Source organism: Canis lupus, chromosome 24 (genome assembly GCF_011100685.1).
Source record: "Canis lupus familiaris isolate Mischka breed German Shepherd chromosome 24, alternate assembly UU_Cfam_GSD_1.0, whole genome shotgun sequence".
NCBI lineage: Eukaryota > Metazoa > Chordata > Mammalia > Carnivora > Canidae > Canis > Canis lupus.
The window spans coordinates 6,471,021-6,543,109 of NC_049245.1; the positions used below are offsets into that span (position 1 = coordinate 6,471,021).

Sequence of the window (72,089 nt, forward strand, 5' to 3'; positions counted from 1 at the left end):
TACTTTGTCAAAGATTCTCCTCTTTATGATTCTCTCCTCTAATCAAGAGGAGATTCTTAGTCTCCTTCCTTTAGACCACATGCCCAAGTTGTTACTCGGATAACTGAGTGTAGGCCACACACATGGCATGGTCCTGGAAATAGCGCACTTATCAGTGGGGAATTCACTGAGCTGCAAGTAAGCAAATTCTCAGCAGCTTAAAGGGTGATTTATCTGTCTCACATGAAAAGTGCAATAGTAGTGTCCAGGAGCTAGCTAGACTAGCTTGTCAAACAGTATTACTCTCACTGTCAGGATGGAGCAGAATCCTGAGGGCAAATGCAGTTTTAGGCATTAATGAACCTTCTAACTGTTGGAGATCCTGGTGATCCCAGAGGAAGAGCTTGAGAGATAGGATGTCAGGAAAAGGACACTTGAGGGGTTACAGGAAGTATTTACCAATCAATAAAGCAGTATTTCCAAAAACATAACTAGTACCAATGAATCTTGAAGAAGTTAACTAACTACCTGCCATAAATCTCAGACAGGCAAAACCACCTGTCAAATCTTGGTACATCAGAGTGCCATTTTTATACCACCTGGTGAGTCCAACAGGTTTCAGAGAGGGTTTGATTAGATCCAATGATGAGCAAAGCTACTGGGGCTGCTATGGGAGGGCATGGCCAAGGCTTGGGAAAGCACCACACAGCAACCGCACCTCATCATTCACTTGATTATGAAATAAGGATGCATGGTCTGGAGCCTGATCCAAGTATGGGCAATCTCCTACATGTGGGGCTATAGGAAAATTGGGGAGTTTCTCAACCCTGCGTATTCTCCCCAGAGACCTGCTGGTCTCTGTAATCCCTTCCTCTAGCCAAAGGGCCCTGCACTGCTGGCACCTGTGCGATGTCAAGTATCTGGCCCATAACAGATTCAAGAATAGCTACCTTGGGGCACCTGGGTGGCTTGGTCAGGTGAGCATCTGACTCTAGATGTCGGCTCAGGTCATGATCTCAGGGTCATGGGATCAAGCCCCGTGTCAGCATGGCGCTTGCTTAACATTCTCTCTCCCCCTTTCCTGCTGTCCCTTTCCCCACCATTCGTACTCTCTCGCTGTCTTTAAAAAAAAAAAAAAGTAGCTACTCTAGTCCCCAGTCCACCTGTCCCTTTGGGAAATGGGACCCTGGGCCTAACCATCCAGAACATTAGAGCACCTGGAAAGCAGGTGTCATGAAGAAGCAAAGCACTTGGTTGGGTGGTGTTGGGAAAGGGGGTGTTGGCACCCCCAATACTTGGTCACTTCCTCCTGTTTAAATTTGTGCCTGCACTTCCTCAATTACCCATTTGTTTCAGAGAACAACTGTGTTTCTAAAACTGACTGTGAATCATTGAAACTTTGAAAGCAAAAGCAAGTCTCTACTTAGAACCAGTCTCCCTTTAAAAAAAAAAGGGTGGGGGGGATCCCGGGATGGCTCAGCAGTTTGGTGCCTGCCTTCAGCCCAGGGATCGAGTCCCACATCGGGCTCCCTGCATGGAGTCTGCTTCTCCCTCTGCCTGTGTCTGTGCCTCTCTCCCTCTTTGTGTCTCTCATGAATAAATAAATAAAATCCTTTTTTTTAAAGATTTATGTATTTAGTTAGTTAGTTAGTTAGTTAGTTAGTTAGTTATGATAGACAGAGAGAGAGAGAGAGGCAGAGACACAGGAGGAGGGAGAAGCAGGCTCTATGCTGGGAGCCCGATGTGGGACTTGATCCCGGGACTCCAGGATCACGCCCTGGGCCAAAGGCAGACCCTCAACCACTGAGCACCCAGGGATCCCCAATAAATAAAATCTTTAAAAAAAGAAAAAGAAAGAAGAAGAAGAAGAAGAAGAAGAAGAAGAAGCCTATTTCCAGCTGTTTTCATCTTTCCCATTATATTTTGGTTTGACCTTTAAGTAAAGACCTGTCTTAACCTGGGGCCGTCTTCCTCAGCTTCCAACTTGAGGAAATACTCCCCAGCCGGTTGAGGACTGAAGCGTTAAGCAAATGTTTGCCTGACCTTTGCTTCGAGCATGATCTTACCTTTTAATAAAATACACCCGGAAGGCGGCACTACAAGATTTTCGCAGCCCTGAGTGTGTTCACACCGGGAGGCGGACGAAAGGCAGAACTGCTTTGTTTGGCCAGTTAAGTCCTGGCGTGATGGATCTGAGAGCGAGGGGTGGCCGGGAAGGGCACACGAAGCTTTGAATATAAAATAGAGTCAAATCGGATTCTGTCCCCCTGCCCGGATGGGAGCTTGCGGGGAGTGCCCAGCCCAGGCAGCTTAAGGCTTGCCACACTGATGTGGGCACAGCCAGGGACGAACCCGAGCGGGTTCGAAGTGAATCTTTCGCTTCTGGCTTCTGGCTTTTGTCTCAGGGCTGGGCTGGCTGGACACTGAGGGAAATCCCAAATTTGCACCACTCTGCCTCCCACCATCTCTTCCCCAACGAGGAAGGAATTGTAAATCTTCTGGGTCAGACTCCCAGACACTCAGTGTGCCCGGCTCTGCTAGTGGTTGGGGACCCCTGGGCTTAGACCTATGGCCCTGCCTCGTCACTTCCTGCCCCTCTGCGTGCCAGGCCTTCTGCCCACGTCCTGTTCTGCTTCCAGCTCCCCTGTAGGAGGCCTGCCCGCTAAGGACAGAACTGGACATGTTTTTTGTTATTTGTTTTTGTTTTTTATTGGAGTTCAGTTTGCCAACATATAGCATAGCACCCAGTGCTCATCCCATCACGTGCCCCCCTCAGTGCCCGTCACCCAGTCACCCCCACCCCCTGTCCACCTCCCTTTCCACCACCCCTAGTTCGTTTCCCAGACTTAGGAGTCTCTCATGTTCTGGACACATGTTTTGTCTTGATTCAGAAACAGGCCCTGAAAGAGGGATACGAGCAGAAGTAATTCCTTGGAGAGATGATTCCAGAGATCAGAGTCAGGGTGTGGGAAAGTGAGGTGAGTGACAAGACAGGCACTGAGGGTGCTGGATCAAGAAAGTTATCACTGGGGGCACCTGGAACTCAGTTTCATTGGGCTAGTCTGGGAGACGAGCTCTTCTTCCTCTCCATCGTTGTAGCTTCTCCATCTATACCGGAGTGGCATAAGCTATTTGTCCCATGGCTAGTTGCATCCCCTGCTACAGACTGGGTGACAGACTCGGAGTGGCAGGAACCAAGAAACTTTATGCAGGCCTGCCAGTCTGAGCCACACTCTCAACGCAGCCTGTGCCCCAGAAGCCCCAAGTCAGGAGTTGGGGGCATCTTCTGATGCTTGCCCAACGTTAATGAAGCTCATACCTCACAACTCACTCAGTTCTTTCACCTTCCTTCTCAGGAGCCTCGGGGATGTGGGATCCGGAGCACCCAAATCCAAATTCCAACCCCTAGTGTGTATTCTAGCCATCGTATACCTTCCCATTGCTCAGAGTGTCCATTTTGAAAAATAATCATAAAAAAGAAAAAAGAAAAAAAAAGCAATACTATGTCACATGAGGGCAGGAGGTTTTGAAGAGAAGGACAGGAATGTTTCCTTTCTTTTAAACTTAAATTCATCAGCAACTTCAAAAAATAGTTATCACAGAAGCCCCATTCAAGCTTTGAGCCATAACAAACAGGAGTTAAATTCCATCTTCTTTCCAAAGTCTACATTCTCTTACGTTTCTGGAATAAGATAAAGTAATACATTTCCAACTAGGCTTTAGGTCTCCAATTACATGTCTCTTTTCAACAAACCCACAGTTCTAATAGATGAGAGAGCTGCACGGTATCTTTCTCCTCTTCTCAGGACTGAAGTATGCACTGAAAAGTACATCACACATATAGTTATTAACGTTTAAGTAAATTCTTGCTTCCAGAAATGAGAAATGTCAACATTAGACAAAATGGAGAGTGTTTAAATTTTAATTGTGTGGGGGAGGGAAACATTTCCCTTCTTACCTCCTAGGTTCTTTGGCTGGCCTAATAATTGAATTGACATAAATCAGATTAACAGGAGAAAAACAGATTTAATCTCATATACACAGGAACTCATAGAGGCATGAGACTCAGAGAAGTGACCAAAGCTGGCAGCTTTTTGCCTTTTAGACAAAGAAGCAATAATTTGTGAAAATTTGACAAAACAAAGGGGCTTGGGGTTGGGGTTGCTATTAGGGAAGTGGCAGCCAGGTTCGTTTATGCAGACTTCTCCATCCTGAATTCTCTATCTCTGGTGATCAGGATGCCCCCTCCCTGCCAGGTGCTGGGAGAGTATCCTTCACACAGGGGATTTATTTCCTGCTTTCAGGGGGACAGAAGAGGGTCAGAGTGTCCTTCTTACAATGGCTTTTTCTTAAGTAACTTTAATTCAAAATAATCGATATTCCAGGTGGCATATTTTGGGGTGATATATTCTGCTCCCCATCAATTGCATCCACAAATGTACAGATACTCCATAAATATATCTGTGTGCTTCAGAAGCTCTTCCGAGAAAGGTCAAAGAGGATGACAATAGCAAAGGAGGGGAATAAAGGGGAAAAAGAGATTCATGTTGGGGAAAGACAGCCGATGCTATTGAAATTGACAGTGCATACATTACTGAGGGGTAAGGAAGCACTATTTTGGCTTGAAAAATAATAGGACATTGTAATCATCTTCTGGAAGAAGCTGTAAAGCTAGGAGGACATGATAGCTGTTTGAAAAGCAATTAAGCAATCTCCTAGAGGAGACTTAAAGGAATGTAGGAAGAAATGCAAAATAGCCTTCAGTCCCCATCACATCACCTGTCAGCCCTTCACTCGCCCTGAGCCTTTCTGGAGCTGATAAAGGGCGTTTTGTGAAATGTGACATCAGGAGCGAGGATGTGCACAGTCAGAGCATGAAGCAAAAAGACGGTGTTTCAGATTATGAAGAAAGGGAATTGCTGATGCTCATTTGTAACAAGCTGATTGCAGAATGGAGGTTCTCTCTGTACAAGCACAGCTCCAGAAGGTGTGGTGCATGTGTGTCAGGATGAGCCAGCTCTGTCTAATGGTTCATTACAATTCAGAAAATAGGGTGTCTGGCTGGATCAGTCCATAGAGCATGTGACTCTTGATCTCGGGGTCGTGAGTTTAAGCTCTATGTTGAGAGTAGAGATTGCATAAGAAAAAAAAAAGATTAATAAGAAAAACAGAGAGAGAGAGAGCAAGATAATTGCTCAGGCCTTCTTAGCATTTGTCACTCATTCAAAATTCACCTACTGATTAATATCCGGGGCTGCGGACTCAAGTTTGGAAACGTCTCTCCGTGTGCCAGATCCCAAGCTCTCCACTGGGTGTCACCCTGATCCCACCAAAGTTCTCCACGACCGCTGACGTGCACATCAAGTTTCAGGACCCGTGGAAGCTGATCAAGGAGGAAAGCCAAGATGAGATGAACCCACAGACCTTAATCAACAGTGAACCATGGGACGCCTGGGTGCCTCAGTAGTTGAGTATCTGCCTTTGGCTCAGGGCGTGACCCTGGGGTCCTGGGATCAAGTTCCGCATCAGGCTCCTGCAGGGAGCCTGCTTCTCCCTCTGCCTATGTCTCTGCCTCTCTCTGTGTCTCCATGAATAAATAAATAAAATCTTTAAAAACAAAAACAGTGAGCCAAAAGAGAGCTCAGCTTTCTGGATGGGTCCAGACCACCTCTGAGGTGTACCCTGCCGCCCACTGAGGCCCTAGTAGGATTAGGCAGGAGCTGGACACCACAGGACCCTGCTGGAGGTTATTACACCCTTGTTGAACTCGTTCCCTATCCTGCTACCTTCTCCCTTTTCCCCTGAATAGTCACTCCCCCGTAGATCACTGTAAACCAGTCCTCAGGTCAGGGTCTGCTTCTAAAGAGCCTCATAGGAGACACTGGTATATAGGTGGTGCTCAAGAAATAGTGATTCTCTTCTCCTGTGATCATCTATCTGCCTGCCTCAGATAACAGCGGGCTTGGGGGACACATCTCACCTAGAGTGGCCTTCTCCTGCAGGACAGACCAGCATTGCCAACCCACTGTTCCTTCTCCTGCCTGCTGCCCCCCATGGGCCCAGCTGAGGCTGGTGGCGGAACCAGCATGCCTGCATGCACCCCTGGGAGTCAAGGCTCAAGTTTTCTCTGCAAATCCGTGTGGCAGTATTAATCATTACTAGGATCCTAGGCTCAGGGAAAGATCTAGGGGCAGACAAAAAGAGCCTTAAATCATTTTGTCACCAGAGGGGCTGGCGAGAGAGGAGGGAACTGTGAACCCTAGTGACTGGGGTCCAGTCAGGTGGGTGGATGGCCAGCTAGGGACTACACATCAGGGGTTCTGCTTCTGGTTTGTAGAAATCTCAAAGCTGACCTGGGTTCCCCCTACCTCTCCCACACCCTTGCCACTCAGCCCCCAACACCTCCCTACCCCAGTCCCCTAGCTTGACATAGAATTGCTCAAAGGGGTTAACATTCCCAACCCAACTGAAGCATTCAGCCAGGATAAATTCACCTGCTGAAGCAAAGAGGAAAAGGGGGAACAGAGGATAAGAAGAGATGAGAGGCAGGGAACGTGGGTATTACCAGCACCATCTCATCTTTACCTCCCAAACACACTCACTTGAGCACAGCTTGCAAAGAAATGATTAAAACAATTGCTCACGGGTGACAGAAAAGTCATTTCCATTTAGAAAAATATTTAAATCACAGCTTGGGGAGCATTCTCTGTCTTTGTTAATGATGGGTTAGAAGGTGGATTCTCTGAAGCGTGTGGATCAATATACTCTTTTCCCGATTAAATTACTGATAGACGGTGGTATTTGCAGGCGATGCAGTCAGACATTGTAACATGAGAAGGCCTTTAAAGTCTCCAAAATTGTATTTCAAGGATAGAACATGGAATAGTATTAGCTTGTGTAATTTCTTTCTTACTTTTTCCCCCCTCATCATTTCAGATAGATGAGGCTGATTGTTGAAGAAATGAGATTTTCTTCCTGGTGCTCACTCCTATTTCTTCTCTCCACTCAGATCTGAAATACTCGCTGCCTCCAGAGATTTTTTTAAATACTACATGAAAGTGCTTAATATCTCCCTGTATTAAATCGGATCCATGGGGGCACAAGCGTCTCCTCAGCCAATAAACACAAGAAGCAATAAATGCCCCCATTTATCTAGGGTCAGGAGTGGGTGATGCTAAAGGCACTGCCACCTTGACTTATCTTTCTCCTAAGCTTATGAAATCCACTAGAGTGTTCTAAAACTTCACTGCACAAAAACTGCTGCTGAATTTAGTCATGCTGCGGACAATGAGCTAAGTCAGCTGTGACTCCAATATTTTTCACACAAACTGTCTTCACAAAAGCATCTGGGGCAAGGGGCAAGGGCCCCAATAACTTAGTTGTTTCTGGCAAAGTTAACTTGAGGCCTGACATTCCAACAATCACCCCAGTTACTCCATTTCCCATGGCAAGTCTGAAAAATCTTGCCAGGCCTGGTTAGGAAAGAGTTTTATAAACTCATGGTCAAGGGGACACCTGGGTGGCTCAGTGGTTGAGCGTCTGCCTTTGGCTCAGGGTGTGATCCCGGGGTCGTGGGATCGAGTCCCACATCGGGCTCCCAGCATGGAGCCTGCTTCTCCCTCTGCCTATGTGTCTGCCTCTCTCTCTATGTCTCTGGTGAATAAATAAATAAAATCCTAAAAAAAAACCACACACAACTCAAGGTCAGGAATGGAAAGGATAGGTCTCTGATTTTAATACCTGCTGTGGATTCTGATTAATCTCTTACAGGTTTGCAGAAAGGAAAAGTAGCATTCCCAACCACTTTCCTCCTTGAACAAAAGGTATGACTTTTAACAAAAAGACTTGCTGTTAGCAGGGATATGCTGCCTGACTTGCAGGGAGGAGTTCCTAGTGCTTTCCTGGGATGATCAAAACCCTGCCTTAAATTGTCCTTTCTTGCCATTTGCTGATATTTGTTCTGGGGAAGTGGCCAAGAAAGGGAATTCAAAAGCTTGTACTCTGAAAATGAGGTGTCCTCCAAATCTATAGACTGGATAATTAGGTCAATGTTCATAGTTTCTGCAGTACTGCAAGGGTTTTACTCAAAAGGGCTCCTGGCCACTTATTTATTAGTCATCTCCAGCATATATCACAATCACAAACACTCAGGAGTATGTGAAGTCAAGTCAAGTCACTGTTGGCTGGGCACCAGATAGGGCAGAGAATCCCATGGCCAGCTGCCATTTGCAACATTCTCCAAGGATAAAAGAGGGTGTGGGAGGGAACAGCTGGAAATTGGAGAGCACTAGGGCTCTGTTTTGCCAGGTGTTTTTTAAATGTCTCTTTGACAGAGCACCAGAGACACTCCGCTGATAACGAAGGCAGGGGAGATGTGCCATCGCACACATTAGATAGAGCATCTGCCAAGTTTTGCATCCGTGTATGTGTGCATGTGTGTTCGTATCTTCATGCTCAGTATTTGCAGGATGCCTTGTATACAACTTCCAAAAAGCCAAGGAAAATTAAGAAAGTATTCTAGAAAGAAAAGATGCTAAAGACATACTTTTGATTCACTAAACAAATAAACAAAAGAAGTGCAGTTCTTCAAATTTTCAAAAACGCTTTAAAATCCTCTCATTTTGAAGTGAGTTTTACTACCATTGACTACACACCCACTGTGTACGGGCTGGGTGGTTTTGCATACTGTATCTCATTTAATTTAATCCTCATAGTTACCCCCCAAAGTTAGTTATTATTATCTTCAAAGGCATTATTATTCCTATGTGTAGATGACTTAAATGGGAGGCAAGAGGTTCAGTGACATGAACATGGCCACACAAATGACAGAAGCCTGAGCCATCATGCCACATGGCGCGCAAGAGCCCCAAGGGGTCTCAAGTCTACAACAATTCACATTACAGTCAGTCCTTTGGCTTCAACATAATATAGGGAAACCACCACATATAGCCAAAACGACTTGTATTTATAAAAATCACTTGTATTTATTGTAGGATCGTTTAACATAACAAAGATGTAGCCAATAAGAAATCTGATACTCTGTGGCACCTGAGTGGCTCAGTTGGTTGGGTGACTGACTCTTGATTTTGGCTTAGGTTGTAATTTTGGGGTTGTGAGATGGAGCCCTGCCCGGGGCTGTGCCCTCAGCACACGGAGCCTGCTCAGGATTCTCTCTCTCCCTCTCCCTCCGCCCCTCCTCCCCTCCAAAATAATAATAGGTTTCCCAAGAGATGTTGCTATTGACATCCTTGCTAGGATGGCTTTATGCAAATGAGACAATGCAACCTTGTTGAGCCTAAATATGATTAATCTACATACTGATACCCATCTGGCTGTAGGTCTCAAAGGTAAAAAATATAGAGAGAACCTAATATATTGATTCTTATAAGGTGTGGTGGTCCCTAGTGGGATGCGAGTGACCCTCACACATCGGGGTGAATGAGGGCCTGTGGACCACTCATCAAAATTACACTCATATACTCTGTGCCATGTCACCAAATTGCTAATGGATTATTTCAGGTAATTTCAGGTCTATTTTTTTAAATAAATTAAACAACAAAAAAAGTATGCAATCTGGAAATATCTTTGATTTAGAAATTCCAGATGGCCTGAACGGGAAATTATAATTTTTTACCAGTGAAGCATCTGGCAGATTACAGCACAACTCCTTGAGGGAAGTCCATTCTCCCTCCAACCCCCCGGGTCAGATATTACTGGCTGCCATTTAGGGGTCCCACTCCCAGAGCCCCCTGTGTTCTATTTTACACCCCACATTATATATATATATATATATACATATATATATATAAATTTTATTTATTTATTCATGAGAGACACAGAGAGAGAGAGAGAGAGAGAGAGGCAGAGACACAGGCAGAGGGAGAAGCAGGCTCCATGCAGGGAGCCCGATGTGGGACTCGATCCCGGGTCTCCAGAATCATGCCCTGGGGTGAAGGCTGTGCTAAACTGCTGAGCCACCCAGGCTGCCCCCCCTTTTTTTTCACCCCACATTATATTTATGCCTCGCAACAACCCAGCAAGAAAGACGCTGTTTACCTCATTGATAGACAAGAAAACCGAGCTCCAGCAAGGTCAGAACCTTACTCAAGCATGCACGGCCTACCTAGGAGCAACAGCCCACCTTGCTCCGCGGTGCCCCGGGCTCTGTCCCCTGGACCCCTCTGAGCCACCAATTACTCAGTTCCCTTAAACAAGATTACATTTCTTTTTACTGCCTGCTGGTGTCTACCATGCCCCGACTCTTCTCACCTCTGATGGGCCTCACCGCTTCTCTCATCTTGCTCTGTTAACCCCATCGAGTAGATCTGCTTGAGGCCAACTCTCACTATTCGCACTAAATTGGCTCCTGAAATCTACCTGCCTCGACTACCTGTGGCCACTGTGCATATTGTCTCCCATGTTCTGTGAGGTCAGGGATGAGGAAATTCTATTTTTTTTTAAATTAGTTTCAGGTGTACAGCATAGTGATTCAACAGCTGTGTACGTGGCTCAGGGTGCATCCCGGTAAGCGTCCTCTCAATCCCCAGCACCTACTTCCCCCAACTCCCACCACCTCCCCTCTGGCAACCTCCAGTTTGATTCTCTATAGTTAAGAGTCTTTTGAAAAAAGATGTTTTTAAAAAAGGAGCCTGTGTTTTGGGTTGTCTCCTTCTTCTTTGTTTCTTTGTTTCGTAAATTCCACATAAGTGAAATCAGATTGGTGTTTGCCTTCCCCTGACTTATCTTACTCAGCATAATGCTCCATGCGTGTGGTTGCAAATGTCAAGATTGCATTCTTTTACGTAGCTGAGGAATGTTCCATTGTATATACATAAAGGACAGTGAAATCCTTATTTCTCTCCCAAGAGGAAACAGGACAACTATATAGAAAAATTTAAACACCACACTCCACACACACACACACACACACACACACACACACCTTCAGCTTGGGGAGTACAGAGGAAACCTACAAGTTGGAATTCCCTCAGGAATCCCTAGGCCCAGTTGTTTGGGGTTTTTTGTTTTCTTTAATGTCTGTTGGGGGAGGTCTTAGAGAGGACGTGACCAACAGTTGACCCTCGAAGTGGACCCGAACAGCCTTGCAGCTGCCACAACAAACCTCGTGTTATGTCCCTTGCTTCAGGAAACTGCCAGCTACCCATCTGGAGTGCTCTACCTCTTTCCCTGTCTCCTCATGCCCTCCCAGGGCCTAGTCTCCGATTTCTTGAGCTCCTGAGGTTGCCAAGCAGCAATGTCAGTGATTGAGAACCTCTTCGAGGTACAAGATATCCTTGCTCCTTGAGGGAGGGAAGGAAGATTCTCCAAGTGGGAATGGGTCCTAGAAGGCCTCATTGCCCTCCAGATTCTCACTTCTCCACCCCAGGGTTGCCTTTCCTCTAACATAGAGACGAGCAGACTACTGAGCCAGTGTCTGCAACATGGGGTAGGGATACCGGGTTAGGAATGTTGAAATCCTGGGACACCTGAGTGGCTCAGTGGTTGAGCATCTGCCTTTGGCTCAGGTCATCATCCTGGGGTTCCGCATCGGGCTCTTCACAGGGAGCCTGATTCTCCCTAAGCATGTGTCTCTGCCTCTCTGTGTGTCTCTCATGAATAAATAAATAAAATCCTTTAAAAAAAAAAAAGGAATGTTGAAACCCTGCTTGTTTAACCTTGGGAGAGCTGCATCAACTCTCCGGTACTCAAGCTTTTTTCATTTATTTATGTGTCAGATGAGAGGAGAAAACTAAAATCAGTGGTTCTCAAAACCTCTCATGTCCAAGGGATTCAGAGCACGCTACCCCAAAAGATGTCACTGTGGCATATTGATCATTTTGAGCTGAATGCGGTTGAGAAAGCACAGATGCCAGAAGGGCTCTCCGACCTCCCCCTTTCTGCCCTAAAACAGGCCATAAAATTTCCCACGAGGAAGGTGCCCTTCGTGTGCTGGGAAGAGAATGCTCTTATCACTGGGCACTGGGAGCTGGCCCTGGGATGGGCCTGTACAAACAAACCTGCTGAAATCACCTTTATCTTCCACAGGTCTCCTTATACATTCCTAGTCACTGGGCCACAATTTACTGTCCTGAGTCCGAGCCACTTTGTCTTGTCATGTACACAATTTATTATTCATTGTCTGAAAAGGTATATAGCCATGTGGCTCTAATGGCTTCTTTGTGTCTTCATTTTCTCTTTGAAGATTCCCATCTCCATGTAAAAATATTACATTCAACACACATGCTTTTCTCCTGATAATCTGTCTATGTCAGTTTAATTCTGAGGCCCTGCCAGAGATCCAAGGAGGGTAGAAGGAGGTTTTTCTCTTGCCCTACAATGCATACATGGATCTCGAGTCTGGGGTCTTGTTAAAATGCAGATTGTAATTCAGAGAGTCTGCAGCGTGTCCCTTACATTCTAACCAGCTCCCAGGAGAGGCCCAAGCTGCCGCTGGGTCAGGGGTGGCACTTTATCTTCCAATGGCTAGACGGTGTTTAAAAGTCCCTGCAGGTGCTTTCATTCTGTGGATGCAGCTAGGCCCCCAGGAGATGGAAACCAATCAGTGACCTCAAAAGTCCTGGATGAGACTGGTTCTGGTGAGTGGGAGCCAGGTGCTGCCAGGAGGGACTGTGGCCCAGAGCCCTGTGCCTGGGGAGGAAGGCTGGAAGCACGAGGCCAGATGCATGGGGGCTTTGGCCATGGGAGTGCCATGGGGGTGCTGGGTGTCTCGAGGGATAATGGGGTACCTGGACTAGAGAAGCCAGCAAGTGAGAGGCAGATAGAAACAGAGGTAGACCAAATGCCTCTTACTTAAAATTGTGCTGACCACCCTAGATGCTTCCTGAAACATTGTATGGAGTACAGTAAGACAGAGATCGTGGACAGGTAGGTTTGGGTTTGAGGGGGCTTCTTTTGGAGTACCATTTCACATGGTGGAATCCCATAGGAATTTGGCAAAAACATATTCACCCCAAACCACAGTGGACAGCGCTGGGAAAATGACCCCGGGTGGTCCCAGTCTCCAACTTGTCCTAAATGCCCGCCTCCTCATGCTGGTGGGATGAACAGACCACAGAAAACTGAAGACTAACCCCACTTCCAAGCTTCTCCATGACTTTTGACACCCCAGGGTGAAAAATTTCTTAAAACAATTTTTTTTTAAGTCAGAAATTGGGAATTGTTTTGAGCATAGGCATTTTAATTACATGTAAACAAAGACTCATGACTACATAAAAAGAATTATACGAGGAATACACAGTCAAAGCAAATATCCAATTAAATGTAGAAAAATTTATACATCCATTGGGACCACCAATCCCCTTACCAGATTGCTTCACACATTATCCTTGACTGGGGGAATTTGCACAGGAAGAGGATATTCAAAGTTGAAAGAGAAGTAGAGAAACAACCCATAGACTTTCTGTGCTACCCCCCACACCTAGTCTTTGAACTTGAAGCTCGAATGTTTGCAGTAACAGCACATATGAAGGGGGAACTATTCCATTACAAATATTTCATAAGCTGCTCCATCCTTATTACATACACACATATTTAAAATTTGGGGAGAGGTAAATTGGTCATTAGAAGATAAATTTCAATTGAAATAATTTGTGATTTATTTTTAAAAACAAAAGGCATAGTCTAAATATCTATGAGTCCAAAGAGCTCCTCTACTCCCACTAGTTTCACAACCCAAAGGCATCAAATATTAAAAGTAACAACAATCCTAGAGTACTCCTTGAGGATTTAGCCCCTTTGGGTACATTATAACACTCCAAATGGCCAGTGAGACAAATAATTACAAAACAGCATGTCCAAAGGGAAGACCTGTGACCTACCAAGTTTGTATAAAGAGCCAAAGAGCTGGCAAGAACGATTTAGAAGTCACACAACTGTACTATCATCTGTATGCAGCCCTGTGGAAGAGAAGATTCTCTAGGCTGAAACATAATTTCTGCTTTCAGTTCTCCCACTTGAGTTGAACGTCACCCTGCCCAGGTGGTGGGAAGACCAGGCCAGCAGAAAACTGAGTGGAACCCCCTCTGTCATCTGCCACCTCTGGCGCTGAAGGCCCAGCCGGCCTGTAAGGTAACACAGCCTTGAAACAAAAGTCAGGAATTAGGGACTTTTTTTTTTCTTTTTAGTTTTTCCTTTCTATTTGCAGGTTTGTCTAATTTCTTACTCACAGAAGAAGTCAATGTCCTGGAAAACAAACAAACAAGATTGAACTGAGCAACAGGGCCTGAAAACAAAGGCAGTTTCTTTATTTAAAAATCATAGGTAATCAAAGGGAAATTTGGAATTTAAATAAGGTTGAACCCCAAAGAATATGATCTAATTATCGCTTTAAGTCAAAAACTACTTAAAAATGAAGGTTCTCAAATACACTTTTAATTTGTGGTTATTGGACACCTTCAAGCTCAATGCTCAGAAGTGATGACAGGCGAGTCCCGTTTGTGTGGGCTGGGCAATGTTTTGCATTATGTCACGCAGCAGTTAGTTCTTAGGAGAAGCTCTTCAAAACAACCACCCTGCAAAGTAGCTCAAAGGGGATCTTTTATTTCTCTTCTGGGGTTCACAAGACCCCAGGGCATTGGAAAGAGCGTAATTTCTTTTTCAAACGTAAGTAGAATCTACCACAGAAATAAAGTATCTAAAGATTTTTTTTTCTAGGATGTTTTGAGTCAATTAAACACAGGTACCATTTTTTTCCCCAGCCCAAGTGTTTTAGTAAATAAATGCAACATCAGTTAAGAGTCCATTAATACTTTTTAGTTTTTTTCTTTGTGATGTGGACTCTTTAACAGGATAATTTGGATCTAAAAACAAAAGGGGGCCAGTGGAGAAAGTTCAGTAACCTTTCAACCCTAGAGTAGGGGTAAATGCTCTCCCAAAGCTCCCAGTCTCAGGGAAGCACCCACTGCAAGGCAAGGGGTTTGCTCCATACATCTTGTAAGTGACATGATGCACTGTTGACACCTGCATGACCCCAGAGTCTGAGGCCTCCTCTGGCCTGCTCTGAGACACTTACCGTAGTGGGGACTTCCTTGGTGGCTTCTTGGTACACGTGTTGCTCCTCCACCAAGCTGCTGGGGAAATAGCCCACGGTTCCCATCTCATCCTCGTGGTCATCTCCATAAACCTGAGCACCCAGAAGAGTAACAGTCAGGGGATTGCTGATGTGAGTCCACTTCTAGAAACCCTCTGGCATCACATGTGCTGTTAATGAGAATTACATAATGGCAATGCCTCAATTTTCTACTCTGGGCTCCAGGGGCCTCAGACCCGAATTTGAAGTTCACTCACAGCAATTAAGTCAACCCACAGAAAGTGTGTATCTGCTCTTCTGCGGCCTGTTCTTCCCAGTCTCATTGAGCATTTATTTTATGCAATCTTGTGAGCCACCCAAAATCTTTTTGGAACCCATAGACAAAGTCGGTAGATTAAAAAAAAAAAAAAAGAAGAAGAAGAAGAAACTAAATAGATACTTGTATTTTAAAGAACTGGCATTTCTCAGTCGTTAAAAATTCAAGGGCACAGATACTGGAGTGAATTTAAGATTTGATTCTTCATTACTTGAGAATCTATCTGTGGATCTGCAAATGCAGACAGGAAACCAGCCCTGCCTCGTCCCTCCGGAGGGTCTACCCCAGCAGGTTCTCACTGAAGAAAGCAGATTCTCTGGAACTGAAGAGGGTGTTAGTTTCCTTTAAAATATTGAAGTGGAGACTGGCAGCCAACACGCATGCCTTTTACTTGGCAAACCTGTTCAAACATTTGAGTAAATTTCAAACTCTTTGGGATGTTCGAGTCCCCATGTGATTGCCTAGTTCTTGCCAACACATCACATAAACCTGTGTTTGGTCTTGTTAGGAAATTTTGTTTTTTCAACGTGCAAGAAAAGCAAATACATGTGAATTTGTGCAACTTGCATTTACAACCTCTACATTGTTCTTAAGAGCTAGTTTTAAAGACTAAAATGTATTGAAGGTAGGTCATAGAGAAAAAATTAAGAGCAACATATGTCAAGATGTGTGTATATTTGTAAGGATCTCATCTTACACTGCCAGCCCAAAATTCTCCAGCTCCATTTTCTTTTACCAGCTTCGAGTAAACGTAAATCTGCTGTCCTTTTTTCACATTAATGAACCTACAGTCTGGGGCATTGTAATCTTCTTGAGCTCTGGCCAGAGAAATAGTATCTGGAAGAAAAAAAAACACACACACACATTGAAATGACTACATTTTAGTCTCCTAGCTTTTCTAACAGTAAAAAGGCCAAGCATATCAGAAAACTAGGAAATCAGAGTGAGTAATAACTCTCAGTTTACAGCTCTTGTTCAGTTGAAGAAGAGTGCCATAGCCATGGTATGAGAGCTGCACCCAACAGGATCTTAACCAAGAGAATTCTCTGTAGTAAGATAGAGGTACAGACCAGGAGAAGCAATGCTAACGACATAGACATTAGAGAAGATTCACTTAAAGCCCAATCAGATTTTTGACTATTAGCAGATTTTTTTTCAATTATATAAATAGAAAAATAACAAAAGGCATAAAAATGTCCTTACACACGCACTCATCATCTGCACAGAGCTTCTTGGAAGCAAGTTTGTCCATAAATATTCCACACACGGCACATATGGCCACAAGACCTGGGAGGAAAAGTAATAATAGTCTGGCCATCTTCCTTTTTTTGCTGTTTTTGCTGTCGTCCTTTAACTGGAAGTGGAAACTGACTGCAGTGGTTCCTATCTTTTATGTGGAAGCCAGACATCTGGGTAAATCCCCCCAGCCAATGGGAAGGAGCCCACCAGTCCTCTGCTTTCATAACAGCTGCTGGGCTCCAGGGGCTAATTTGCATCTGTTTTTCCAAGGAGACTCAAACTCAGTGTCTTTTTTTTAAAACACAAATGATATCCAAGACAGCCCACCACTGGTAAAGCCACTTCAGCTGTGGCATTTTTGCACTAGCAGGGCATTGTGGAAAGAAGTATCAGAATTTTGAATCATTTAAAACAGTTTTTAAGCTCAATTTTCATTTCTTTCAACTTATGAGCCAAGATGTACTAACTATAGGAATCTGCTGAAACTGTAGATGGATATCCTTTGGACACATAATTTTCCTTGAAAAGAATCCAATTAATAAACATGTGGATTTGTTTAATAGCTAAATCAAGGATGCTTAAGCTTACAAATCAGCCATGATAGGATATTTGGAAGTCGAGTCTGTTCTGAGGCAGACATGGTTTGTAACACATGAGCTGTTACCACACGTCTAGACCCTATCAGTGAGGAAAGGAAGAGATAGGTGAGTTGGAAAGAATGGAACAATCTTGTTTTCATCTCTGGAACATTTGAAATTCAATCTCAAAATGTTCCTGGGTAAGAGCCTCTCCCTGCTTCCAGATATCTTTCCGATGGACAGAGGGGCGCTGCTAGAAATCACTTCAAGTGCCAATATGCAGCTCCGTCGATTCATCAAATATTTATTGAGCACCTACTGTGTGCCAGGCACTGTTCTAGGCACTAGAGATGCAGCGTTGAATAAAAAACTTCCCTGACCCCAAAGATTTCCTTTCTATGAGGAAAGACAGAAAGTAGGCTGCTGCTTTTTCTAGTGTTTGGGGCTGGTATTTCTTTCATAAGATTCACAACCCCCATCCCCCTCATTGTTTCTAGAATAGAGGTCTCTGTCAGGATGCTCTGTAAACTTGGTGATGATAAGATTTCAGAGCCGAGCCTCCTCCTCCCTCCCCCCAAAATACAGTCACCTCCCAAGATGAAGACAAGCATTCAACTTACAAAATAATTTTGTACAAAACTGAGGATAAACCGGTAAAGCCAAATATAGTACTATTTTTCAAAAAGGTTTTATTTGGAGGTGGGGGTGTGACTATGTGTCTGTAATTTCAGGGGACAATCTTTTATACAGCTGGCCCGGATTTGGAGGCTTGTTTAATTTAATATCTTCATTATGGGTGAAGAAACTACAGCCCAGCAAAGGCTAGAGCCACCTTTCTTAAGCACCCTATCTAAAGGTTCTCCAGCAGGACTGGGTCCAGTGCTGCTAGGTGTTAGTCTAAGTCAGCAATGTTTAATAGAAGTATAGTACAAGCCACAGAGTAGGGATTTAAAATTTTCTAATAACCACATTAAAAAAATAAAAAGATATAGCTGAAATTAATTTTAACACTACCCTCTATTTAAACTATTATATAAAAAATTACCACTTTGACATAATCAATATAAAAATTATTACCAAAGTATTTTATATTCTTTATTTTTTATTTATTTTTTAAATTTTTGAGGAGGGTGCTTGTTTTTGTTTTTTTCTTTAAAGATTTTATTCATCCATTCATGCAAGACACACACACACAGAGAGAGAGAGAGAGAGAGAGAGAGAGGCAGAGACACAGGCAGAGGGAGAAGCAGGCTCCATGCAGGGAGCCTGATGTGGGACTTGATCCTGAGTCTTCAGGATCATGCCCCGGGCCGAAGGCAGGCGCTAAACTGCTGAGCCACCCGTGCTGCCCTATACTCTTTTATGAGTCCTTGACACTCATGAATTTTACATTTACAATATATCTCAATTCAGATGCTAAATTTGTATAAGATACACTTGATCAGTGTTTTGATTTTATAAAATTTACAGTTGAAAAATAGATTCTCATATTAACTATATTCCAAACACATTGAAAAGTTTTCCAGTATACCAATTGAGTATAGTTTAAAAATTTAAACCAATAAATTAAATAAAAATGAGAAGTTCCATGTTCCCACTGCATTCGCCACATTTCAAGTGTTTGGTAGCTGCATGCATGCTGCAATTTTATATATTTATTTTTTTAAGGTTTTACTTATTTATTTGACACAGAGAGAGAGATGGAGAACGCATGCACACACAAGCAGGGGAAGTGACAGGCAGAGGGAGAGGGAGAAGCAGGCTCCTAGCTGAATGGGGAGCCCGATGTGGGACTTGATCCCAGGACCTTGGGATCATGACCTGAGCTGATGGCAGATGCTTAACCGACTGAGCCACCCAGGTGCCCCGGAATTGAGATTTTAAATTCATCATTTCCTGTCTCACTTCGAGGAAAGGATAAATTAGAAATTATTTCTGAAAGCAGGCTGCCAGTGTGTTTTTCCTTCCTATAATCTAGGAACCCAAGAGGGTCTCCGGGAAAACTGAAGCATTGATTAAATGTTCTTAAGCCTGATCAGGCAGCTGTTTTACAGATTGTGATGGTCTCAAGCCAGCCCTCAACACAGGAAAGTTAAAAGACAATTGCCATTTAAGAGGCACTTAGCAGAAACCGGGACTGCACCAACTCAGATTGCCACACCGTGTCCAAGCGCCCCACCCCCCGCCCCCGAGGCAGAGTGAACCGTGGAATAAAGCCACCACCAAGAATAAAGCCACCACCAAGCCATCAAAGCAACTTAGCAAGCTAAGGCTGGTGCTACACCAAGCCATTATTGGCTATTGGAAGGTGGAGAAGTAAAGAAAAGAGATGTTAAGCCATCTAAGAGCATCTGCAGCAGGCCTGGCATGTCCTAGCATTCGGCTGCGGGCAGAGATGCAGAGATGGGATGGAAACTAATGTTTTGCAATTTGGAACTTAAAGTTACAATAGTGAGCAGTTGGACCTGGAGCCCTGCAAGATATTGGGGGTCCGGGGAGGGGCTCAGTCCTGAGCAGGCTCACCTCCTTCCTCTGGATTTTCCAGTGCATTCTCTGAGCCTTTAATCCCCAAATGACATTTTTTCTGCTCTCCTTCCTGAATTAGTTCTCGATCTGTAGTTCTTAAAACGGGGGTAGGGGCTCCTTTAAGGTTTGAACAATGGGTTTAGGCAGGGGATAGGGTGGAAGCAGCCTCCTAAGCCATGACCTACAAGGCCCTGCGTGATCTGGTCCCTCTGCTCCTTCACGTCACCTCCTTGTCACTCTCTGCCTCACCCACTCTGTTCCTGCCATACCAGCTGCTCCTGTCTTTGGAAAACTCGAAGCTCATTTCTACCTCCAGCCCTCCGGAGTTTATTTAATGTCAGGGAAGCTCTTGCTCCATAGCCTGGGACTCAGGGCTCTGGACAAGATGTCTCCTCAGACAGACTGGTTTCTTGCACTCCTCAGCTCAATCTGTCCATCGTGTGATCGCGGTGCCCTGCCTCGTCACTTGTCATTACCTGACAGGCCTTATTTGTTTACATGGTGACGATTTGTCTCCAGACACCACAATGAAAGCTCCAGGAGGTGGAGACTTGTCTAACTTGTCTAGTTTTCTCTTTGCTCTATCATTATTCGCACCTAGAAAAACCCTTAGTACTCAAAAATAGATATTCATTGAAATTGTATGCTTAGGTGTATACATGAATGCTTTTGGTTTTATTTTTGTTTTCCCTGAGGAAGGCCGTTAGGTTTTACCAGATTTCAAGAGGTTCATAACACGCCCTAATCAAGACTGACTAAGCCATCAGGGCAGAGACTGAGGTTTTGCCTCCAAAGCATGGTCCCCAACCCAGCACCTTCAGCGTCACTTTACAAAGCCTCTCAAACCCCACCCCTCCCCCCAGTCCTACTAGATCAATCTACAGTTTAACAAACTACGCAAGTGATTTGGAAGAACAGGACAGTTTGAGAAGTACAGCTCAAGGGCAAATCAATTACAGCGCACGTTTTAAGCCAGGGCTTCACAGTCTTCATTAGATCTTTACTGGGATACAATATTCCCAAGGACAAAATGCTTGCTAAATACCCAACAGACTATACTTAAAGCCTTAAAGTTGAAAATGGAGATGTGAGCCTCTTGCAACACTTTCCTTTTTTTTTTCTTTTTAAGATTATTTATATATTTATTTGAGAGAGTGAGTGTGAGCAACAGGGAGAGAATCTGAGGCAGACTGCAGAGCAGAGCCTGATGCAGGGGCTCGATCCCACAACCGCAAGATCATGACCTGTGCTGAAACCAGGAGTCAAGACACAAGCAACTGACTGAACCACCCAGGCGTCCTGCACACTTTCCATTCCTGCACCATCTTCTACTTATCAATGTGCTGCCTTTGAAAAATACAATTTGAACTAATCATTACAACCTACTTTGAAACATAGAAATCTGCTTTGTTAGTTCTTAGCTCACATTGGAATCACTTAAGGACCTTAAAAGTACTGCTGACTGGGTTTCACACCTAGAGATTGGGATTTAATTGATACAGGGTGTAGATGAGATGTGGGCACTTGGAAACAATCTGCAGGCCTTAAACTGAGAAGCTGAGAACCACTACATGAGATGGGCACATCATCTACTTCGTTGGAAACTCCTGGCAACTCCCAGATTGGGAAGGGGAGGAAGGACTGAAGATCACAGCTTCATCCCACCATCTTCAAAGTGGACTTAGCTCCTTTTCTCTTACCCCCTCTTCCCTCTTGAAGCCTTGCTTTCCAGAGTTTGATAACATTCCAGGAGATTTAAGCAAATAAGTAAACGCATCCATCATTGGGAGCAGAGGAGTTACAAGGAAGGAAAGGGGGAAACCCAGAATAAACTGTGTTGTCCGATTGCAGTTAGAGGTACTGCTATACATTCTTTAATATAATTATATAGATGCAGCCACAAATGCAGACATAGAGATATTTCTACATACCAGTAAGATCATGAAAAGTAAGGACAGGCCAAGGGACAGACAAGACACTGAAGAGACAATGCATGTGGCATGATCCTGGATTGGAATTGTGGGTCATTTTTGGGACATGAGCAAAATATAAGATTGAATGCTGGCTTAATGTTATTTCCTGATTTTGCTGGTCCTATGGCAGTCAGTCTTGTAGCAGAGTGGTCTTGTACTTAGGAAACACACACTGAATATTAAGGGGTAATAGAGGATCAAGGCAGCAGAATTCCTGAATGGTTCAGAAACATTTGTGGGAGCTGCATACGATTTCTGCATTTTTGATATGAATTGAAAATTATATCAAAATAAAAAGCTTTCAGAAGTAATCAGGTGTCACTCCTGTGATCAAAATCTTCTGACAGAACATGTCCATAGATTTGCATGTAAATGTTCATAAGCCCTTTATACAGCCCCAAATTAAAAGAACCCAAATGCCTGTCCATGGTTACAACTGTTCTGTTGCACACAATAGAGATGAACTTCAAAAGCATTCTAACAATGTTTTTAAAATTCTAAGTAATCTTCTACACCCAATATGGGGCTCAAACCCACAACCCTGAGATCAAGAGTTGTGTGCTCCACAGACTGAGCCAGCCAGACACCCCCAAAAGCATTCTAGACAGGGTACAACTATAGTGATAGAAAACAGAACGTGGTTGCCTAGGTTCAGGGGTGGGGTTGGGGGCTGGTGAACAGATGATTGCAAAGGGAGCCTTCCTTTCAGACAGGTGATGGAATACTCTGTATCTTCATTATGGTTATTACACAACTGTATACAATGGTCAAAACTCATCAAATTGGGTCACTCACCAAAAACCACTAAAAATGAATTTTATTGTAACTAAATTTTAAAAAATCTCAAGTTTCCCATTTCAGAGTTTATGTTACACGTCCTTAAAAAGACCTATATATCCCCCTCTCACTCTCCAGCCACACTGACCTTTCTACTTCCTCTCATACAGACACTCAAAGCAGGGGCATCTGTGAAATCTTTTCAGAGACAAGGTAAGGACAGTCCCTGAGAGTAAGGAAGTAGAAAATGCAATAGCCAACTGGCATTGCTCTATCATCCCAAGAGCACAGTCCTCTTTCTAGTAATTAATACATTTTACAGGAGTATATGAACTTGACAACTAAGTTAAAGTTATACAAGTAAGAGTCAGATTCTAAATGTGGCAGCTTTAGGGAAAAAAAACTATTTTGCTTTTTCCTCCTTATGTATTCATAAGAGTGATGGGACAAAAATCTACATTAGTCTAAAAGTAGTCTTCCCATTAAGTATACAATGAATAAATTCAAACTTCTGTTCAAGGAAATACTGAAACAGAAAAATGATCAATTTACTGTACATGCAAAAAATTGTCCATTTCTAAAGATGCCTGAATCATAGCCTTAGGTATAAATTAAAATTTAGATACTGCCCAGGTCTCATTTCCCCCTAACACCTAGGGCATTGTTTTTACCAGTAATACAACTCAAAAAAAAAAGGAAAAAAAAAGAAAAACCACCACCACCAAAAACAACAACAAAAAACCCTCCAGGGTAGTAGTTTATTTGAATAAAAAAATTAAATAACTACAGAAAATGTAATCAAGAGCTTGATCTAATTCTCTTTTATTACAAAGATTCAAAGGGGGCACATGGTGGGCTCAGTACGTTAAGCATCTGATTTTGACTAAGGTCATGATCCCAGGGTCCTGGGATGGAGCCCTACATTGGGCTCCCTGCTCAGCAAGAACTCTGCTTGAGGATTCGCTCTCTCCCTCTCCGTTTGTCTCTCCCCCCTCCCCATGCTCTCTAATAAATAAAATCTTAAAAAAAAAAATGTTTCTGCCATTAGCTGCTCCAAAATAATACTAGGAAAGCATCTTATTAGTTTTATATATCTTAAGAGGTGCTCTAGTCTAGCATAAACATTTGGTGATAGGACGATGGAATAAATGTAGAATTATGTATAGAATACGAATAAAAGTTTATTGTACAAAATTGAGGCCTTCATATTTCATAGCTCAATAAGGCTAAACAAAAACTAAGTTATTTTTTAAAATTCACAAGAATTTCTTTCACTCACCCACATCCCAACTATTAAAATGGCCTGACCAAATGTTATCAAGACAAACACTTTAAATAACACCAAGTCCTTTAAAGACAACTATGCCATATGTTATTTTTTGGCATATGTGATCTTCATGGCATGGGACGGTGTGATTTTAAATCCCTGTAAAGCATCCCTGGCAGCTCCAGCCTGTCCATCATTTTCAAATTCAACAAAAGCAATGTCATGCCTTCCGGGTACCAAACGTACTTCTTTGAAGCCCGGAAACCTATAAGAGGAGAAATAATTTATATATGTAAATATATAAAGGATATCAAATACATAAGTGTCTATTCTGTGTTTAAATTTGTTAAACAACTTTCTGATACCAGTCTAGGAAAAGTATCATATCCTACCAAGAATCCTGAATAGGGTGAAAGAGTCTAAAATATAAATAATACCATGAAAAAAATGTAGGTATAAGCTAGTTCAATCTTGTCATTGTATCTAAGCTTTATTTCTTGTTTAAATAATTCTAATTGGTAAGTAAAACATCAGAGGTAATTTAGCTTTTTATTTGCTAAATCTGCAGATTGGCTTCAACTCACATGATTAATCCCAGACCAAATCAAGGAACCTATAGGAATTACTGCTGTGTGATACACAAACGGATTTAACCCACACAGGTGCTATTTGTCCTGTTGGGAGGCTTTCACAACACAGACTGGTTTCTGAAAAAACTTACTGATTAAACAGCATAGACAACATCATCTCATTAGTCTCTTCTGGTAAATTGTTGAGGAATAAAATATAGTTTGGAGGGTAATCAGGGACCTATTATAAAGAAAAAAGGCAGTTAGCTTTTAAGTATAAAAAGTATAGTAAGCCATTTAGCTCTTATATTAAAATCTGAACTTCAGAGAGCGACATTCCAGTTTATTAAGGACTATGAAATCGTAGCACTACATCAAACACTAAAGTCGAAAAGCAAGGACACCAGAGAAATAAACATAAACTGAACAGTAACTCAGCAGACACTCAAATCACCTGATACAAATCTGGACAATTACAAAACTAATTAACTTGAAAGTATTTAATAGCATTTAAAACAATATTTAAGTTTTAAGCATCAGGAGTCAGTTGTAATGGGAGAACTCTGTCAGCTGGGTTACATAACTGAAAGATCCTAACAAAACTAGAGAAGGCAGCAGCATCGCCCATATTCAGCTGGTTACCTGAATAATAACACTCAGATTTCAATCCTCTGCATTATTGTTTACAGTCTCCCAGCATTTAACAAAATTTGGAACTACCATTTAAAGCCACTACTTGGTGACTTTTAACCTTTTCTCCAAGTAAATGAGATATACAGAGCATCTAGTTATACCCAAATAAGTAGAAACAAACATTATCAGATGTTAAACTAATTATTTGATATCCTGACCTGGGATCATGTGGAACTATAGGGACAGGGTCGTCCTGTACCTAAGAGGCTCTCTGTCTTTCATAAAGAGAAAAGATGATGTGTTAAAAATAACTTAAGGCTTAGAGAATTAAGTGCTAGCATTTGTAAACTATACTATAATTGCTGAAAGATTCCAAAGGAGGAAAAGGTAGATCATTAGGAAAATACACATAAATTGAAATTCTTCAAATTGAAGAAGGAAAGCTCTGAGGTGCAAGGAATTCTCTGGCCTTAAGGATCTTGTCGAGCATCCCAGGAACCAAGAGGAACCACTAAATCTTTCTCCTTGAGGCCTTGAGCAAGGAGATTTGCTAAGAGATTTCTAAAAACTCTATATAAAGAGACATATATTTGTTCTCAGAAACCAGATCAATGGTAGTTATAAAACAACGCTGCTCTATTAGAAAAGATGGTTCACTGCTTTAAGCAAACCGGTATGGAAAGAGAGCACGTCGACCTGGCCAATTCCCCCCACCTGTGCATCTGTAAAGCCCTGGGCTTTGCAGGTACTTTAGGGAAAATAAAAATGTTCACTCCCTGCCTTCACAGAGTTCAAAATCTGTCATTTTGATTCCATCACTGAAACATTATGGAAAGCAAGGAACAGAGTCAGGTTTCATTTTTCCCTCCCTCAAAAAAATTAAAATGCTTTGAAAAGTGAGTTTTTATATTAAAGTGTAATATAATTTAATGTCTTATATAAGGAATTATTTTCAGTTTTTGGTGACAATACAAGTTGTTGTATATTATTCTCACTGGTTTATAATTTTATTTTAAAAAGCAAGCACCACATAGATACAAAGATTACCTGAGGATTTGGTGTTGAATTTCCTTGGGTATTTGCTGCATTTGGTGTTCCCTAAAAAAAAATAGAAAAGAGTTAAGGTTTCTGATTGCTCTAAAAAAGCAGGTTTATAATTTTAATAACTGCATAAAAATAACATTAATTTTTAAAAGACCAACAAAATGGGAGAAGATATTTGCAAATGACATAACCGATAAAGGGTTAAGTATCCAAAGTATATTACAAACAGGTAAGACACCCAAAGAACACACAATCCAACTAAAAATGGACAGAAGACATGAAGACATTTCTCCAAAGACATACAGATGGCCAAAAGACACAAGAAAAGATGACAAACATTACCCATCATCAGGCAAATGCAAATCAAAACTACAATGAGGTGTCACCACACACCTGTCAGAATGGCTAAAATCAGAAACATAAGAAACCATAAGCGTTGGGGAGAATGTAGAGGAAAAGGAACCTCATGCACTGTTGGTGGGAAACCAAACTGGTCCAGCCACTGTGGAAAACAGTATGGAGGGTCCCTAAAATATTAAAAATAGAACTACCTTATGATCCAGTAACTGCACTACTGAATGTTTAACCAAAGAATACAAAAACACTAATTCTAAAGGATGTATGCACCCTTAAGTTTATAACAGCATTATTTACAATAGCCACCCAAGTGTCCATCGATAGATAATCACTATGGAGAGTTATTCAGCCATTAAAAAAAAGAGAGAGAGAAAAAGAAATCTTGTCTTTTGCAAAAACATGGATGGAACTAGGGGGTATAATGCTGGTGAAATAAGTCAGAGACAAATACCATACGACTTCACTTATATATGGAATTTAAGAAAACCAACAAACAAAGGAAAAACAGAAAGAAAGAGAGAGACAAACCAAGAAACAGACCCTTAACTACAGAGAGCAAACTGATGGTTACCAGATAGGAGACGGTAGGAGGATGAGTCAAATAGGTGTGAGGGATTAAGGAGGGCACTTATTGTGATGAGCATGAAGTAATGTACAGGACTGTTGAACCACTATACTGTACACCTGAAACTAATGTTAACACTTATGCTAACTATAGTGGAATTAAAATAAAAAACTTAAAAAAAAATATTATTTTTGAAAGATTTCTTATTCCTTTTTATTTTACATTAAGAATTTACATCGTTACTGACAAACTTTTTCAGTTAATTTTGAAAGATCTCATCTAAATTTTAAAGACTGTGTCATAAAATTTAACCTGTAATCTCTAAAATTATGGAGAAATACATAAAACTATAATATGCAAATATAAAATTATAGAGAAATATATATACAAAACACAAGAACCAGTCTCTTTTTTTTAAACAATTAGACAAAAGTCAAATTTTTGAACTGGATTTCTAACCACTTTCAATCCAGAAGTAGCTATTTTTTGGATGATAATTTCACTGTTACCTGTTATTTTATTTTTTAATTTTTTTTTTTAATTTATTTATGATAGTCACACAGAGAGAGAGAGAGAGAGAGGCAGAGACATAGGCAGAGGGAGAAGCAGGCTCCACGCACCGGGAGCCTGACGTGGGATTCGATCCCGGGTCTCCAGGATCATGCCCTGGGCCAAAGTCAGGCGCCAAACCGCTGCGCCACCCAGGGATTCCCTGTTACCTGTTATTTTAAATTAGATTTTTAAATTTCTGAATTTTCAAAGAAAGCAGCTTTGTGTGTAGCACTCAAAATTAAAGATAATACCTACAACATTATTTACGGGCAGTAGAACTTGAGAAATAAGCCTGAAGATATTAATACATATTTTGAAGAATGATGGAACTAAAAGGTTATACAGATTCAAATAAAACTGTTTAATATAGATCTGCATATATAAAAGTTTATATTTTAATTTGGTGATTAAATATAAATATTGGAATTTTCTTTTCTTTTCAAGGTTTTATTTATTAATCGTGAGAGACACAGAGAGAGCGGCAGAGACACAGGCAGAGGAGAAGCAGGCTCCATGCAGGGAGCCCAACGTGGGACTCGATCCCGGGTCTCCAGGATCACACCCTGGGCCAAAGGCAGCGCTAAACTGCTCAGCCACCCGGGCTGCCCAGTATTGGAATTTTTGAACTCCACCGATTCCAGCTTCTTACAAGTGCACCTTTTAAACAAACACACATAGGACACACACCTCAAAGACCATTCCTAAGTGGAAAACAGACATCTCCATCATGTTCTTAACACCAACAAACCAAGGAACTTTTGTCCATCTCACCTGACCAGGCTTTTTGCTTGCAGTGGTTGCAGTCTGTTCCACAGTTTTTGCTTTTTTCTTTTCCTTCTTCTTTTCTTTGTCAGCAAAAGTGCCACGCATTTTAGATATTATATCCGAATCTGTTTTTGCATACTGGATTCGCTGTTTTAATTATATGGAGACAGGTTACTATTCATTATGCTGAAGGCTGTTTACACTCTTCATTAATATTTCAAATTTCATTACACAAATACACGACAAGCTGGTTTTAAACATATCCCTAAGGAAATCTGTCAAATACACTGAGCACCAAATGAAAATAAATTGTGCTATGCTTATTAGAAGAAAACCCATAGATTCTCATATGGGAAAAATAGAACTTTGAAACATCTGCACCAATGTTGCTCTCAATTTCATAAAATAGAAAAATGCACGGGAAAGTTGTCTACTCTTTAGTATGGACGCTCAATGAGAGTCAAGATGTACTGATCAGTTGTGGAATGTATCATACGGAATTTATTATTTCCACAGTTAAACTACTAAAGAGTCAGAATGATTTTCCTCTGAACCCCATCTATAATTTGTAAATGCAATGACTAATAGTGGCAACAACTTAAACTTTAAAAAGCTTTGAAAAGAAACAAAGGATGGCATTGCAGCTAGTGCAACCAGGCCAGCTGCTGCTTCTTCCTGCCAGCCAGAAGGAACAGTATGCCAGGATAAACTTTAGCGTGCATCCGAACTTCACGGAGAGCTTGTAAGACTGCAGATTCTGATGCAGGTCCGAGTGAAGCCTGAGATTCTGTAATTCTAACAAGCAGAAAGTGGATGGTGGAACCTATACCATGGCCCTGGTCTAAAGCATTATTACACAGCTAGATTCAAGCACCCATCCCCAAATTTTTGCTAGGAGTTAAACTATTTTCTAGGGTGTATCTATTTGCAAACTGCAACTTCCATTTCTAGGAAGCATTTCTTCTCTGGAGCTGAATGAGCTGAAACAATCTCTCTGGATCATATCAAAACACAAGAGTCCTACAAATTACTATCTAAAATTGCCTTACAGAATATGAATTTCCTCTCAGTCTGAAAGGAAAGAAGTGACCTTCTAAAGTAGCATGGGTTTGAAAGCAGTAAATCTGTCAAAACCAAAAGTAAGTCTTTCTCTTCAGCTAGAGATGAGTGTACTGGGGAAACAGAGAGGAGCATGCTGTCCTTCACATTAATACCCAAAGCTCAGTACCCCTGGCTGCCCTGGACTGCTATACCATACGGTCCCTAAGTGGACTTACCCCTGCAAGCAACTGCTGGTTTTACATGTCACCATCTGACCAGAAGGAACAGACTTAGATTAATTCTGACTTGGTCCCAAGGACTCCCTCTCATCTCCCTTATGTCTTCAACCTTCTCCCTGACCTGAACAGATCTTAAGTGATCTGTCCTTAACACACAGTCACTTGTGAAAATCTCTGATCTCAATCATCATTCTTAAATGGCTGATCCACACTACTGGTTCTGAACCCCAGGTGATTTTGCCCACAGGGGATAACTAGTGCTATTGAATGGAGATGCTCTGGGTTGTTATGCTACTGGCATGTGGTAGTGACCAGGGATGCTATTAAACACTACAATGAACAAGACGGCCCCCTACAACAAGAATTATTCAGGTCAAAATGTCAAAAGTACCAATGCTGAAAAAACGTGGTCTAGACTAAACACCCATAAGGGATAAAAAAAAGTACACTCGCAGCTTAGAAAAGGAGCAAGGCTTACATTTATGTCAAAGGTTTCATAACAGGAAGGTGGTTCTATATTACTAAGGTGTTTTTGGCATTAAAAAAAAAAAAACAAATATCCTTGATAACTTTGTTATAACTTTGTTATAAGTTCCAAGTTATAGAAAATTTTGCTTGTTTCTGATCTGGTATGTTGGGAGTTAAAACATAAGAGCAACTAACCACCTAAATAAACACAAAACAAGACAGCTCAGAGAATATTCTTCCTCCTCTTCCAGGATGCTGGAAATTTGGCAGTATCTGCTATCTTCCTGAAGGCAGAAAATGGAACTCAAAAATACTTTCAATGCATTATCAGTCTATTGGACTTTTTCCATTGATTTAAAATAATTAGTTGGCAAAGTGAAGCCAGCAGCAAACACAGCAAACAATCTCTAGCTTTCCTTTATCTGAGAAACAGGCACATTCAAACTTGTCATTTCAACTCAACAAAACAACCCTAAAATCCTCTACAGGAAATCGTTCCTCCGTATTAACGTAATTTTAAATTTAAACTAAAACCCAGTCTTATGTTCCTGCCAACTGCAATCTCCATTATGCCTTTTCTTCGTACTTACTAAGACAGACAAACTGGTTTCAGAAAACTCCAACTTATTAAAAAGAGTGCATGTAGGCCTTCCGCACAGCTGGTACCCATCAGATGGGAAGTGATGGGAAAAAGGGAATTGGATAGAAAAGGAAAAGAAAACTTGCTCCAGTAACAGAGAAAAAGTGCCCACTCCCGAACTAAACAATGTGCTATATATAAAGGTCCTCCAACCACTGACCACAGCAACACTGCCTGTTTTTGTAAATTAGGTCTTGCTAATTTGATCTTGCTAAAACAGCCACAATGATTCATTTACACACACCTATGGCTGCTTTTGCTGTCATAAAGGCAGAGTTAAACAGCTGCAGGAGAGATCATTTGGCTCACAAAGCCTAAAATACCATTTGGCCCTTTAGGACAGATTGCCAACTCCTAGTTTCAAGGTGGGGGAAAACCATAATACTGGGTGTCAGGTTAGCTTTCAAGGCCTTGTACTGCCATAGGTTATATTATTATAATCTCGTCTGGCAATTAACCTTGCTGAGCCTAATTCTTCATTTCTAAAAAAAAAAGGGTTTAGATCAGTTATCGCCACTACACTCCAGCCAGCCCACGGCTTGTTTTTGTATGGTCTATAAATCAAGGACTTTTTTTTCTTTTTTTAAACACTTTTAAAGAGTTGTTAACAACATGCACAGACACAAGAATATGCGACAGAAACTGTACGTGGACCACAAAGCCTCAAATATTTACTACCCAGTCCTATATAGTTTTTGCTGACCTCTGAATTAGCTCAAGGACAGCCAATTTGCTTACATTTTATAGGTAGTGAAAGATGAACACAGGCAAACAGCCAGTTAATGGCAGAATCAGAATGAGGATGCACAGCCTGGGAAACTGCGCCCGTGGCTCGCTCTTCAAGGTTTCTTCTCATCCCAAGTCTCAGGAAAAAGCACTAGGAATCCATAACCAAGGTACCCCGTACTCACAGATGTAGAACCCCTTGCTCTACACGGTTTCCACCCTAATCCAATCTTCTACCATCTCTGCCTACACCAATGGCTTCCTGAGTTCCCAAGTGCCCCAGCCTTTCCATAATCCAGTCTTCACCCAGCAGCTAAATGTGAATCTCACTATGTCATTCCTGAGATTAAAATTTTCTATGCATAACTATTTCAATGCTGCTCATTGTTTATTCGTCAATAAAACCTATGAATTTAAAACTATGAATTTTTCTTAGATCACTGCTTTTTCTAGGCCACACGGCTTCTGATATGTGGTATTTCACTATGCGATTTTCTGAAACTTCAAACTGATTTCCTCTTTGACCCATAATTTCTGTGTTTTGTATTGTTTTACAAGTTTACAAAGATTTCTTTTCAATCTTCTGAGTTAACTTCTAGTTCCTGAGATGAGAATATTGCCTATACTGCCACTATTTTTTAAACATCGTATACTTCAATATATTTTGCTATTGCCTATCTGAACTAACATAAACTAGTGAATTATAAACTCTACAACTTTTCTATAAACCCAAATGTGTAAATAAAAAAATAAACCTAAACTTGCTTTAACACTTAATTAAAAGCAAAAAGAAATGGCCAAAGTTTCAAGTGTGTATCTACAAACTTAACATATTATTAATAGTGATCAAACCAAAATAATATCATCTTACCATTGGTTTGCCATAAAATGGAAATCCTTGTAACTGTCTCAAGGCATTTGTGGATGAGCCCAGTTCCTTAAAAATAACAAAGGCTTGCCCCCTCATCTTCATGGTCTTTAAAGCTACAATATCTACCACATGGCCAAACTGAGAAAACAGGGCGTATAGGGATCTCTTCAATTCTGAGCAAAAATAGAGGGGAAAACAATTTATTTGTGAAAGAAACGACAGATCTCTTTATACAATGACACTGCACCAAGGGCCCCCCACCATACTTATTTATACAAAGTTACATATTTTAATAAAATCACATTATACTATCTAATTTTAAGTTGTTTCAAACCATTTTATCTATGAGTGAAAACATATTCACCAGATTTTCAGTCCCTATTTTTGTTTTTAAAAAGCCTTAAAATCCTCACAAAAAAGGAAGAAGATATTATTTCAGGTACTGACAAAGATTACTACATCAGAAGTTTTCAAGCAGCACAATTTTTAAGATGCTAGTAATTAAATGCACTTTGGTTGTAAACAAATGTTTTTTTAAAAGCACTTACCTTCTTTTTTAATTTTGTCATTCATATTGTTAATGTAAATTGTATGATTTGGTCTGATATCCATGTTTGCAGTTAAACTGTTCAAATTGCCTAAAAAGACAGTAAATACTGTTATAAGCAGAGCATTCACACACACTATGTAAGGATACAACACAGGGATCTACACAATTTCCTTTCAATCCCAAATGTCAGAAAATTCCAGTTTGTCAGTAGTCTTTAAAACCTCTCCAGCACTTGCTACTCCTCCTTCTTAAACAAAACAGTTCTCAGGTTCAAAACATGGGTGGAGCCCAAGTACCTAGGCAGATTTTAATAACATTATTTCATCCAATACATTTATTTTCATATTTATTTTTCACTTGCAACAAGCAATAGTTTCTTCACCTGCCTAACAAAATAACGTTTTTAATGAAATTATTTAATTCACTTATTTTTTTAGGTAGGCGGAACCCACCTTGGGGCTTGAACTCACCACCCTGAGATCAAGATCTGAGCTGAGATCCCAGAGTCCAATGCTTAACCCACTGGGCCACCCAGGTGCCCCATTTAATGAAATTATTTTAAAATGCCGTCTTTGGATTTTAAGAAAAATGAGAAACAAACTAGCAAATCTGCGCCCAGTAAAAATCACTAAGACAGACTATTAACGAAGTTTACCAAGCAATACTTAACGGGTCCGCACTTAGAAAGTGTTTTCACCCCTACTAGATTTACAGACACCATCACCAGCTGTCCTGACTCTAAGGTCAACTCTAACCCACTTGAAATCATGGGGCTCAGATAGAGCGGTACTGCATGCCGGTTAGAGCTCCGATTCTAGTACCGACCTCATCTGAATTCAAATGCTATCTATGTTTATTCCTAGCAGCTTGACAGCGGGCAAGTTCCTTAAACTCTCAGGCCCAAAGCTGTAAAATGGGGCTGGTTTCACAGCATTTACCTACTAGAACTCGGAGACAAAATGACAGGCGTCGCAGCAAAGCTCTCACATGGGCAGTGAGCACTTGGAGTAGCGGCATCAACGGCTAGTGGAGGGCCTCAGCTAGTAAACAGCAGGGCTGGGCATTCCGCCCTCGTCTCTTCGTCGTTTGCACTTTTCTTGCACACACACACTTTGCTGTTTCATTTTTCACCTTGTTTTTAGTTGCAAACCGTGACTCTGCTTTATTTGCTTGGGTGCCCCACATATTCCTTCATTTCACCATTTTAAACCCACCGTCTGTGAAGAGTATAGAAAACCTACAGGGGGGCGGCGCGGCTGGCTCAGAGGTTTAGTTAGCGGCTGCCTTCCGCCCAGGGCGTGACCCTAGAGACCTGAGATGAGTCCCACGTCGGCTCCCGGCATGAAGCCTCCTCCTCCCTCTCTCTCTGTGTCTCTCATGAATACAGAAATAAAATTTTTTTTTTTTTTAAAAAAAGGAAACCCATAGGGAAGAAGCCTACAGGTCGGCACTGCATTTGTTCGGGAACAAGGGAAAGGTAACGCTTCTCAGGCTTGCGACCCTCTTACCTGAAACCTGGAAAGGCTGGGGTCACGGAAACAAGCGCAATGTCAAACCGAAGGCCGGGTTCCCAACGGGGAGGCTCTGAAAGACCTCGCGCGAGGTTCAACGGCGGTGTGCACTGGGTGAAGGGCACCTGGAGCCAAGGGGCCTCCTGCCTCTCCAGCCACAGGCACGGCCGGCCGAAGCCCCAGGACGCGGCCACGCGGCCAGCTACCCCGCCCCGCCCCGCCCCGCCCCGCCGGAGACAAGACTTCTGAATCCCAGGGCCTCACAGGACCCGCGCGTCGGTTTCCGACTCCCCCCACCGTCTCGCCAACCCTCCGCGAACCCAGGAGGGGACGCCTGCAGCCCCGCCACCGGCCGCGTCCACTCCCTGATCCCACGAGCGGGCGTCAGGCCGAGGGGCGGCCGGCCACCAGGGGAGCGGAAACAGAGAACCGGAGAACGCGTCCCGACTCACCGGAGGCCTGCGCCGGTCCCGGGCGAACCGAAGGCCGGAAACGGAGCCACTACCGGAAGTTACGCTCCACGCGCCTCAATCGAGCGCCGGCAAGCCGAGCAGTCGAGCTCAGAGTCGATCGATGCGCTCCCGCTCCAGGGGCGGCAGCTGGGAATCTCCCTGCGCATGCGCGGGCGGGAGGGGTGGCTGGGGACTGGGAAGAAGCTTACGCGGGCGCCCGGGGTCCTGCCGCGGGGGGGGGGGGGGGGGGGGGGGGAGGGGCGGTGACTCCTTAGCGAGCCGCGACGTCGTGCCCCCGTACCCTGCACGAAGGAAAGACCCGGTATGGTTTTGCAGGCGGCTCCTCCTGCCAGCCGCGCGGGAAGTTCGTGGGCTTCGCCCTCCTCAGGGCTCGGGGGCCGCGGGGCTGACTTCCCTTTGCGAGCGGCGGGGTCCTCGGCGTTCGGGGGCTGAGCTGACCCCGGGCCGGCTCCGGTGCGGCCTCCCCCGCGCTCACCCGCCCACCCGCCGCGGGAACCACCTCCCGAGCACAGAGCGCCCGAGCCCCCTGCTGCACTCGCTGGGTGGAGGGAAAAGCTCCTTACCAGCCTCCCCATCTTCGCGCCCCGCAAAATGCCCAGAGTGTTCCAGGATGATACGAGTTGTTGATGCTTCACTAAATGGGAATCCGAGAAGTACGTGCAGTCATTCCTCTACTCCCCAAATGCGTGTGAAGTAGCATCTGCGGTATGGGACGGCTGTTCTAAGCCAAGGGGAATCTAAGCCCGAGTCTTCTGATAGACTTTTTTTGAAAACGAAATTTATTTCACTAGCAGAGAAGTGGATTTAGTGGGGAATGGCAGGGAATTGTAACCTTCAAGACAAGCAAGGTACAGTCAGACCATTGGTGAACCCCACAAACACAGCCAGGGAAAGTTATCTTTCTGGAGCAGAAGGAGGAAATTGGAAGGGGTCGTTCTGAAGGACAATCCACTGGAAAAAAGCAAGATCTCGGGGTGATGAGGGTTGCTCATCGGCTGACCGGCAGAGCTCATGAATTCCTTGGAGGAGATGCGGTGTGCATCTTTTTTCTGCCGGGCCGTGTAAGTGAGGATCCTTCACCAGCGGGGATTCTGTAGTTTGGTCTGTAATCGGAGTTTGTGACTGGCAGTTCCTCCTGTCATTGACATTGAGTGGTACTCCCCTCTCTAACCTCCCCAGTCCACTTTAGTGAGGTTTCTCTTTATTAATTTTCCTACTTCTCCTTAAGTACTCTCTCGGAGCCTCCTCTCCTCATCTGTAAACTAAGGATCATAGTAGTACCTCCTTTTGGAGCTGTTGTGAGGATTAAGTGAGCTAGCTAGATGTAAAGTGGTGAACACACTGTCGGACACAAAATAAATGTTTTATGTTATATCTAAATTCTGGTTATGATTTGTACATATGAATGAAGGAGCCGAATAGGTTGGGTTTTTAAATGGGGATTTTTATTTTTAAGATTTTATTTACTTATTCATGAGAGACACAGAGGGAGAGGAAGAGACACAGGCAGAGGGAGAAGCAGGCTCCATGCAGGGAGCCCAACGTGGGACTTGATGCCTGGACCTGGGATCACGCTCTAAGAGGAAGGCAGACGTTCAACCCCTGAGCCACCCAGGCGTCCTGGGGATTTTTATTTTTTAAAAGATCACCTGCCCGCCTTGCCACCCTTGGAGGGGCTGGCACACGTGGCTCCTAATGGGGAGACACAGCCCCCAATAAACCAGCCTCTCCCCCTGAAAAAAAAATAAAAATAAAAGATCACCTGAAGTTGCAACAACTTGAAAATAATGTACACTTCTTAAAGGTGGAGATTTCTGTCTACTTTGTTCACTCAAGTACCCTAAGTAACTGATACTCAATAAACATGTATTGAATGAGTGAATGAAGCTTCATGGAAAATTAGGCAGCACTAAACAAATGTGATAGTCTACAAAGATGCACTTAAGTGTAGGACATGATGATACACAATCACAGAAAAGCATTATTTTCATATGTATATTAGAAGAAATGTAAGTAGTTCTGTCTTAGTTAAGGAAATATGAGTGAATATAAAGGGCATATTCTTAACACATTAAAAGAGAATATAAACTAAATAAAATGAAAATAATTTCTGAATAACAAAGGAAGAGCTGCCTTGCACATTACTATGGGCATCTGAACAATTAATTCATTCCGTTTAATGCTACTGAAGATGACCAAACTATTTCTCTGAAAATAAGCTATAACCTGACAGTATTATGCAACTGTTTCTGGCCAAGAACTCATCATAACTATTGAAAGAGAATGAGGTAGGACTTTGCAAAGATGAGAAGAAAATACCACAGAAAACACAGAGAGCTAAAGACAGACTATGCAGCACGTTTCATTAACAACTAAATAACAGCTACTATACATTACTCCGTAAGAAAGAAATCATCTAATGCCAACTCAGTGACAATGATTTGCAGGCTATTTCCCAGGTTCTTTTAAAAAGAATTAGTGCATTTTGCCTGTCCTTGGGCAGTTGCTCTGGGCTTTCCGATAGCCTATTAAGGGTCCTCCATAGTTTCCTGAATGATTTTGAGAAACCAGTAATTGAAAACAGGAGTGAGAAAGGAATGACGGGGAGAGAGGAGCTTTTCTGGTTTTGTGAGAAGCCTTGCCTGGCCTGGTTTATAGAACTATGTTAAGAGCATTAGAATATCTAAACCTTGGTCAGATGTATTATAAGGCAGCTGAGGCTGGACACCTGGTTCCTGGACCTACTTTAAAAGCATAAGCAGAACTATAGTTGCGTTAGTTGCGTTATTAACTCAGCTCCACGTTCCATTTTGTTCCCTACTTATTTATCTTTTCTGTGCCTCTTATTAACCATTAACTTTGCTGTTTCCACTCCCACCCCCTGTTTACCCACTGATTGTAGTAACCCAACGGGGACCCTATGATGCTAACATTTGTATTGAACTTAACTGCTTACCTGATTGCCAGGTCCCAAAGGGGGCTTCATTGTCTGAAAGAAGGCATATCTCCAGATTGTTTCAAGGCCCCACCCCCTGGTCAAGTTTTCAAGAAACCTTCACCCTCCTCTGTGTACTCACCTCCTTCCCCAAGCATACAAAAGCTGTCCCTGGGCTCAACAGTACAAGGCAGCTTTGGGAATGGTCCCCTGCCTTCTCCTTGGGCTGCCCTTCTGATAACAAAGCTCTCCTTGCTTCAGAGTTGGTGTCTCAGACATCGGCTGGCTGCGCATCAGGTGCCTGGACCAGTTTGAGTTCTGTATCACAACTGTCATTCCTTTAGAGCTAAATTCACCTCTTGAGGGTCAGATCAGGAATCAGTGTCAAAATCTTACATGATTTTCTAAAATAGTAGAAGAGCAAATGGTATTCCTCGGAGTTCTGCTCAGTCTAGTCTCTCACGTTCCAGTTAAGCAACATGATTTACGTTCCTGTGGAACAGGTTTTTTATCAAACCAAACCCAGAGGCAGCGCTATAACACCTTAGCCAGGCTTTACGTGTCTACTAATGATGAAATTCACTTATTTTAGCAGTAGCAGAAGAATGTCTACAAACAATTGGGAATAAAACTGTGTCAAGACATCTAACTTACAAGGATGATAACTGAGGTGTCTCTTAGTGACTCAGAATACACAAATATTTACTTACCTTATCTGTACATGTTTTATGTCTCTCATTAAATGTTTTCAGGGTCTTGCTGCAGTAGTTCTGAGATGAAGCCATGTTTACAGGAAAATGCATCATAAAACTGGTGGATATATTTTAGCTTATTTATGTGAGATGGAGCCAAAAGGTGTACCACGATTTGTTCGTAGCTTCTTTCTCTCCCCAGGTGGCGATTATATTAAGAAATTTATGTAGAGTGAAATTATTTTCACAACAAGCATTAAACAAACCCAGACATTATTGTTGAGTACTAAATTAGGTTTACCTTTTCCTAGCTGGTTGAGATTGTTTGCTAAAACTTCCTAAAAAGCACCCCACCTTTGCAATTTGGGGAGGAAATCATTTTGTATGATTATTTCAGTTCACATCAGCCCTTACATTTTATTCTTTTTGGAAATATTCTTGTTTTCAGGGGAAAAAAAAACAGAAGTGACTATCATTCCTGATATGTACCACTGTGTTAATATTAATAACGAGGTGTCATTCACACCCACAAGAATAATAGCATCTCCCCCTGACAGGTGGAATCTGAGATAAGCTATGATAATATATGCATTCCTTAAAGTTTGGAAGGAGTAGTTTGCCTTTGAAGACCTGATAATTAATCCAAAGAAATGTGTGGGGCTGCGGTAGGAGGGGAACCTGAACTTCTCACTGCTCAGTATTATGATATGTGCAAGTTGTGCTCAGCATGGTGTCATCTGACCTCCCTTGAGGTAATAATGTCGCACAACCGCCATTCTCTTTGAGACTGGAAAAATAAGATGCCAGACTCATTAGGGCCACCTAACAAGCAAAACGTTATGCAGATAGCAATTTTTAAGTAGAGCACGTTTTGCTTCTATGATTTAAAACCGTAATTTTTTTTTAGTCTCAGCCCTATGACAATTGGAAAAATCCAAATTTAAAAAAGGAAAGTTCGTTTTTAAATGTTGGACTTCAGTTATGGAATTTCACACGTGGTATATCATCGATTTCATGGACATACCCCAGATATCTCAATCCAGTGCTTCTCAAACATTAGTGTACACATGGATCACCGAAGGGTTTTGTTAAAATCAAATTTTGATTGAGTAAATCTGGGATACAGCCTAAGAATCTACAATTATATCAAGCTTCCAGGTGATGCTGATGCTGATGGTCCCTTATGATAGTTTGACTAGTAAGATCCAAAGCATTTCCTCTTTAAGAGAATTAATCCACAGATTATCCGGTATCTCACAATAATTAGCTCTGAGGTCACGGAGCTACTATCAGATACAGAATACTATCTTTTTTTTTTTTTTTTCAGAATACTATCTTCTTATGCAAACACAAATCAACTGTTTATTTCAAAGGAAGTACTATTTCTCTGTAGCTTTATTTTAACTGCCTTCCACTGGCCATTTAGAAATAAATCTTAGGTGAGAGTGACAAAGTCTGGAATTTATATGCCATACTGAAGAGAGAGATTGCTTCACCGTTCATGAGGCTCAGAGTCACCTTGTTCATGGTAACCATTATATCAGTGCACAAACATTCTGGTTCTTATTTCCTGCCAGGCTCATGGAGAGCTTGCACTTCTCCACACCCTTTGAAAATTGTCACAGTACTGTAACTTGTTTTGGCTACTGAAGTCTGAGGACATGAGATACACATCACCCCTAGGCAGGAACATTAAGAGCTAGTGTACAATTTGTCAAGTGCCCTTTTTCCTGGCTTTGTGATCTTGGAAACACATCCCAAGATGGGATCTCTGTCAAGCTTAGGTGACTGAGTGATTTCAATGGGTAGAAACCCCCCCTACACACATATGCCACTTCAAATTGGTCATGTCACGTAAGCAAGAAATAATTAACTGAGACTTAGGGGTTATTTGTTAAGGTGACATAGCATAACCAGTCCTGCCTTATATAATAATTGAAACCATCTCTGAGAAATAATTCTTAGAAAGTTTCAGAGTTGGGATGCCTGGCTGGCTCAGTTGGTGGAGCATGCAACTCTTGATCTCAGGGTTGTGGGTTGGAATCCCATGTTGAGTGCAGAGATTAGTTAAAAAAAATAAAATATTTTTTTAAAAAAAGAAACTCCAAGAGTTTTACATGAGTAGTTCCACAATTTGGGACTGTCTTTGAGTGCATAAGAGGTTATGTAGCTGAGATGGCTCATTACTTTTGATGGAAAATCAAAGTAATCAATTTATAACTGCAATTGGCTCTTGGACAACGCAAGTTTATACCATGTGGATCCATGTATACACAGATTACTTTTAATAAATTCAGTACAACACTGTAAATGTATTTTCTCTTCCTTATTTTCTTAATAGCTTTCTCTAGTTTACTTTATTGTAAGAATACCATATATCATACATATAACATAAAAATATGTTTATCAACTGTGTTATCAGTAAATCTTCTGATCAACAGTAGTAGTTAAATTTGGGGGAAGTTGAAAGTTAAATGTGCATTTTCGACTGCAAGAAGGTTCAGCACCCCTAACCTCCACATTAGGGTCAACTGTAGCCATGTTTTGAATGACATTTATGTAGTAACTTAATCCTAGACTTATTGGGCACATATATTAGATGACTATATAAGAAAATATCATGAGGCCTAGCTGAGAGAAGAATCTGTGGTTGGTAGCATTTTCACATATCTTAAGAGATGGGCTCTAAAAAAATAAAGAAATGTCATGCTCATACTCTAATTTTAGAGTGGTCAGAATCATCTTGCAACAAGAGACCAAGATATGTATAGAACAGTTCAGGCAAGATTTAACAACATCAGACAGTTTAGATTCTTATCACAAAGAAGTTAAAAAGAAAAAAATGAAGCCTCTAGTTTGAATTGCAGATTATTTTTGGACATGACAACCCTGGAAATTATTTCTGTCTAGGGAATCCAAAACAATTATGTAAATGAGGCTAGTACTTCCTACTCTATTTTGTTTAAAGTGAATGGGGATCAGTTCAACTATTGTAAATTTCCCTAATATCCACTGGCAGAAACATCATATCACATAGGTTAATGAGTTTATTAAAATGGATGTTGAAAAATAAGAAATAATATTTATCTCTTATTGCTATGGAAAAGTCTCTCCTTAATCAGGCTTTTATTTTTCCACTTTTAATAGGAAGCTGCTTTCTAACATTTAATGTTACCAAATTACTTCAGCCTCTGAAAGATATTAATATAACATAATACATGTTGTCAGTTCAGTAGAAGATTCTAAGTCAGACTGGTCAGTTTAGAAGTCTGAAAGAAATTAGTTATAAGTTATTTCCTCGTGACTGAAATTGCAAATGTCAGATTTCATTACAGGTGACTGAAAGTGGAAGAGCTCCCCCTTTGCTTCATTCAGCAGAGGGTATCCCAGAAATCTTTGTACAATGATAAGCTTTAAATAGCTTAAAACAGGAATAAAACTTTGGGGGTAATCTTATCTTTATTGAATGGCTAGAAAATTCTGTGCTAGCTACTGAAGATGTGATTGTAAGCAGCACAGATGTGCTAGTGGGTCTCATGGAGCTTCTGATCTCTTAGAAGTGTCAGACCAATAAATAAATGCTTGTGAAGACCTACTATGGGGATATTCCCATTACCATTGCTGCGTAACAAGCTGCATGAGACTATGTCTCATTGGCTCTGTTGGTCAAGAATTCAGGCAGAGTGTGGCTAGGTGATTCTTCTACTCCTCCTGGAGTGACTGTAGTCACTCAGTGGGACTCTGCTGGTGGTTGGGCTGATGTAGAGGATCCAACCAGCTTCATATACATTTGGTGTTAGGAGTAGCTAAAAGACTGAGCTCACATGGAACTGGAGCATCCATGCATGGTGTTTCCAGCCTGGTGGTCTCAGGGGAGTTGGATTGTTTACATAGGGGCCAGGATCCTCCAGACCATATGTCTCAAGAAAATTAGCAGAAGCTTCATGACATTTTTTAACCTAGCCTGGAAAGTCACACGACAAAACTTTAAGCAATTTCTTGTTGGTTAATGAGGGAGTCCTAAGGCCAGCCTAGATTCAAGAAAAAGGAAATTGGATTCCATTTCTTGGTGTGGGAATAACAAATTCACACTGTAGAAAGCTTGTGGGAAGGGAGATATTATTATAGTCATATATATATGACTATATATATATATATATATATATTTTTTTTTTTTAATGGTGAAAAACTTTGTACTTAGAATTAACCAGCTGGACTCAGTTTAGATGATCTCACTTTTTTTTTTTTTTTTTTTTTTTAGATGATCTCACTTTTGTTGGCAACATCCAAAGCATCATAGTCAGGAGCTAGTTGAACATATGCCTTATTCTCTTCATCAGGCTTGACCAGGGTGTTAACCTTGACCATATCAATGTCATAGAGCTTCAACGCCTGTTTGATCTGGTGCTTGTTGGTTTTGACATCCACAACAAGTAGAAGTGTGTTGTTGTCTTCTGTCTTCTTCATGGCTGACCCGGTGGTCAGGGGGCTTGATGATGGCATAGGGGTCAAACTTGTTTCTCCTGAGGGTACCCTTCTGAGGATATTTGGGATGTCTTCAGAGCCACAGTGTCTTGGGCACTCAGAAGGTAAGTGATATGCAGATCTTATTTATGACTATCATCAAAAATGCAATCTTCCATAGAAAGAAAGAAAGGAAAAACACAAAGTTGGAGGGAAAGACTTTATAGAACTGAAGGTGTAAAGAGCAGGCAGTTAGAAGGGTAGTAAGTAGGAGGGGGACAATGGAGACCTCCCTAGGCAGAATAAATACTTCCTGCAAAGGGATTTTCCAAATTTGAGGAACTAAAAACAACAACAAAACAGCTGGAGCTGGAGTAGGGAGAGTGAGGGGGAGGGGGAGTTTCAAAGATCAGGTATTATTTTATAATCCATGTTAAGACATCCAAACACTATACTAAGAGCAGTGGAAATCACATGTTTAAGAAGAGAGTAACATGATTTGAGGCTTTGAATGGATCTTTCTGAATGAATTGGAGGAGTCAAGTCTGGACCAGGTAGGAAATGGTAGTAGTATCCATGCTGACGATGAGGGTGGCCTAAATTAATATGGTAACAGAGAAGAAGACAGATTTGAGTTTTATTTAGAGATGTAACTGAGAGATCTTGCTGGTAGATTGAACATGGAGAGGGTTGAGATTGTGAGATGTATTGGTTTCCTATGGCTGCTGTAATAATTGTGAAAAGTGAAATAAAATGGAGGCAGCTATATCAAGGGGTTTTAAAATGGAACCAGGAGGCCATTAAGGAAATGGGCTCTTTGCACATTCTCACTGGGTGGAACCATGAACTTTTGAATGGGGCCAAATCCTAAATATTCCAAGGACTCTGCAACTTGCTTCAGTAACAGACTTTTGCTTAGTGACTGCCTTAGCAACCATTTATGTCTACCGAGATGTTTTCTGTCACCAACACGAATCAAAATCTTCATAAACAACCTATATAAGCATTCCATTTCATCTTTAAAAACTCCTAACTTCTGTTCCCTAGTGCGACATAATGTGAGTTTACTACCTGAATCTCTGCTCCCTGAACTGTAATTCTGAGACCCCAAATAAATGCTTTCTTTTTATTTCAGTTCTGCCTCTCCTCTTGGTTGACACAAACTACCACTAAGAAAGTGGCTTAAAACCACAGAAACTTATTCTCTCATAGTTTTGGAGGAGAGACATCTGAAATCAAGATGTCACAGGGCCATGCTTTCGCTAAATGTTCTAGAGGAGAATCTACTCCATGTCTTTCTCTTACCTCCTGGTGATGCCAGTGATCCTCGATGTCCCTTAGCTTGTAGCTACATTGTTCTGCCTCAGCCATCATATGGTGGCCTCCCTGGGTCTTTCTCTGTGTCTCTCCTTCTCTTCTTATAAGGACAACAGTCAGATTAGATGAAGGGCCCACCCTGTTCCAGTGTGACTTCATCTTAGCTACTTACATCTGCAAAGGCCTGATTTCCAAACAAGCTCACACTCACAGGTACCAGGGGTAAGGACTTCAGCTCACATTTTGGGGGGCATAATTGAATCCCACAGTATGAAGGGGAAAAAAAGGAATAACCAAGGATGCTTCCTAGGTTCCAATGCACATCTTTGGAGGAGTAGTGAATGGTGTTGAGGCATAAGCCGACTGGAGGAAGCAGCTGGAGAATCCAGTGTTTATTTTGAATAGGTCAAGTTTCATATGACAGTGAGATGCCCAGGTGGGGATGTCAAGCAGATAGTTGAATAGACAAGTCTAGAGATTTCTGAGGGGAAATCTGGACAGAAAGCCCTATGATGAAGGAATCATTCAACCAAAGTGAGAAGCAAGGGAGTGTAGGATAACTGGCTGATGAGAACTGCCTAGAGCCTAAGAAGCTTCTATTCAATGTCTCAAGACATAGGAAAGAAAATCAAGGCCAATGCTGCTCTAGTAAATGTCTAACAATTAGCTCTCCAGGGGAGGAGAGAAGAAAGCCAATTCCTGTGATGTAAATACTCCTACCATGGTCACAGGCTTGAAAAATTCCTGCAAATTTAACAACTGATTTCTTACAAGTTGGAACAAGCTGGCTACAGCACATCCCTGAAGTCAAGGCCCTGGTTCAGGCTACTGGCTGTGTATGCTGAACAATCAGCTTATACTTGCTGGGCTTTAGTGTCTTTATCTATGAAATGAATGGCTACCCCTAATGGTTTCTTCAATGCTCCTTCCTGTTCTCACATAGCATAATCCCAGCAGTAAAGTCTGGTTCCATCCTGATGGTCATGGACCCTTTGAACAGAGTATGTGGTATTTTACAATGAAAGAGCTGAATGGATGAGGTATAAGTGGTATAAGTAGTGACACTCCTATTCTGTGACTAGCAGTTCCTAGCTTTCAGATGTATATGTACACACATAAAGGAGGAAGACTGGAAAATGCTCTCTCACTCTCTGGAGTCCTGTTGGCAAGTCTAAGCTCTATTCTTCTCTCCTTAATTTGCCCTTGCCCTTTCCCCAAGAAGTCACCTACAGGCTACCCCTTGGACAAGGTCTGTGCTTGGGTGTGAAGGGGTCTGTGGAAGCCCTAAAAAGGGGACCCAGGCCATTTAGACAGAGGATTCTGATGTCCCTGGATCCAGAGCATAATCTATGAAGGAAAGGGATATAGGCTCTGGTGGTTACAACCACTTGGCCCCGTGGACTGGGAGGCGCTTCTCTTGCCCCTCTTGCCTAAGGAGGATGCTGTCAAAGCATATGGATTATATGAAATAAAGTAATAGGAAATAACCTACTACAAGTTTAACGCATAGTAGGTGCTTAAAAAGGTAGATTCCATTTCTTCTCATGGTTGTGTTTGACTAAGAAAGGTTCTTTCTATTGGAATAAAAAATATGTATTAAGTGCATGCTTTCTATGGTGGGGACAGCAGGCATGTGCAATACACTATCTCCACTCTCACAGGCATGACAAACTTGTTGAACAGAGAAGACACTTCAAAAGCGTAACTGATCCAAGAGGCGCTTTATGAAATGTACAAAATGGTACATGCCCTGGCTCTGTGGAATGCAGAGAAGTGGGAGAATTTGAGCTTGGAAGCTCAAAGAAAACCACATAGAAGAAGCTCTGGGAATAAATAGACAAGTAAGGCATTCATAGGTTATATTCAGGAACAATGAGTGGACTATAGCAGAATGTTAGAGTTGGAAAGCAATGTTAAATAAACTGGAATAAATAGTGCTGATCAGCTTCTTTGTATCTTTGATGCTAGAAAATGAAAAGCCAGACTGACTTTATTTTAATGCTAAAAAAAAGTAAAAAAAAAAAAAATTATTCAGATATATTTAGGGATTTTTTGCATGCAAATTGACCCTTTGCCAGGGAGATGATCCAAAGCTGTTAATAAACCAAGACAGGAAGAGGATTTATGAGGAAAGGAGAAAGGAAAGAGAAAAACTATGGACAGTCTGGAAACAGTGAATCTTAGTTTACTTGTTTTGGGTAAACTGATTTTCTGGGAGCTGGCCAAAGGTCAGATGGTCCAGCTGACCTTGAGCAGGCTGACTGGGCATGAATACAATCATTTTATATCTTTGTGGGTGTAGGGAAAGCCTTTGAGAGCTAAAGTGAGGCACATACATATGTAGGCAGGATATCTCTTCAGCATTAGCATCTCTGCCTTCCTTAGGCCACAACACACCATGTTCTTCTTTGGAGGTAAGTTATTTATTTATTTATTTATTTATTTATTTATTTATTTATTTATTTTTCTTTGGAGGTAATTTAATGATAGTATAGGAAACTTTGAAAATCAAGCAGAATATCACACTTCTAATATAATGTTTCTATGGAGGGGTATTACTTCATGATCTATTTTATATACTTATATTGCATAATTATAATTCTAGTGAATACATAATATTCATATAAAATCTTGATTTTTATCTTCTATTACATCACTGCCCTCTGAATATTTCCTTACAGAGAGTTTTTGCCTCCCATCACTTTTTCTCCTAGCTCCTCAGGGGCTTTGGGGAAGCAGTTAAACACACACTGAAAAGGAAAAAAAAAAAAGCAAAATTTAGAGAAACAAAAATTCATAAGAAGAAAGAAAGAGGTCTTTATATAATTGAAAGTTTGCTTGTGGAGGGGGAACCTGGCTTGCTCTGAACAGTCCCAGTGCTTTCATTTAAGAGAAGGTAGAGGGGCAGCTGGGTGGTTCAGTTTGTTAGGTAGCTGCCTTTGGCTTGGGACACGATCTTGTGGTCCTGGGATTGAGCCCCAAATCCAGCTCCCTACTCAGTAAGGAGCCTGCTTTTTCTTCCCTCACCCCTCACTCATGCTCTCTTACTCTCTCTCAAATAAATAAATAAAATCTTAAAAAAAAAAAAGACCAGGAGGTAGAAGTCACAGGGAGATAGGTTTCACTTTGTAGAGCTCACTGAGAATCAGGCTGGCTGTTTCAGGGTGGTGAGTCCTCATCCTTGGGGGAGTTCAGGTGAAAGGGGAAGGACCAGGGACACTTCTGCAGGTATCTAAGCCTGGAATGTGGAGCAGGAATGAATGGCACCTCAGAGCCTGACCTACAGCTGTTAGGCTGCTCTGGTTTTCTATAGTCATGAAAAATCATCTTAAAAATTAGTTGCTTGAGATTGCAATAATCATTTGACTATTCTCTCTCACAGCTCTCTTGGTTGACTAGGCTCAGCTAGACAGCTCTTTGAGAGGTACCTCACATCAGATAGTGGCAGGGTTGGAATCATCTCGAAGACTTCCTCACTCCTATGTCCCCTACCTGGGTTGGCAAGACGCAAACAGCTGCAGGACTGGAGTGCCTGATATTCTTGGGCATCTCTATCTCCTTGTGTGTGGTCTGTTCAGCACTGTGATTTCAGGGGAGTGGACCTCTTGCATGGCAGCTCAGAACTAGAAATGCATGTGGCAGGAGAATGAGAGAGAGAGAGCCCATGTGCCAGGCAGAAGTTGTGTTACCATTATGATTCAGCCTTCAAAGTCACATAGAATCTCTTCTGTTGTCATCCGTTAATTGAGACAGCCACAAAGACCTGACCAGGTTCAAAGGAAGAGGATGTAGACTCTACTCTTGATGAGAGAAGTGGAAAATTTCTTTTTTTTTTAAGATAATATTTATTTAAGAGAGAATACACATGAGTAGAGGAGAAGCAGAGGGAGGAACAGAGGGTGAGGGACAAGCAGATTCCATGCTGAGTGCAGAGCCCAACGTGGGGCTCGACCCTACGACCCTGAGATCATGAACTGAGCCAAAATCAAGAGAGGGACACTTAGCCAACTGAGTCACTCAAGCACCCCAGAAGCAGAAAATATCTTGAAATTCACGTAGGACCAGAGGTATTCCTGTGTTCACTTTGGAAATTACAAACTTCCACCTGAACTTTCTAGAAGAAAAGTTTTCTCACATTTCTGGATAACTCTCAAAGGCCAGGAGCGTCTCTAATATAAAGGTCATAACAGAGGTCTGCAGTCTTATGTGAGGAGATATTTCTTATTTTCCCCAGTTCCTGAGATCAATCCTGAACTGAAGAGATAGTGACATTCATGAGTAGTGCAGGGAGCCAAACATGGGGCTAGGTGCATATCCCTCTCCACTGGGATTCCTATGGAGAGGGAACACCATCAGGACCCACTGATTAGCCTTAATCTATAGGTTGGGAAAGATGGATCGCACATTTCTCTCCATCTGCATCAGTGGGGAATCGTGTTCTACTGCTAACAGCAGAAATTCATTTGTGGTAGCTTGAACTCACAGAGATGTATTATATAAAATACAACTGAAAAACAGCTGACTAGGGCAGGTCCACAAAGTCTTCATGGGTCAATGTTCCCTCTATTGTTTTGCTCTATCTTCTTGCTCTATTTTTCCATTTCCATTCAAAAGATCACCTCATGATTTAAAGTGGCTGCTGGAGTTCCAGCTATTATATCCACATTCCTGGCAGCAGGCAGGAAGGAGAGGAGGTGTATCTCACTGTCTCTTAAGTAGGCTTCTCAAAAGTCTCAAACTATACTTCTATCTACATCTTTTTGAACAGAACTTAGTTTTATGGGCTCACCTAGTTACAAGCAAGGCCCAGGAAATGTAGTTTCTCTGTAGGAGATGTCTGGAAGGTCTTGTTTCCTAAACACAAAAAGTGAAAATTAATATTTGCCTTATCTGTCAGATTTCAACTTAAGAGGTTAGAAGAGATACCCACCCAGTTAAATGAATCTTAGAGACCTTTCCAGTGACATGTAATTGTGCTAACATTTCTACTTTTTGAGTGCCTTCAAGAAATGAGAGATTTAATTCAATATTTCAAAATCTGAGATGGGGACTAGATTCGTTGGAATCCATTTCCACTCTGAACAGTGGATGACAGTATATGAATCATTTTTTCAATACAGCCCCTCCCTCCTGCCATTTCCCCAATTTGCCCTTTCGGTCTAAATGACTGAAGTCACAGCTAAAGCAAGATATAAGAGGACAATCTGAAACCTAAAGGATGGCACCAACTCTCTGAAGCATTCAATGAGCTGATCCCTGAGACTCTCTTCGAGGTGCTGGCAATTTTGGTAAGTGTCGCTATTAAGACACTTACTCAGGGTTATATACACACGAGTGTACATGCCCATCTGCCCGGAAAACGTTAGGAAATATTTTCCTAGCTTTCTCCACCTGCAAATATCTTACACTTAAAGGCCCAGCTGAAGTCCCATTTCATTCCTGAAGCTTCTCCCAGCATATACACTTTCATGTCTCCCCTCTCTGTACTCAGGTACTGGTTCTACTGTTTGCATTTAATAATTAATACCCAATATTTAACAAACATTAAGAGAGTTCTAACATGAGTCCCAAACACTTTGGGACTTTGATGTGGCCTGTTAGTGTTATATGTGGGATTCTTATCTTCCCAGGTTGAATGTGAGCTCATTGAAGGCCTCACACTTGTTTTGTAGCATTCCATTTTAGGCATTAAATACTTCCCGGTTAATAGAGTCCTGTAGATGGCTCTGGCACTAGGCATCAGAAACCAAAGGCATATATACTAACCATGTATTGACTGTTTCCTCTAAGGAAAAAGAGTCTTACTCTAATTTTTTTTTTTTTTTGTTAGTTAAACTCTATGCCCAATGTGGGTTCAAACTCATAACCCTGGGATCAAGATGCACCATGTTCTACCAGCTGAGCCAGCCAGGTGCTTCTTTACTGCAAATCCTTGAATCTCAAAAGCAAACTATAACACACATTCCAGAAGAGCTAGAATGGAAAAGACAGACAACACCACATGTGGAATTACTGGAATGCTCAAATATTGTTGGTGGAAGTGCAAATTAGTACAGCCACTCCAGGAAGACTATTTGATTGCACCGACTGAAGTTGGAGATAGGCATATTTTATGACTCAGCAACTCCACCTATCTACATGCAAATTCAATAGTGATAGCAACACAGCAAACATGCTGTGTTGTTCAGAGTGCCATTTGTAATAGCCCCAAACTAGAAACGACCCATATGGCTTTCAAAAGTATAATGGATAAAGACATTGAATAAAATGTAAATTCACATAATGGAATATTACATGATGACAGATATGAACAAACTATCACTACAGGCAACACCATGGATACATCTTATAAACATAATGTGGAGTTAGAGAAGCCAACTATAAAAAAGGCCTCACTGTTTTGTTTCATTTATATAAATTTCAAAACCAGGCAAATAGATCTATCGTATTAAAAATCAGGATAGAGATAACCAAAAAAAAAAAAAAAAGGATAGAGATAACCTGGAGTAGGAAGGTGTCACCCATGGAAAGGGGCTTAGTGAGGATTTTGAGGGTGTTGGGGATATTGTACTTCCTAATCTGGGTGCTTGTGATGTCAGTATAATGAAACACAAACTGAGCTGTCCACCCATGATTTGTGCATTTTTATCTATGTTCTGTCTCAGTAGAAGCATACTAGAAAACAAACCCAGAAATGACAAGCTGTGGTATACCAGAAAACCTCCTAACTTGCTTGTAGCTCTAACATCCCATGATTCTACAATCCTATTAGGAGCCCATTGGAAAAAGACTAGAGGATAAGTTCTTTGATTCTAGGTCACAGAAGGAAATTCTTTTTTTTTTTAATTTATTTTTTATTGGTGTTCAATTTACTAACATACAGAATAACCCCCAGTGCCCGTCACCCATTCACTCCCACCCCCCGCCCTCCTCCCCTTCTACCACCCCTAGTTCATTTCCCAGAGTTAGCAGTCTTTACGTTCTGTCTCCCTTTCTGATATTTCCCACACATTTCTTCTCCCTTCCCTTATATTCCCTTTCACTATTATTTATATTCCCCAAATGAATGAGAACATACACTGTTTGTCCTTCTCCGACTGACTTACTTCACTCAGCATAATACCCTCCAGTTCCATCCACGTTGAAGCAAATGGTGGGTATTTGTCATTTCTAATAGCTGAGGAATATTCCATTGTATACATAAACCACATCTTCTTTATCCATTCATCTTTCGTTGGACACCGAGGCTCCTTCCACAGTTCGGCTATCGTGGCCATTGCTGCTATAAACATCGGGGTGCAGGTGTCCCGGCGTTTCATTGCATTTGTATCTTTGGGGTAAATCCCCAACACTGCAATTGCTGGGTCGTAGGGCAGGTCTATTTTTAACTGTTTGAGGAACCTCCACACAGTTTTCCAGAGTGGCTGCACCAGTTCACATTCCCACCAACAGTGTATGAGGGTTCCCTTTTCTCCGCATCCTCTCCAACATTTGTGGTTTCCTGCCTTGTTAATTCTCCCCATTCTCACTGGTGTGAGGTGGTATCTCATTGTGGTTTGGATTTGTATTTCCCTGATGGCAAGTGATGCAGAGCATTTTCTCATATGCATGTTGGCCATGTCTATGTCTTCCTCTGTGAGATTTCTCTTCATGTCTTTTGCCCATTTCATGATTGGATTGTTTGTTTCTTTGGTGTTGAGTTTAATAAGTTCTTTATAGATCTTGGAAACTAGCCCTTTATCTGATATGTCATTTGCAAATATCTTCTCCCATTCTGTAGGTTGTCTTTGAGTTTTGTTGACTGTATCCTTTGCTGTGCAAAAGCTTCTTATCTTGATGAAGTCCCAATAGTTCATTTTTGCTTTTGTTTCTTTTTCCTTCGTGGATGTATCTTGCAAGAAGTTACTGTGGCCGAGTTCAAAAAGGTTGTTGCCTGTGTTCTTCTCTAGGATTTTGATGGAATCTTGTCAAATCTTGTCAAATCTTGTCAAAAAGGAGAATTACAGACCAATATCCCTGATGAACATGGATGCAAAAATTCTCAACAAGATACTGGCCAATAGGATCCAATAGTACATTAAGAAAATTATTCACCATGACCAAGTAGGATTTATCCCCGGGACACAAGGCTGGTTCAACACCCGTAAAACAATCAATGTGATTCATCATATCAGCAAGAGAAAAACCAAGAACCATATGATCCTCTCATTGGATGCAGAGAAAGCATTTGACAAAATACAGCATCCATTCCTGATCAAAACTCTTCAGAGTGTAGGGATAGAAGGAACATTCCTCGACATCTTAAAAGCCATCTATGAAAAGCCCACAGCAAATATCATTCTCAATGGGGAAGCACTGGGAGCCTTTCCCCTAAAATCAGGAACAAGACAGGGATGTCCACTCTCACCACTGCTATTCAACATAGTACTGGAAGTCCTAGCCTCAGCAATCAGACAACAAAAAGACATTAAAGGCATTCAAATTGGCAAAGAAGAAGTCAAACTCTCCCTCTTCGCCGATGACATGATACTCTACATAGAAAACCCAAAAGTCTCCACCCCAAGATTGCTAGAACTCATACAGCAATTCGGTAGCGTGGCAGGATACAAAATCAATGCCCAGAAGTCAGTGGCATTTCTATACAATAACAATGAGACTGAAGAAAGAGAAATTAAGGAGTCAATCCCATTTACAATTGCACCCAAAAGCATAAGATACCTAGGAATAAACCTAACCAAAGATGTAAAGGATCTATACCCTCAAAACTATAGAACACTTCTGAAAGAAACTGAGGAAGACACAAAGAGATGGAAAAATATTCCATGCTCATGGATTGGCAGAATTAATATTGTGAAAATGTCAATGTTACCCAGGGCAATATACACGTTTAATGCAATCCCTATCAAAATACCATGGACTTTCTTCAGAGAGTTAGAACAAATTATTTTAAGATTTGTGTGGAATCAGTAAAGACCCTGAATAGCCAGGGGAATTTTAAAAAAGAAAACCATATCTGGGGGCATCACAATGCCAGATTTCAGGTTGTACTACAAAGCTGTGGTCATCAAGACAGTGTGGTACTGGCACAAAAACAGACACATAGATCAGTGGAACAGAATAGAGAATCCAGAAGTGGACCCTGAACTTTATGGGCAACTAATATTCGATAAAGGAGGAAAGACCATCCATTGGAAGAAAGACAGTCTCTTCAATAAATGGTGCTGGGAACATTGGACATCCACATGCAGAAGAATGAAACTAGACCACTCTCTTTCACCATACACAAAGATAAACTCAAAATGGATGAAAGATCTAAATGTGACACAGAAGGAAATTCTAATCAGCAAGGAGGAGCCCTGGGGCCAGTCATCCTTCTGTACCTGAGCTCGCTGTTCGGTGTCCCAGGTTCTGGGAGTGATCCATGCATAGTAGTGCAGAGCATCCTTGGCAGAAGAAGAAGGCTGGCTCCAGTGGCACTTTCTAGATGTCTTGCTCTCCTTCTCTGCCATCAGCCTCCGTCTCCTTTATTTTGTCAGGGCTTTCCTCCCTGGCACCCCCGGTTTTCGGGTCTGACAGTTGGCTGGGAGAAATGCCCCCTTTTCTCTCCCTTTATTGGCATCCATCTTAGTTCTTCTTGTAATGGCTGCTCTTATGAGCTCATATATCCCTTGTGTGGTGTGTTCCTCACCCACCGTACAGCTAAAATTATCCTATTGGCTTTTCCTGGTGGCACACAGCATTTCAAAGTTAAAAACATCAAACGTTCTCCCTGTCTGCTTACCTCTCAATGGCATACTTGTCCGTTTTGATGTGCTCCACTAGAGTGACAGCTCAGAAAAAACCATCAAGGGGAAACAAAATCAAGAATACAAGTACTAAAGATGGGCAGAAGGACCAAAGGTAGAGATAGACAATGAACAGCACCTCCCAGCCCATCACTTAGTTATTAAGCACTCTCTGCTCACACCTGGGGACAGGTTACAAGAACAGCAAGCAACGTCAGGTGTGCCTTCACAAGCTCCTGACCTAAAGGGCATGCAGGATGTAGGCAAATCAACAATGAGAAGTCGCAAATGAAAAATAATGTAATGATGAAATGGAAAAGACATGGGAACACAAAAAGGGCACAGGGCTCCCCAAGACAGTGCCATTTGCATAAACAAAGCCTCATGGAAGACAGGTTAAAATTGGATACACTTTCCATGCAGTCCGAGTCTGAGGCTGGTTGGAGAGATTAATGGAGTGTGTGGCAGGCTGGCTCCATAATCATGAAATATAGACAGCCCAGAGCCTGGCCCTGTGAATGGCACTTAGGGGCTTTTCTTGTGGAAGATTATTTCCTAGGGAGGGAGGTGACCGTGTGAAGCTGAGGAAATTTTGTGAGCAAGGAGAAGTCAAATCTAGTCCATAGTGGAAGAGTCGTCAGGATGAAAATCATGAAACTTCTACTACTTACTGTACTTGAAGTATTCGAGGACTTGGCCTTTCTTCCTCCCTCCCCAGTGCACGGTCCGGGCCCAAGTTCTACTTCTTGGAGTCTGATTCATTCACTGGGACTCCAGGGGTGGACAGTGGTGGAAGTAAAGAATATCATAAGACAACCTAATCCAACTATTAAAGGATGAGCCAGATGTGAGAGGACCTGTCTCATCAATTTTTAATTTGTGTGATTTTCTGTACTGCAAACCAATTGGGTATAATAGAGAAAAATAGCCCAAGTTCTATGGGAACTGCTTGAAATGTAAAACTCATGATGCTCAAGACTGGATCTTACTATCACTATCACTATGCATGTTTTAGAGAAATAAAGAAACTGAAGAAGAGGGATGTCAATTTTATTCATTCATTCATTCATTCATTCATCCATTCATTCATTCAGCAAGTAATTTTGAGCTCCTACTGCATGCCTAGACACAGGAAGTCCACTCAATTGCAGGTCAGTGCTGAACAGCAGACACAATCAAGAGCTGGTGTCCTAGTCTGCACAGGCTGCCCTCACAAAATACCACAAACTAGTGGCTTAAACAGCAGAATTTTTACTTTCTCATAGTTCTGGAGACTGAAAGTCCTCAGAGAGGCGGTTTCTCCCAAGGTCTCTCTCCATAGCTTGCAAATGACCACCATGTCCTCATGTGACCTTTGCTCTGTGAATGTATTTTTGCCTCTGGTGTCCTAATCTCTTCTTATAAAGACTCCAGACAGATTAAGGCCCACTCTAGGTGGGTCTCATTTTAACTTAATTACCTCCTTGAAAGCGCTTGGAAATACTGGGGGTTAGGGCTTTAACACAAGAATGGAGGTAAGATGGGCATGGACACTACTCAGCCTGTTACAGCTGGGAAGACAATTTGATCCTTTGGCCAAGGTCATGGGACCTTAGCTTCATCCCTCTAAACTGGAGCTGGAAGGTTTCTTTTCCCTAGCAACATCAGGATTCACAAAACGTCTAAATCCTGAATGCCCATGGAGTGTGGTGGAGGAAGTACACTGGGGCAAATTCCCACATGGGGATCCAACGGTCCACCACCTGTAGAACAATGATGGCTTGTGTGGACCAAGGAAGCAACTGTGTCCAATTGCCCAGACTGTTTTCTAAAAACACTGAAAAGGAAACATCTGCTTATACTGTATTTTTTTTCTTTTTTTCCCCCCTCTGAATGCTTTAAAAGTGAATAAAGTGGATTTCAGTAACCCTGCCACACAAAGCTGGATTCATGCTTTCAGTAATCCCCTTGGTGCTTGTCACATTCATTCTTGCTCTGAGGCACTTCAAACACTGTTGATTTCTTCTTCCATGAATCTGAATGAAGGTAAGGCTGTGGAGCCAAGTTGTTCCTGCTTTTCAGGGTGGGATTTCACGGTCTATCTGCCAACTCATTAAGAGCACCCACCCCTTTCGGTTTTCCGGATTTATTCTGATTGTAATTTCTCTTCGTCTCCTTAATCTTGAAATAAAGAGCTTTTGGGCCTAGCAGTGTATTATATCCACCAAAATATTCATTTACTTCAATCTTTCAAGATGATTTGGAAGAATATTTTAAAATGTTGAAAAAGAATGTGAACATGGCTGAGCACTCATGATGCATTGCCTGCACAACGTACTAAAAATGCGTTCTCCACTTTAAATTTCTTGATCCCTTTAGAAGGCAGGGAAATAAACAGTTCAGATGCAGCCAGTCATAAGAAGATAAAGATCATTGTATGGTTCTATATGCCCATTTTTCTCTCTCCTTTTTAAACCCTTTGTAAATAGGCAAGATTTGGAAACCCAGGTACTATATGGCATCGTAATTGCTTGTCTGGAAAGGCTGCAGATAATTTGGTGCATCATCTAACTCCTTCCTGCTTTAAGTTAAAAGGGCTGCCTTTGATGGAGAACAAAGAGCAACCATCTGCTTATTCAGGAGAAGCCCCCTTATGGTGCAGAAGAAGCAGCCTGGAGGATGCACCTTCTGTGCCAAGTGCTAATATAGATTCCTTCTATAACTTAAGAGATCATTTTACATCCCATTGTCTCACGTTCTTTCCCATGAAAATGGCAGTCCTTTACCAGGTTCCTGGCTCACAAGAGTCTTATGCGGAACAATTAATGGTTAATTAATTAATTGGAGAACAACCAAGCATGAGAGATAATGAGAATGTCTACTGCATTTCCTTGGCTTGGGTAAGGCCACCCTTAAATCAATTTTAATCAGAAGCTTCGGCCTCAATTTTTCATTAGTAGTCATACTTCCAGGTTTAAAATGAACACGAATCCCTTGAATACACTTTTTTCCCAAATCATATATATTCCCCCCTGCAAGAGTGATCTTTACTAACTACTTCAGTGAGTTAATCAATAAATTATCTTGCATTAAATTTCATAGTTCTGTTGTGAGTCAGTGAAAATAACAAGGGTTTTTTCTTTGTTATTTAACGTGGGTTTTTTTGTTGTTGTTACATGTTTAAGGTAAATGGGAGAAATCCCATACAATATGAGGTTGCTTATTTCCATCTTTTATCCTCAGAGATAATTCTGGCCCAAACCCAAGACAGAATAGTGGCAGACTTTGGATGCAAAGTCAATGACTTAAAAAAAAATCTCTGATCCCCTGCTGATTATCCAAATGCTAGTTTTCTAGGGTGAACATGACCTGTTTTCCTCCCCATCTCCCTCCTGGTGCTCATTCTGTGATGGAAGTTGGGCTGGCGTGCACATATGTAGACCAAGACAGCTGCATGAATGGATTTGTTCCTGCTGCTGGGGGAGTTGATGCCAGTTCTAAGCTCAGCCCTAAAGAGCTGTAGTTCAAGGGCCTTTAATGTTCCAGATCAGTGATGCCCAGGGGGTAGCTGAACTTTCATTTCCTTACCATCGTATTCTATTCTAAACAGAATGGGACCACTCACTCGTGTCCTGGAGAAAGCAAGATGGAGCTCCTCATTTTACCAAACAACCTGCTTTCCGCCCCCCTCTCACGGCCACAGCAAATCATACCAGTTTCTTCCTGAGTGTAGAAAACCTCTAACTTGGGCTTAGAGGTACAGCCTGCACTGTTTCCAGTTTCCCAAAGAAATATGCTGCTACAGTCCTCGAAAGAACATATTCTTCTTCTACTCCATGCAAACTGGCAACTTTGTATTCAATTCATTCAACCAATGGTTATTGATGATCAATGTGTGACAGAACTAGGAGCAAACTATTAGGAATAAAAAGAAGGTATCAGACACAGTCTGATGTGAGGTCAAAGTTGATGTGGGAGACCAGATCAGCATAGCAAGGCAAGAAGGTTAAGCCTAAATTTATTGGTTTGACCTCCTCTTAAAAAATCTGGTCAGAGACCAAGTAGAAAGATAGAAAAAAGTCCAAGAGAAGATGAAAGTTTTTCTTTGGGGATTAAGTATTCAAAGTCTGAATCTGGGAATACCCTGAACTCATATTCTTGGCGTAGAAATTCCTATATTTTCATGAATTCAGAAGAATTTTTTTTATAAACTCTTATGATAAATGTCAACTTTCTTTTTACTAATAATAAAGTGAGTAGAGAGGCCTCAGAGATAATCCAACCCCCTCATTTTAAATATTGGAAAAATTGAGCTCCCTAGCTAAATGATTTGCCTAAAATCATGTTGAAAAAAAAAATGGTGGACCAGGTCTAGAACTCAATTTCCCTGCCCAATCTCATGTTACTTCAGAATAAAAAATTACTATGTACTTGCTGTAATTTCCCAGCATATTTTTTTCTTAATACCTTCAAGTTTGTGGAGAAATCTTTAAGCTACATTAACAGATTTAATTAAAATATAAATTAAAATATAACTTGATAGGGGATCCCTGGGTGGCTCAATGGTTTAGCACCTGCCTTTGGCCCAGGGTGTGATCCCGGGATCGAGTCCCACCTGGGTTCCCTGCGTGGAGCCTGCTTCTCCCTCTGCCTGTGTCTCTGCCTCTCTCTCTCTGTGTGTCTCTCATGAATAAATAAATAAAATCTTTAAAAATATATATATAACTTGATAGATTACAAATGGTCACAAATTTCTTTCACTCTGTCACCTCTTGAATGTAGTCTTTACTTTGTGATTGGCTTTAACTAATGGTGCATAAACAAGAATGAGGTGAGCTGAAGACAAGGGAGCTCATGCTTTGGGGCTTGCCCTCAGGCTGCTCTTGGAACTCAGCCTCCATGTAAAGGAGTGAACATAGCCTGCTGGATGATGAGAGACAGATGGACCAGTCAGGCCAGTCGCTCCACCAGCCAACAGCCCAGGCAGTCCTTAGCCAGATCACCTACTGGCTACAGATGCATGAAAAAGCCCGGTTGAGCTCAGCCAAACCTAGCATGGAAAAATACCCAATCAACTTCTGAGCTAAATAAATGCTGTTAAGTCCCATAAAAGTTGGGGGGTTCATTGCAAAGCAAAAATGAGCTAATGCAATGAATATAAGAATGAATAATAACCATCAGTGAAGTGAGCTCGAGAGGGGAGAGCACAGTGTTGCTAGTCTGAGTAAATGGTTAGAGTTCCTTCTGAAACCTACACTTTATATATAAAAGAGTAGAACCTGAATGCTGAATTTGCTATTTTATGAAGGAAAAGGCAGAAGTTGTCCTTTCTTCCTAGGAGGAACTCCCTCATGGGATGGATACAAGTTCTCATTGTACTTGTTTCCTAATTTAATTTCAAGCCTTGGCCAATAACTGGCCACTAACTAACATGAAATTACAAATAAAATTTTCTATTAAGAGCACACACAGACACATACACACGCGCACACGTGCACGCACACAGCACGTACACACACGGTGCTGGCAGAGGCAGAATTGTACCTCCTCTTACAGGATCATTTATCCGGGAGATTGCATGTTGTGATTTCTTCCAGCCAGAGCTCTGTTTACTGTGGATTTCTGCCAAGATAACCCTTGGCATTCTTCAAAGATTTCTCTTTTAAGAAGAACATCTCTATAATGCAATATGCTTTCCAGGGGTTGAAATATAACTCTGATAGAATATAAAGATAACTCCTTGTAATAAATAAATGCAACACTATTTCCTCCATTCTTTGAGGACAAAACTAAAAGAAAAACAGTTTTTAAAGTCTATTCAGAAAGAGATAGGCTTCTGACAATATTTGGTAACTTCTCCTTCCCACTGCACAATCATAGAAGTTATAGGGAAAATATATCTAAAGACAAACACATAATCAGTTTGGAAATCAAGAAGGGGTGTTTTCAGTAGATCAGAAGGAAATAAAATTATCCTATAAAGAGTAAAAACCCATGTAGGAGAGGACTACTTTAAAATGTGGGGTACTTCTAAGCCTAAAGGTAGCAAAAATGAGGGTGGACAAGGACCTGGGTGGGGTGGCTTCTGGATCACTGGTTGGGAAAATGCCAACAGACAAGCCAGATCATTAACTTCTCTTCCCGGTCTGCCTCCGCAGCAGCTAGATGGTGCTCAATTGGAGTCTTAATCCAGGTAAAGTCAATCTAGCAGTTAGATGGGAGAGACAGAACACAGTCCTTAGAAGGAAGTGATCAAAAGGACTATTGGAAATCACTCATGTCCAGAAGATGTCATGCCTTGCCTACCAGCACACACTGTGCCCACCATCTACTCCCAAACCTGGACGGTGATAGTGGTATACTCCACCTAGAAGCAGAGCCTTTTCATCCAGCATAATCAATCATGGGGGCCATGACAAACAGACAAAATATTCACGAGTCAGGTCAGGAGGAAATCAGGACAAGAATCTGTTTTGAGTGGATCAGCAACATGGAAAGGCTCGCCAAACTCAACAAACTGAGAACCACAATTAATAAAGCAAGCAGAAGAAACTTTTAGATGGTTATAATCCCAATTTTAGGCAAATCTAAGAGGGTACTGTAGTCATAAAAACCAATCAATTAGAGATCTAGGAAATTTTAAAAATGCATTTTTAAAATTAAAAACTGAGTAATGGGACGAACAGCAAAATAGACATTGATATACCATCAATTGTTGGCCAGAACTGGAAGGCCTAGATCTACACTATTGACAAATGATGTATCTATACCATAACTATGTCAAAGGTTGAAAATAAATACATATAAAAACTCTACTATGTAAAACCTACCAAAAGAGGACTGAAGAGCAGTATTTCTAGGCAAATTAGAATCAGAAAGCATCAAAGGGACAAAAGGGATTTCATACTGATAAAAGGAACAACGAACCACTACGACAGTAAATTCTAGATCCTTTATTACCCTGCTTTAGGCTATTTAAACAAAAATGAATAGAAGAAGAAAAACTTTAACAACTTCATCCCAAGTGATACTAGTGATTATATCTGGGGGGGAGGGTGAGATTTGGTTAGACAATAAAGGAGACTTTTCGAAGTCTGCATTACACGAAATTATATTTACAAGTTAGATATATCCATATATTAATTTTGCATTTAACAAATTTTCAAAAATAGTAAATATATTTTTAAAAGATTTTATTTATTTATTTGACAGAGAGAACAAGGGCACACATAAGCAGGGGGAACAGGAGGCAGAGGGAGAGGGAGAAGCAGGCTCTCCATTGAGCAGGATGCCTGATGTGGGGCTTGATCCCAGGACCCTGGGATCATGACCTGAGTGGAAGGCACATGCTTATCTATCTGAACCACCTAGGCACCCGTAATACATATATTTTAAGTTGTACCATACATGATAGTACTTTGCGTGTTTAAGCCAGGAATAATTCCAATCACAGCCCAAACTGGCCTTCCTCCCTCATCTACTAAAATCTTGTTCATCTCTGCCACACAGCTTTTATCACTAAATTTCTTGCCTTTCTGCACTGTTATCTGGTTGTGTATAACTTCAACCATGGAACTTCAATTGGATTAATCTTGGATGAAAGGGATTTTTCTTATATTCTAAATAATAGCAGAATATTATTAATAGTATTTGGAAATAGTGTTTTGTCTAGAGGCCTGGGTGGCTGTCAATTGATCATCTGCCTTTGGCTCAGATCATGACCTGGGGTCCTGGGATTGAGCCCTGGGATGGGCTCCCTGCTCAGTGAGGAGTCTGCTTCTCGTGCTGCCTTTCCCTGTGCTCACATGCCCTCTCTCCCTCTCAGATAAATAAATAAAATCTTTTAAAAAAAGAAAAGAAAAGAAATAGTGTTTTGTAATGAGTGCGTACTATGTGGCACTTTGTATTATCTCATTTAATCTTCTCAATGGCCCTTTGGAATAAGTACGAGTATGGATCCCATTTTACAGATGAGGCAGTTGAGGTTTTCTAGGCAGATTAAATATCTTGTCCAAATTCCCAGAGCAAATAAGAACAGAGAGAACCAGTATTTGAAAATAAGTCTGCTTGATTGGGGATTCTGAATTTTAACCACTGTGAATGGGTCTGGGCACATAGAACCTGCTGGACATAGGTTGCAATGATTAGTGGTTGATTTCACCTCTCATGGACAGTCCTCCTGTTCCAGCTCTCTATGACGTCAAGAGGAGGGATCTGAATTGGATATTGTGAAGCACCCTAATTAGCAGTTTTAGACGGGGGAAGACCTCAGCAATCATTTTACAGTTGAGGAAAATGAAGCCCAGGAGGTCAAGGAGCAGAAAGTGGGACCTCTGACATTAAAAGAGGAGCTGAGGGGAGAAAACCAAAGAACAGCTACAGATGGAGAACAGAAAGATCCTGAGAGAACCCAGATAGCAGAAAAGCAGGGCTGATCACGTGAGACAGTAGCTTCAGTCAGCAACCCCCAGAAGGTCTGGATGAAAACGATCCCAGAAGCTCCTGCTGGAATTCCAGGGCTCCCCTTTCTCCTGGCACAGTTGCCTCATCTGTGAATAGTCACGGTGAGAAATACCTAATTATGACCTTCGTCCAGGGTCCACCTTACAGTCTATGAGGTGATCTGTAAGGTAAAATGGCTTTTTCTTTTTCTTTTGCAAAGGAGCAAGGGGGAGGGATAGAGGGAAAGGGAGAAGCAGACTCTCCACTGAGCAGGGAGCCCAACAAGGGGGCTCGATCCCAGGACCCTGAGATCATGACCTGAGCCCAAGGCAGACGCTTAATGGACTGAGCTACCCAGGCGCCCCTCTTTTTCTTTTTCAAGAACTCTTAAACATTTTCTTTACACTGTGTATTTCAGACCCACAGAGATGTTTCAAGAATGAAACCAGGAACACTTGCATACCCTTTGTCTAGACTCACCGTGTTTTGCCACATGTCTCTCTGTATTTTTCCTGTTTTTTCTTGCTGAACCACATCCGAATTTTCATATATCATAACTCTTTACCCCTGAATACCTCAGCCCACATATCCTAAGCACAAGGTCATTCCCTCATGTAATTAAAACACTATGACCAAATCCTGGTTATTTTACACTGGGATACTATTATTAACATACAGTCCATATCCAAATTATACCAGTTCTCCTAATAATGCTCCTTATAGCATTTTTTACCCCCTGCTCTGGGAGCCCATCTCGGATCCAACGTTGCACATAGTTGACATTCCTCTTTGGGCTCCTCTAATCTGGAACAGTTCCTCAGCCTTTCTTTGTTCTTCAGGACCTTGATATTCTGATGAGTACTAACCGTCCCTCCTTTGGGGTTTACCCAGCGTTTTCTTGTGACGAGAATCATTTAGTATCTATTGTAGGCCTACCGCAAGAGTGATGGTTGTGTTCAAGTGAAATGGCTTTAATCACAATAATTTTATATGCTATTAATCCTGTCAGATACGATGTTTCTTGAGTTCAAGGAGTATAAAGCTAAATGACACTAAATTAGCTACGAAGCCAGCCCTGAAGAGAGAACACACACTCAAAAGGGAGGTCACTCTGTTGAGAGGATTTTCAACAGCCGGCCCGCTGCCCGTTCAGTATGCAAAGCAACTTTCCCTCAGTCCAGCTCATATCACATGGACCTCTTTATTTCTACCACGATGACACCATGGAGCAGCATTAATTTCTCTCCAGAAAGGAGGAAAAAGCCTACGTGGAAAATTACTATCCATTTCAGTTGGCCCGTAAGTGAAAATTTGAAAACTCTCATTGTTAAACAGAATCATTTCCCTTCAGAAACATCACAGTCTTCAAAGAATTTGAGGAGCTGAAATAATTAAATCAACTGCCTAGTTTTCACCACTGAAATTTTTTAAATGATGAGGTAAGCATGTCACCTTTGAAGATGTCTATTTCATTATGTATTTATAGCATGTATGGGCTAAGGGTGTTGTGTTAAGCTTTCATGTAGGAGGCTCATAATGTTGAGTTCTAAAAACTTGAAAGCGCCTCCTGTGTGTACTCATTTCTATTTCCCAAACTTGTCCTCTTCCCTCCCTGCACCTGCCAATCCCTGCTCCAAGCTTCCATTCCTCCACACTGTACTCACAGTTTCCTCACTGCACCCAGCAGCCACTCTTAGTTCTCCATAATGCAGTTTCCACAGAGCGGACAAAATGATTCCCCTAAAATGTAGGCATTCCCCTAAATGCCCAGTGACTTCCTCTTCACTGTACTTACTTAAAATCCAGGTCACCTACCACAGCCCACAGGACTACCCCTGCCTTCTTCTCCAACTGCCTTCCCTCCTGCTCTTTCCTGTCAATCTTCCTCTTCCAGTTATGGTAACTGTTCTGTCCCTTGAGCGAGGCTCTCTCATTCAACCTCAGGGCCTTTGCCCTTGCCAGTCTTTCTGCATGGAACTCTTTTTCTTTGGCTTTACTCAAGATGGTTCCTTCTTGTCATTTGGGTCTTGACTCCAAAATAACTTCATCAGAGAGCACTTCTCTGATGATGCCACCTAAAATAACCTCCATCTCAAACAAGTCACATCCTCCTGTGTTTCATACTTGCTGAATCTATTTCTGAATTTATCCTGTCAATACATTTGTTTATAGTTTCATCATGCAGCCCCACTACAATATAAGGTCCTTGGAAACAAACCAAGAAAAAAAAAACCCACATGTTTTTCTTGCTCCCTGTTAAGTCTTGAGTGCCTAGAATATTTCTGGCATGGGATGGATGCTCTAGAAATATCTGCTGGATGAGTAAAGAAAGATTACAGGTTACAACTAGCCATCACTGAGAGAGGCCATTTATCTGGTGTTGGAACAAATCACCTTGACCAGTTACCCATCCTAGTCACCAGATTTACCTCCAAATGTTTTAGCTATTTCCAAAGATGGTTCGAGCAATTAAGGGGGAATGAACAGGAATGGAGGCTGGAGTATAAGGAAATAAAGCCATAAAACAAGAGGGCCTCATATAAACATATGTTCCATAAGCTGAGGATATAGTTAATTTAATCCACAGCACAAGAGTATAATAGATGAACTGTAAAGAGTGAAGCTTAGGAAGTATGCAATTTTCTGTATGGGACACCGCCTTGTCCCAGTCTTGTAGCCTGCTGTCCACCTCTTGCGAGTCTCTCTAGCTCTCCATATTCTTTCTGCTCCTGTCCCCAAATGTAGACATTCCCCCAACATGGATGTAATAGCCAGCCTTCTTTCTATATATGCCTTATCTCTGAGTTCTCATTGACTTCCACAGCTGTGCCCATCATTTTTCCACCAGCAAATCGCAAAGTCATCCCTCCAGTACATTCCAGATCATTGCCAGCTGGATTTTTTTTTTTTTTTTTTTTTTTTTTTTGGCAATTTGAATCCTTCCTAGAACTCCTCAGCAAGTCTGGACTAGTTTGTCCAAATGGCAAAAGGCCCATAATTTCCCACTATTCGAAGAAGTCTATTAATTTCTGAAGGGTAGGTATTAGATCTTACTTCATTTCTTTATGATGGAATAGGTATCCACTCAGGCAAGTTTGAAGTCCCACAAACTTAATAGAACATAAAAACTTTACTATGTTAGCGGATACACACATATCACACAGTTATTTCTGTGTAATAAACTACCTTGGAGTTAGTGGCTTAAGACAATAACCATATTCTTGCCTTATAATTCTGTTAGTTGGGCTTAGGGCTAGGGCTCATCTAATTGGTTCTTCTGGTCTTGGCTGGGCTTACTCGTGTATCTGCTGTCATCAGCTGCTGAGTTGGCTGGGGTAGAGGTGCTTCAGCTGCTAATCTCACATCCTGGGGTCTCTCATCCTCCAGAAGGCTAGCCTGGGCTTGTTCTCATAGTGATGATCTACAGGATCCCACAAAAGAAATAAAAAGTGTGTGGGGCCCTTTGACTCCCACACTTGGAACTAGTACACCACTAGTTCTCTTGCCTCTAATGGCCACATAAATCATAAGACTGGCCTGCACTCAAGGCCTTCATCTCTTGATGGAAGATGCTGCAAAGTCACATTGCCTGGGTATGTGGATGCAGCAAAGGAAATTATTGTGGCTATTTTTGCCAAGAGTTTGCCACTAAGTTCTGGTGAGTAATGGTGTGCTAGCAGAATGCATCTCCATGAATTATGCTTAAAGAGAAGATAGGCAATGGTAAGTAGGTAACGAAGCCTAACTTCTTTTTCTGTTTCTGCACAAAACACCAGGAGCCCTGATCTCAACATCACTGTTGTCTGTTGCTTTGCTGGCAGGAACCTGGAATTGCAACTGCTCCAGAACAGCTGTGACCCAGTGGATACCTCCCTGGCCCCCACTGATTCCCTGGAAGCTGGAGGTTATGATAACCAAGCAACTAATCCCCAATAGCAGTCTCCCCAGATCTGGCCTGGAAGGGCTCAGTTAATCAATCATTTGCCTGAATGGGTGACAGAAAGGCTCAGCTCAGTAGGATGGCAGTGGGGAGTTAAGGTTTCTAGAATGGTGCTTTCGTCATTCCTTTCCAGCCTGCCCTGTTGCCTTGACAACTGAAGACTGCCTCATAGATTCATCAAATATACAGGGGCATATCTGAAGTGCAGGAGAACTACTTTGATGGAGATTTTTTCCCCTAACTTGCAACAGGCAGGTAGTACTTCCTGAATTTTTTTCACTGGCGGTCCCGAATGAGATTTACATGTCGATCAAATAGTATTTAGGCTTTCTCGGGTAGTTAGAGGAAGGGCTAATGCAGTGTTTCTCAATCCCGGCTGCTTATTAAAATTCCTTGGAATGCTTTTCAAACATATTAGAGCCCCATGAGCAAGAAATATAATTGGCTTTGGGTGGGACCCCTTAATGATTTTGTTTTTAAAGTTGCCCTAATGACTAATGTGTATCCAGGGTTTTCAGTGGTGGTGCTGACAGCATGAACTCAAAGTCATTGTTGAAGAAGCACTTCTAGGTATATTTGTATTTCTGTATATTTGCATCTGAATTCTGACTTCACCATCTTCTAGCTGTTTGGCCGTGAGAAACCTCAGTGGTCTGTGCATGCAATGGAATAACACTCAGCCTTATAAAGGAAGGAAGCCCTGACCTTGCTGCAACTGGAACAGCCCTAAAAACCTTATGTGAAGTGAGATAAAGAACTCACAAAAGGAAAACTATGGTATGAGTCCACTTACATGAAATACCTAGAGTAGTTGAGGCTGGACCCTTTGTTCCTAGACCTGTTTTACTTATTTATTTATTTATTTATTTATTTATTTAAGAGAGAGAGAGAGAGAGAGAGCATGAGCAGGTGGGGGCATAGAGGAAGAGGCAGAAGCAGGCTCCCTGCTGAGCCAGGAGCCTGACATAGGACTTGATTCCAGGACCCTGGGCTCAGGACCTGAGCCAAAGGCAGGCAGATGTTTAACCCACTGAGTCACCCATGCACCCCTTACACCTGTTTTAAAAGCATAAGCAGAACTATAGTTGTATTAGCTGCCTCATTAACTTAGCTCTGCATTGTTTTATTCCCTATTTAATGAACTTTGCCTTCTTACCCCTCCACCCCATTTACCCGTTGATTGTAGAAGAATACTTACCTCCAGATTGGTGCAAGTCGTCTCTCTTCAAGGTTTTGAGAAAGGCCTTACCCTCTCCTCCTGTTTATAAGCTGTTCCTAGGTCAAGAGGGCAAGGCAGCTTTGGGAATGAGCTTCCCTTCTGATAGTCCAACTTTCTTTGCTTCAAAACTGGTGTCTCAGACATGCATGTGGTGCACAGACAGGTTTGAGTTCAGTAACATAGCCAAATCCACAGGGGCAGTCAGGAGAATGGTGGTTGCCAGGGGGTGGGGAGGGGGTAATAAAGTGCTGTTTAGTGGGTACAGACCTTGGTTGTGGAAGGTGAACAAGGTCTGGAGATGGACAGTGGTGATGGTTGTGCAACAGTGCAAATATCTTTAATGTCCCTGAATTGTACACCACTTAAAAATGGTTCAAATGGTTCAATGGTTAAATTATGTTATGTGTTTTACTACAGTAAAAAAGTCAAAACAATGGCTTTGTTTCATGAGGAAAGGAAATAAGAGGTTTGGGTTGGGATGGAACACATGGGAGGTTCTAGGGACCCAGCCAGGTTCTGTTTCTTGATCTGGATTGCGTTTACAAAGATATTTGCCCTGTAATATTCATTATTTATTTTGTTTGACTTTCTGAATCTCTATTTTATTTTAGAGTAAAAAGATTTTTTAATAAAGAAATAGTATACAAAACACTTAGAACTGCATTTGGCATATAGATAGCCTTCAACACGTGGGAGCTGTTGTTACCATTGTTCCATGGATAATTTTTGTCCCTGCCTCTCTATCCACCTTCTCCTCCTCCTCTCCTACCACCACCACCACCACCACCACCTTGCAAGATGATCTGCCCATAAGTGGCACCAGGACCCACCTGCTATGTTAGTGATCACAACACTGGACCCATAGAAGCTGCAGGACTCAACTCAAGGGCCCTTAGTCTGCTGGAAGAGGAAAAACCACCTGGCCTGACTGAAGTGCTGAGAGCAAAGTGTTATCATAGGTGCGGTCATGGGGTAGCATCAGCTGAGGTACCTTTCTGGGAGGAGAGAGGTTTGCCCAAACCTATTCTGAGTGGGAAGAAGTTGGATTCATCTCCAGGGTGCATTTAGTCCTGTTTTACAGCTCCATGGTCAGTTGGCCCTTAGGTGCATGAAAATTAGTCCCTGATGTAAAAAGATGCTGGGCTCATAATTAAGTGGTTCAAATTTTAAGTGCCGGAGCAAAAGAAAGTGGCCTTGAAAGATGAATAAGACTTGGAGAGGCAGGGGGAAGACAAAGGCAATGGTTTTTTAGGAGCCAAGAAAAAGAATTGGCTGGCCTCTTGTGACTTGGGGAAAAGACCAGCTGGAACCAGAGAGACACTTGGGGAAATCAGGTTAGACAGGTCACCTGGATCCAAATGTGGGACTGCCTTGGAGTCTGGCAGAGAAATTCACATTTGAAATGGTGGGGAAGAGGCAGCCATTGAACATTTTTGAGCAGAGGTGACGAAAGGATTTATTTTAGCAGGGCCCTTGAAGAAGAGGAAAGGTTCTTGGGGGGATAACACTGTGAGACACAAGGGAGTTTTATTTGAAAGGAAAATCAGCAGGACTTGGTACCCAATTGGAGATGGGGGATAAGAGAGGAAAACCATTTCTAGCCTGAATTAAGGGAGACATGTGGTCAGCTTCTAGCATTCTTTATCTGAGTTCTAGACAATCTCAACTTTGGCTGAACAAGTGAACCATCTGGAGATCTTGTTAAAATGCAGACTGATTCAGTGTATCTGGGCCCAAATTCTGCATTTCTAACTAGCTCCCTAGTGAGGCTGATGCTGCAGGTCCATGGATCAACCACACTTCAAGAAGAAAAGTTTTAGAACAAAAGTTTCCAACTTGATTGTGCACAGGAGTCTTCTGGAGAGCTTTTAAAAACCCAAATGCCCAGGCTGCACCACTTCAGTCAGAATCTCTGGGGTGGCAGGGCATAGGCAACAGGATTTCTAAAGCTCTCCGGGTGGTTCACTCTCACAGCCTAGGTTCAACAGAGCTGTGGATGCTCTCCATTTCAGAGGTTAAAAGAGTACATTTAAACTGTCTTCAAAGGTTTCCTGGGTATATGCTCCAGGGAAAATGACTTCCTCAAGATTTTTTTGGAGTGGTTCCATAAATAGCCTTTAAAAAAAATAAAAGCTTGCATGCTTCCAATAATCAACAGAAACAAAAATCAAACTGTCCCTTAAGAGGACAATTTACCTGAGTAAAAAAAACAGTAGATTTTTAATGCTATTGCAGCAAGTACAATTTTTTTTTTTTTAACGGCATACTGGGAGACGTCTTGCAAGGCCTGCAAATCCTGGTGATTTATGAGCACGAATGCACAGTGCAGAAGCTGCTGAATTGCTTCAGCTCATCAAAGAAGCTTCTCTGAAAGTTATTTTGAAGACTTCCTGCTGTGTCTTCAGTTCTCGTTTCTGTAAATCCATTTGTGAATGGTCAGGGCTTCTCTGCTCCCAGCTCCAGCAGGTGCCTGGGCTCAGCCCTCTGCTCCTCATTAATCTTTGCTTTGAGGGAAAAACACGCAGGGCAAATCCTATACTGAGTAGCAATTAAAGTACTTTACGGCGGACTGCAAATTGTAGCTGTAAAAGTCCATTCCTCCCAGAGCTTTTACCCGGCACGCTGAGATTTATAGCAAGTGGCCTTCATTCTACTGGGTATTAGAATTACCCAATGCTGGGCGCTAGGCAGAGAAATTTAAGAGGCGGGGCAAAGACCCTCACCAAATGCACAAGACCCTTTGGATCTGATTTCTGCTGGGCTGAGAGAGAAAAAGAGCTATCGCATTTCCTCCTGTGTGCATAGAGAGGCAGTGTGGTATCATGCAAAATCTCTAGTTCAGGAACCAAGGGGACCTAGTTCTTGCTTGAATCTTGCGTTTCAGGAGCTGGAGTTTTCTCATTAAGTAACTTGGAACTAGACTGCCTTTTTTTGAGGGATTGTTATGATCAGAGATATGCTGGTAGGTGTTTGATGCCTAGCTCTGGTTGGTTGGCTTTTTCTGAGGCCTCTCTCCTTGGCTTGCAGATGGCCACCTTCTTGCTGTGTTTTCACACAGCCTTTGCTCTGTGTGTGCATATCCCTGGCATACCTTCCTCTTCTTATAAGGTTGCCAATCCTATTGGTTCAGGGCTCTACTCTTATGATTTCATTTAACATTATTTATCTCTTTAAATGCAGTCATATTGGGGGTTAGGGCTTCAACATATAAATTTGGAGAAGGGTACAATTCAGTCAATAACAGCATTTAATAAATTTTGATTGAATATAAATCTAAATAATGGAATTTCAACAATGAGCTGAGAATGACCCATCTACTTCTCTTATAGGCGTTATGTCTTTTTTTTTTTTTTTTTTTTTAAGATCCTATAGGTAGACTTAGGCTATCTATGTTCAAGAAAACCTTGGCTGGGGTCTTCACTGTGCTGAAGCTAATATGCAGATGGTCCAATAAAGTGCAAGGGCTATACAAGTGGAGGATTATTGTTGTGGTTACTATTTCTTTTTCTTCTGTGACTGGTTGTTGCAGTTGTTTTTTGGTACCAGCTAAAATTTCTCTCTAACTCATGTATGCCTTGAGGGAAGCATTAGTTATTTAACAGTCCATCTCTGGCATGTGATTACTGGTGTTTTATTCTTTTTATTTCTTTATGCCTGGAAGCTATGGTGCATAGAGGTTAAGAGTTCAGTCTCTAAAACTAGAATGCCTGGGTTTGAATCTCAACTTCACAATTATTTTGTCATGGATAGAAACCACAGGTATTGTCATATATTATGATTGTTGCATAAGTTGAAGGCCACCATCCAAAGACCACCAGAAATATTATTATCGTCGAAGCATTTAGGTTTAATTAGATTGTTGCAGCAAAGAGGAACACACAGAGAAGCCACGACGTCTGAGTAAGGAGGAATTAGGATGAGATTATTGTAGGATTGGTTTTGTTGTGTTTCTAGGAAGGTTGAAGAAAGTGGCCATGGGTGGGGGTTGGGGGAGAAGGTACTTTTGGATGGTCCTGTCAAATACAAGGGAGTCATTCAGTGATTGGGAATCTACATCATTTTTACCTACAGGGTCAAAGCATTAAAGCAAGGCTAAAGTTATAAGTGCAAAGAAGCTGTAGTCAGTTATAAGAGGGGAGAGAGAGTCCAGTCACTTTTGTGGTTCTAGAGTGTCCTGGTCTTTGTCTAATTTAAAATATTGTCACACAATGAATTTGTCTAATGATCATTTATATTCTTTGAGCATTGTTTATTTCAGTTGGGATCGTTATAGTCTAATTGTTTTCAGGAATGTTTTCTCATAAGTGTCCCAAAATAGTATTCTCATCACTACTTAGATATTTTATTTTATTTTATTTTATTTTATTTTATTTTTTATTTTTTACTACTTAGATATTTTAATAAGATAATTATAATGATTAAACAAGCAGTTATTCAAGACATGAGTAAAGAAACATATCACATATATTTTGTGAGATATACACAGATATATGTCACCTTGACAAGCATTGTCAATATAAGTGCAGTTTTTTGTAATCCTATGTATTTTGTTTTATACAATTTAAAAACATTATTCTGAGAAAGTATTCATAGGTTTCACCCAACTTT

At 41.7% G+C, this 72,089-nt stretch overlaps 2 protein-coding genes across 3 annotated transcripts; both read right to left on the reverse strand.

Annotated features, from left to right (window-relative positions):
* Positions 1–13,117: 13,117 nt before the first annotated feature.
* Positions 13,118–17,209, reverse strand: OTOR (otoraplin). Of its 2 annotated transcripts, XM_038571360.1 has the most exons (5): positions 16,548–17,209; positions 16,042–16,181; positions 15,011–15,121; positions 14,166–14,181; positions 13,118–14,060 (listed from the first exon to the last, which is right to left on the reverse strand). In XM_038571360.1, exons 1-5 carry the CDS (start codon positions 16,660–16,662, stop codon positions 13,915–13,917), a joined length of 528 nt encoding a protein of 175 aa, XP_038427288.1. In that variant the 5' UTR covers positions 16,663–17,209; the 3' UTR covers positions 13,118–13,914. The 2 variants fall into 2 exon arrangements, with proteins under 2 accessions (XP_038427288.1, XP_038427289.1); XM_038571361.1 differs by lacking the exon at positions 13,118–14,060 and having other exon boundaries at positions 14,123–14,181; positions 16,548–17,099.
* A 6,389-nt stretch (positions 17,210–23,598) lies between these two features.
* SNRPB2 (small nuclear ribonucleoprotein polypeptide B2) lies at positions 23,599–34,752 on the reverse strand. The gene is made up of 7 exons (NM_001251968.1): positions 34,688–34,752; positions 32,723–32,812; positions 32,175–32,347; positions 28,196–28,336; positions 25,954–26,004; positions 24,426–24,514; positions 23,599–23,969 (listed from the first exon to the last, which is right to left on the reverse strand). Exons 2-7 carry the CDS (start codon positions 32,784–32,786, stop codon positions 23,810–23,812), a joined length of 678 nt encoding a protein of 225 aa, NP_001238897.1. The 5' UTR covers positions 32,787–32,812; positions 34,688–34,752; the 3' UTR covers positions 23,599–23,809.
* Positions 34,753–72,089: the final 37,337 nt, after the last annotated feature.

Bases quoted from the DNA above. Each gene is read 5' to 3' on its own strand.
- OTOR (XM_038571360.1), bottom strand. From the start codon at position 16,662: ATGGCCAGACTATTATTACTTTTCCTCCCAGGTCTTGTGGCCATATGT. The intron at 16,182-16,547 runs GTAAGGACATTT...TTTTTCTTCCAG, and splicing joins TGCAGATGATGAGTGCGTGT to ATACTATTTCTCTGGCCAGA. The intron at 15,122-16,041 runs GTAAGATGAGAT...CTGGGTGCTCAG, and splicing joins GAGAATTTTGGGCTGGCAGT to GTTTATGGAGATGACCACGA.
- SNRPB2 (NM_001251968.1), bottom strand. From the start codon at position 32,786: ATGGATATCAGACCAAATCATACAATTTACATTAACAATATGAATGAC. The intron at 32,348-32,722 runs GTAAGTGCTTTT...ATTTTTGCTCAG, and splicing joins TGACAAAATTAAAAAAGAAG to AATTGAAGAGATCCCTATAC. The intron at 26,005-28,195 runs GTGAGATGGACA...ATTTTTTTTTAG, and splicing joins CAAGCAAAAAGCCTGGTCAG to GGAACACCAAATGCAGCAAA.